We start from the raw sequence: 72,089 nt of genomic DNA, 5'->3' as shown, positions 1-72,089 counted from the left end.
GATGGAATTATCATAGCATTGAGTGATTCCACTAAAAGTGGTGATAAATCTCACGTGTCAAAGTTGTTCTGGACAGCTTGGAGTGACACATGGGTGCACATTGTAGACATATTCATTAGATTGACCCAACCAAAGGATATCCATATAGATAGTTGCTCTAGTGTCTATGGAATAAATCCTCTAAGCACCACGAGTATATGTGATCCTTTGACTTGAGGTTGTCATACCGTCCCATGTAAAGATCGGTATAGTTTGACACTATCTAACATGCCACCATAATTGGGATAACTAAAATATAGTAATTGGTCATATCGTGAGATATATAGAAGTTATAGTAGATTGATAAAAGATTTATCTTTCTTGAGCATAAGAGAAGATATCTTACATGAAAATACTAAATGACATATATGATTATTTGAATCTATGGCCACATTAAGATGAGGTTATAGCCTAATCTGAGTTAGATATTGATGTCTATCAATTCATGCCAAGGAACCATTAAGATAGACACTTTTCTATGTCTCAAACTTGAGAGATATTGGTTAACAAAAAGATTTAATTACACGTAAATATGATGTTGTAAAATCTTAAAAAATGTCCATTGACACTTTGTCTTTGAGTGGTATGATGCTTTGCTAAAGGCCAATCTTGGTTTGTTTCTAGATTCACCTCGAATTCAAATAATACCAGCTTGATAGAAAGCTTATGAATCATACGCATAAACGAGTTGAATCAAACTCAGAATAGTGAATTGTTTATTGACAATTCTAGTGTTTAGAGCCAAGAGCAAGACTATGAATGAATTGAGTTTACCCAATAGGTTGAGAAGACTCAGTTAGACCATACTTTAACCAGGTGCCAGCCAAGCATTTGGTGGTAATAATGCCGACCGTGCAAGTGCATCATTTTGGTTGACACTATGAAGAGTAAAGGAATTTCATAGTTGACACTCATTTGGGTGCCAGTCATGCCACCATACGGCCATATCGGTCAACACACACTTATGTGCTAGTTGTGCAAGGCATAGCTTTATCAGTTAACACACATATATATGTGAGCTACGCAAATAGCCTTAGGACATGTTGATTGGGCATTTTATATGCCAGTCGTACATGTGTATTATGAGTGTCGTGCATGCTTGGAATTCTAGTCGTGCTTGGACACCTACATATATAAATAAGGCATAAACATTTCGTGTAAGATATAAATAAGAAATAAAGTGAAACTTAGCCATCATTCCCTATGTTTCTTTCTTTCTTATGAACACTTGAGTTTAGTAAGGAGCCTTAGAAGCCTCTTCACTTAGATTTCCTTTATCTGTGTTTGTGTTTCATATGAATACCAAGACGCCACCTTGTGAGGGTTAGATAGCATACTTTCTCAAGGCATATGAAGTTTTGAAGGAGCCATCAACACAAATATAAACCTAAAACACCTTATGAGTGTTTTTGCATGTTCATAAACATATGTTTAAAACAAGTATCCTATCAGGATTGTTTGATTTTAAATTTTAAATTTTGTTGTGTTGTAAGTTATCAACACCCTGAAAACCCTACAGTGGTATTAGAGCCATCATTTAACATATTTTCATAAAAAATTATACATGTTAGTTTTAGTTAATTTTGTATGTTTATTGTATATAATTGGATTAATCAAGATTAATTAAAATTGGTAAAGATGATTTGCAACAAAATCTGCCACATCCCATTTCATGTCAGTACACCAAAATAATTTCCTTAAATCTTAATACATCTTTACACTTCTAGGGTAGCCAACGTAAAGGAAACTATAAGCCTCAACAAGAATCTTACCTGTTAATCCAACTACACTAGGGACACATACCTTGGCTCTAAATCTTAACACATCTTCATTAACACTAAAATTTGACTCAATACCCTCGACAGCTATCTGTTTCATTTGAATGCACTAATCATCTGATAGCAAAGCCTCATGATTTCGTCCAACAAGATCAATTGAATCCTTAATCTAGCTAATAACCCAAAAATCACCTCTATCTGATCTCTCTCTATCTTTATTGCAGCTTTTGACAAGTTGTGATCTGAGACAACATTATCTTTCTATTTAAGGTATTGACTACTTCATTATCCTTTCTCGAGTAAAATCTGATGTCACAATCGTAGTCTTTTACCAATTTTAACCACCTCGTATGTCTCATATTTAATTCTTTTTTAGTGAAAAAATACTTGAAACTCTTGTGATCCATATAAATATCACACTTAATTGCAAATAAATAGTGTCGCTAGATTTTCAATCCAAAAAAAAAAATCACAGTTAACTCTATATTATAGGTAGGATATCGAATTTCATAATCCTTAAGTTGTTGAGAAGCATATGCAATCACCTTCTTTTTCTACCTCAGCATAACTCCTAAGCCTTGGTGAGAGGCATTCATATACAAATCATACTCCTACCCCTCAACTGACAATATTAAAACCACTATTGAAGTCGACCTTTCTTTTAATTCTTATAAACTCCCTTTATACACATTAGACCATTTGCAAGTGCAGTAGCCAACCCAAAGGGCGTCACCACTAACTTATAATGCCCATACCTCATCTTGAAATGAGTTTTCAGCATTTCTCTCTCAACCACTCTAACTTGAAGATACCTAGATCTCAAATTGATCATTGAAAACACAGAAACACCCTTCAATTGATCAGACAAGTCATCATTTCATGGTAATAGGTACTTATTCTTGATAAGCCCTTTATTTAGTTCTCTATAGTCAATGCACACACATATCAATCTATCATTCTTCTTCACAAAAAGAATCAATGTGCCCCAAGGTGAATGACTAGGTATAATGAAACACTGTCTAAAAGCTCTTACAAGTGCTCTTCAATTCATGGTATTCTGTTAGGGCCATATAGTACTAGGTTTTAGAAATAGATGTTGTCTAAAGAGCTAACTTAATGCTAAACTTGACCTTCCTCTTTAGTGCCAACCTTAACAGATTATCTACGAACAAATCTTGAAACTCATATACAATAGGAGTATTTTGCAAGCTTGGGATTGATTCATTAACTTTGTTTACCATATGCACCAGATATCCTATACAACCCTGACTCAACATCTTTCTTGTTTTCATACTATTATTTATCATACTCAACACATAACCCTCTCTAAAAATGAACTCTTTATCATCATCTAATTGAAACCAAACTTTCTTTTTCCTCTAGTTAATCTCAGCTCCAAAACAACTCAAGAAATCCATACCCATGATAATGTCAAAGTTTGGCATGTTAAACATGATCAAGTTTATGACAATCTTGTGGCCTATCAAAAACATTGACTCACCAACTATCATTTGATTACTCAATATCGTATCCTTATCAGACATCTCAATACTAATGTTAGTCACTAAAGTAGGCTCTAATCTAAGCTTTTCAATAATCCCTCGAGTAATGAAACTATGAGTAAAACCATAATCAATTAATACATATAATAGACAAGAATAAAAAGTTAATTGACCTGTAATAACTAATGGGCTGGCCTCAGCCTGAATCTAGGTCACTACAAAAACTTTATTTATCTTTCTTTTACAATTTGCTTAACGGGGGCTAGTGTGGCTACTATGCTCTCACAGGCAAAATGACCTAATTGTTTACATAAAAAACAGACCCTCTAAATTGCTACATACTCACCAAAATGCCAACGACTATATTTGAGGTAGGTAAAGATCTTTTTTTACCTTTGTTGCTCATGCCTTATAGGTCGTTCATCACATCTAAACCTTTTTCCTTTCTAGTCTTTTTTGGAATCTTAGGATTTGAGGCTCTTCTTGCCTCTACTACCTCTTAAAGTAAACTAGTCATGTCTCAAAGTTGGTGTAGCAAATTTGTACCACTCTCTCTTCTCTTATGCCATCCTCAATCTCATGCCTTCAAACCTCTAAGCTCTACTGACTATTTTAATATAGGATCTAAGAGGATTATCTCTAGTCAATACAATTTTTGGCAATGTCCACATAAGGTCTATTGATGAAGATCTTTGTTTTCCCTTTATCAGTACTAGCCATACTTGAGGTGTATCAGGCTAGTGCATTGAGCTTAGTAGAATACTCTTTAACTATCATGTGTTTCTTTCTTAGGTTATGGTACTCTTGTGCCTTGACATATAGTACATCTACCCTAAAAAACTCTCTCTCGAATACCTCTCGAAACTTAACCCATGTCATAGTATCGTTTTTGCAAGCATTACAAAAAAACTTTCATACCATATATTTTCATGATTTATCATCTCAAATAGCTTTATGGCTCCAATACCTCAAGCTAATCCTCAATCGGTACTAAATCTATCCTTGTACTAAGAAACTCTGGGGGCTGATGTCTACTTATTGGCCTTTATATAGTCTCACCAACTCTTTCATGCTAAGATGATAAGTCAGCAATTGGTGGCTACTACTTAATAATAGGTGGAACTTGAATAAGGTGGCCCACATGCTCAAAGGACCTCTTACATAATCTTTCTCATGGTGGCATCATCAACTTCAAGTGTTGCAGTTATGCTCGAAGTTTATCCCTAAGCTATTCCTTGGCTACCCATCTAGGTCAAGACCTCTTTCTCAACATCCTTATGGACAATACCCAATAATCTTCTAGATCTCCTTACCTTAAAACCAAGCACAAAATCTCAAATGGATATATCATAACTTAAATGTAGGTTAAAACAATACTGATAATGATCAGTGTGCGAGAGAGGTCAATAATGCATGAGGGGTTATTAAAACAATTTTGCATGTTTAAACACTTTTGAGTTCCCAAAACCATGTTTTGATATAAAAAAAGTAACACATCTCTCCATACACATGCCTCTACAAGGAATACACATACGAAGAGATGTGTCTAAATAAAATTTCAATGCAAGGAATCTAAATCAAATATACCTCATCAAATAAAACTTTATAATCCCAAAAGTGCATTTATTATTTAACCAATCAAAATAACAAAGTTTGAATAACAATTATAAAATCCATGTGCATGGCAAATTAATACTGAGAAGTCTAATCTTAAAAACGTGCAGAAACAAAGGTAGTTAACTCAAAATACATAAATTATCAATATTATGGTAAAATGACAAAATCATCATTGCTCTCATGCACCACAATGAGTGACCCACTAGCTCCCTCGTAGTTGCCCTACTACTTCATAACTTTACATGCAAAATGACATAAATAGAATGTGTGAGTGATACACATTTAGTAAATAGGTAATCTATATAATTCAATTATATAAACGATAATATTTACGTGTCCTTGAATTCTCAATTTGTAATCTTACAAATGTTTTCCCAACGTCCTAAATGCCTATTTGAATTATCTTAGTGCCTAATGTCTATTACACAATGGTAGTGTCATCCCAGATGACTAGTCCCAAATGATGTATGTTGACATCCTCGACATCTAGTAAAAGTAGGTGACATCCTGAATGTCATCCATAAGGTGTACGTTGTACATGTGTTAACCAGGCTTGGGCTAAGGATACCATGACAAAGAGTAATAAGACCCTGAGTCTCTCTTACCTTCGCACATGCATCCCAGAAGCTACAATGCCTATATATATATATATATATATATATATATATATATATATTTCAATTGGGGTACGTGTCATCGTTCACACAGTCAAGTATACCCATAATGATTTCCAACGTCAACAATTTTTATTATGGTTTTTTCATTGGTTTTCATAATCATCCCTTTCTATGGGTAAAGTAGTCATTGTTATACTCTCATACTTATATCCTTACTCATTACTTTCCCCGTTAACCTCTCATATATTTATTCTAAAATTTTCCAAAATCACATAGGTGTATATTCCTTACACGTAAGGGTGTGTTATCTAATCTACACGACAAACCCTAGGCACACGAGTATGCATCATTGGGGCAGGACACATAACCTTGTATCTAATACCACATAGGCATGTGTTTGTTCCTAAATACACACTCTTGTGGCATTGTTCTATTCGGGGAATTTCTCCTAGATATACATGACCGTGTGTGTGACGTCTTTTTTTCCAGAATTTGGCAGCTACACTTCTACTTTTTCCAACTTCCTTCTCTTATGCCAATATTTCCAAGAACATACCAAAAGCACTTCAAAACAAAGTCACTACACTCCAAAATCATTACCAAACACAAAATCATGCATTATGGTATTATTTCATAGCCAATATTCAAACTCAACACCTAATCCTATAGATTTGGTTCCCAACCCTTTCTTTATCATACTAAGTAGACAACAACACTCCCTTAACAAAGGAACCAAACTAGGCTACATACAGTAAAATTTATCACGCCAAAAGTAAATTCAAGACTCTCAAATCATACAAACACAATTAAAATCCTCAATTAATTCGCGATAGCAGTCCACATAACATCCTCACCTTTATTCCTATGATCTCTTTATCATTATTTACAACAAGAAATATATATATATATATATATATATCATTATAATCAACATGTCTCATGCCACAAGGTTAATCTTAACAACAAAATCCTTCCCACACATCATCAACACATAGTAAATTCAAGAATCGAACATATATTACATATTTTACAATGACTAACCTCAATCATTCATCAAAGACATACATCTATTATGAGTATATAGCATAAATTTCATCATCACAAAATCAATCAATCATTCATCTTCTAAAATATATAAAGCTTAGGATAGAGTTGCTTATTTACCTTCTTTGCTGATGCATTCTAATCTTAATGCAACCTTGATTAATTCTTTGCAACCTTCCCTTGTGTCCTCTACCTTCCAAGCACCCAAAGTCCTTTCACACGCTCTAATTTTTTCAAAAAAATTAGGGTGAAAGTTCAACCAAATGTGTTTGCGACCTTTTTTATTTTCTCTATAAGCAGTAGTACACAAGGATGCACTTAAGACACAAGGCGTGCATGTCAATGCACTATTAAAGCCACATTTCGAAATCCTTGTGAAATGCATCTTTATCTCAATTTCAAATATGCTAACAATGCACAGGTGTGCATATCTCTTAAACTTAGCCAAAGATAAAATAACAAATAGGAAAATATAATTTTGCCCTTTTATCACCATTTTCATGGGTGTATGGCGTCCTCACATGGTTATGTGTCATGAATTTCATCCATATGCAATTATTTAAGAAAAATAATACACATATAGCCAAAAGATAAAAAATCCTCAGGCATACCTATGGGTGTTATAGAACTGTGTCCTATTTGATCATTAAGAAATCACTTTCCAAATTCCTATCTGACGTGACCATACTTAACTTGGTAAAAGCATCTGTATCTAAAAAAGTGTAACTAAAACTATATACTAGGTTGATTGAATTAGATCGAATATAAGGATTTGGCACCTTGGTTATGTGAGTTGTCTTTTTGTCCTACTACACTAAACTATATCTCAACTGGGCTCTGCTGCAAGCAAGTATCCTATTGCATGTCTCATATTCTACAATAAAAGTGCCCTACTATGAGTGGTGTAGGAAATGTGTACTCACGATGCCCCTTCATAATGATCTTATAATGTCTAGCATGCATGCATCTCAAGTCTTAACTAAACATGGGCTTATCTTAGCTTTCACCTAATTATATATCTCATACCCTACTAAACTTATTTCTTTGGCATATAGAGTATTATTGTGCACTCGAGATCTTTGTACTATCACTTAAGATGACCTATAAGTTCTCAGTCTAATTTCCTTGCTCTTTTTTTCATTCTATTCTACATAGATGAGTGTGTGTTTATAGACACACATGGGTGTCTCCTTTTACTCTTCGCATATAGCCTCTTCCTCTTGGCCTTTCCCTATGCAGTAATTTTTCTATACACATAAGGGTGTATCCTTTTAGATATTTATTTCACTTTCCTTTCTAAAACTTATCTCAATTGTGCTATTTTTCGATCATTTCACCCTCACACATGATTTACACACGGGAAGTCCAAGTGTCCTAGTTGACTGTTTACTAGTCAACGACATCCAACAATCATCAAATTACTAAAAAACTCAACCCAAATTTTGGAGATCGTGTACATAGATGTGTGTCCTATATCATATAGTCCTGTATTGATTCTAGAATTTGGAAGAGTAGTCTTAAATACGCACCCTAATGTAGTCTTTACATATTCTTTTCATTTCCAGGCATACCAAATATATCTATAATCCATTCATAATGTGTTCCAACATTTTTATCAACACCAAAACATAGATTGTCTCAATATAGGCCAAAGAATACAATTAATATGAACTTTGCCATTATAGAGGAAAGAGGCATACATGGCAACCCTAAAATCATAACACTATCAAGATCTATCATCACTAACAATGACCATTAAAATCAACATGATACCTAAGCATATATTATACCATGGTAGAACATCAATCATCTAATATTAATATTTGATTTTTCACTATTCATCATAAAATCTTTCGGATGCCAAACTGTCATGGTAAAAATCGATTTCATACATCCATCATGCTTTAATCTCAATATTAAATGCTCTCATATACTCATACAATCCTCAAAATCAAGCACACGAGCAAGCCCTTTTCTCTCTATCTTTCTTTTCTCCGTGTCACTGAAAAACAACCACTGGAACTGTTACATGGATGCCAATTGGTCAAACTCTTTACCTCTCTCTTCTTTTGAAAGTTTTGTGCATTTAGGGATTATGAATAATAATCTCTAATACACAACGATATGCCTTTTATAAACTAGAAATACGTAATGCCATACACTAGTGTCTACCACCTAAACACAGCCATGTGTTGTGTAATTTAAATTTTACATAGAATCCATCTTATCTAGCTGACGTGGCATCGACACACGAACATGACCTCTCCATACACAACTGTATGTTACTAAAAACTCACACTAACTCATGCATACATTAGATAGACTCAAGAATAAAACCTATTTTGTCTTTGAGACATACCTATGGGCATTACAGTCATGTCGACCCGTTTATTTATTAATTAAAATTTTTTTAAAAATAATTATTTAAATTTCTTTCCAAATTAGTACAACCTAGAATCGGAAATTGTATGTTGATTTGCCAAATCACATTTTGTTTATATTTTCAAATTATGTAAAATTATTTTCTATTACTAATTATCCTATCTAATTGAAGAAAATTTTTTATTTTTTCAGTGGCACCACAATAGACTTGTTTTCTCTAACTATGTTTTTTTTAACTTACCCAACACTTGATCAGGATAACTATTTTTCATATGCTCAACTAGCAAAAAGAACTGAATAACTAATGTGAGTGGTTGTCTAACAATGTCTCTCAGATTTTCTCTATACCTGCCACTATCATTAATTCGTTAATGTCTATTAACAACTTAGTTTCTATTTTGCTTTTACAATTTTGTTAATTATTAATTTTCTTTAAAATATTTTGATAATGAAAATACTTAATATATTCTAAATAAAAAAGTTGTTCAAACAATTGGAACGACTTCACTTTTGTAAAATCAGTTAATCAAGAATAGGTGCAATATAAACACTGTAATAGAGATCGTGTATAGTCTATGTTATAATGTTTATATTATCAATTCCTGATCAATTGAGTTTACAAAAGTTAAGTCGCTCCAATTGCTTGCACACCTTTTCTGTTTAGAGCAAATTAAGTTTTTTCACAATGAAAATATTTAAAAAAATAATAATAATTAACAAAATTGTTAAAAAAGAATTATATTGTTAATAGATATTAAGGGAATAGTGACAGTAAAGGTATAGCAAAAATTATAAGTGACCCTATTTGAAGGTCAAACGCACGAGTAATCAATTTTTCTTGTTAGGAGAGCATATGAAATATATTTGTTTTGGTTTAAGTATAGGGTAAGCCACAAAGACATAATTATAGAAAACAAGTCCATTACAGCGACAATGATAAATTAAAAAGTTTCTTTAATTAGATATGATAATTAATAATATAAAATGATTTGATATCACCTAAAAATATAAACAAAATGTAATTTAGATGATGGACTTACAATTTTTGATCCTTGATTTTATTAATTTGGAAGAAATTTTATATTAATAAATTTAAATAATTATTTAAAAATTTTAAACCAAAGACAAAAAAATTAATACAAAAAATTGAAGGAACAGAATGTAGAAAGAAATTGAGATTGAAATTTAAATATTAAAATTGAATAAAGAAAATGTTGAATGTGAATGGGATAGAAAGAAGAGAATGTAGAAAAAGAATGAGAGATTGAGATATTAGGTTGAATGTGTGTGGTTTAGAGAATGGGGGTAGGTGAGTTTATATAAGAAAAAATCAAACCCCAATGGCTACTGGCTAGACCAATAGCCATTGAGGCTTGCCCTTAAGATTGTTGGTGCAGCCTTAAAAACAAAGGAAAAAAATTGTTTTTATTTAATTTGTGAACAATGCACCATTTTTTCGTGCTTTAGGCCTTTAGGCTTGATGGTTGGACATATATATATATAGTGTCCAAAATTGTATTACTTTGCACAACAAGACTTATAGAACACCAGATTATGCATTATGCTCTTTTCTCCTCCCAAGAACACTAAATACAAAACCTGTTAGAGTTGCAGAATCCACAAATACAAAGTATATGAAAGCAAAATGTGTTGTGGAAATTAATGATTAATGATTAATTATCAAACCTCGGAACACATTTGGATTACATTCATCTCAAATACAACACAAATTCCGGGTACATGATTTACAAAATTGGCATGTTTTTTCCTACAATACTATATAAATTCTAAATCAAACATACCCTAAGGAATATAAGATAAGTTAAATCTCGAAAACAATAAAGAAGAACTATGTATATGAGAATAATTGAATGAATATTAATGAAAAATGTAATATAATTTCTTGGTTGAGTTATTTTATAATCATATAATTTAGTTATAATATAAATTTATAACCCAAAGAATGAAATACAAATCTACATTAATATAATAAATATAACACACTCTGCCCCAAGAAGAAGCCACCATAATTATTGAGACTTTAATAGCACAACCTAATTAGTATTTTTAATAATTTATTAGAAAGATATAAAACTCCTAATTAATAGACCCTTTAATTTTTCAATACATACACAACATTTTTTATTATTATAAATAGGACAAAGGACTATTTTCCACCCAATTTTTAGTCTAATCTCAAAAATATAGTCAAATATCAACCCATAGACTAATTTTTGTTAAAATTTTCTATTAGAAGGAAGGGTAAAATTGTTATTTTCTCCTAAACCCTAAAAATTTATAACATTTTCCTCTCTCGGTTTGGAAAACTAACATTTCCACCCCTAGAATTAAATTTCAAAAGTAACATTTCAAGACAATGGCTCTCCCTTCAATGCCTTTTCTTTGTCCAATGTCCTCTCCTTCTGATTGGATTTCGTCTTGATTCGAATTCAAGTGAAACCTTTCATCTGAACAACGAAGGCACTGTCTAGATGAATTATCGTCGTCTAGATGATGACGATACATCTAGACCAAGGGTTCATCATCTCCAATGTTTGCCCTTGGTCTGGACGCGATGTCATTGTCCAAATGACAATGATTCATTTGGACAATGCCTTCGTCATCTAGACAAAGGGTTTCATCTGAATTCTTTGAATCCAGATAAAATCCAATTGGAAAGAGAGCGATTCGAACAGAGAGAAGGTGTCAGAGGGAGAGCCATTATAAGAAGGGAGAGAGTGGTTGTCGTTCACCCAGAAATTTGAAAAGGGGCAACATGTTACCTTTCAAAATATAATCATAGAGGAAAAATGTTAGTTTTCCAAACTAAGGGGGGAAATGTTATAAATTTTTAAGTTTTAGGAGGAAAATGACAATTTTATGTTTCCCTCTAACATAAAATCTTAATAGAAGTTAGCCTATGAGTGGGTATTTAGGTTTTTCAACTACTGTAAGTGTGTTTTTAAGATTAAGCTAAAACTTAAGTAGGAAATAGTCTTTTGCCCTTATAAATATGAAAATGTTAAAGCATGACATCGTATATTATACTTGAAAAAAAATATGGTTGAACAATAATATTATTAGTAAAATTATTATGTACACTAATAATAAGTATTAATTTATGTACTTATAATAAGTATTACTATGTAATTAGATATTTTTTTAATATTGATTTAAATAAAAAGTCATACCTAAAATTGACAAATTGAAACTCAAACTCAGTTAAAAATAATTTAATTTTTCATTTGATTTGACTCAATTTGAAGTTATATATTTGAATAAACTTAAACCTAATTTGTTTATAAAAGGAACTCAATGAACTATAATTTGAACTTAACAATTTCAATCAAACCAAACCCTAGATTCTACAATTATCATTAACCTGCAATATTACAGGATCAATATCCAAATGTCAAAGTAATATATTGAATAGGCCAAAGGACTTATTCCCACCCAAAGTATGTTGTTTTTTCAAGTTTTCACCCTTTAATTTTGAAAATTTTAAACACATACCCATAAACGGTTAAAGTTAACGAAACTTTAACACCTTAAAATTTTATCTCTTTTCCCCCCAAATACTAAAAACTAAAAGTTTTCTTTATAGGTCAAGTTTTGAAAAATGACATTTCTCTTCATAAGGTTTAGTTTTCAAGCTTCGATGTCAAATCTTGTGTCATTGTCAGCGATGAAAAGTCCCCGACACATCACCATAATCCGACGATCTCTCTTCTCTCCTTTAAAACTTTGGTCGACCAAGATCTCATTTGGGAAGACGAGACTTTTGTCTTCCCATACGAAGATGAGATCTTTGTCTTCATCTTTTCAGACAAGATTCATCGGTGGAAGATGTAAAGGAGGGGAGAGAGACCGTCAGAGTATGATGATTTGTTAAGGACTTTTCACCACTGATGATGGTGTTGGAAATTGAAAACTAAACTCTAAGGGGGAAATGTCATTTTTTGAAAATTAGCTTAAAAGAAAACCTTCAGTTTTTAGGGTTTAGAGGAGAAAAGAAGATTAAATATTAGTTTATTTTTAATATTATAGATGAAATTATGATTTTACTATTAAAACTAACAAACTTAACCTTTCATAAAAAAGTATTTGAGATTTTCATAATTAAGAGATGAAAATTTGAAAAACAATATACTTTGGGTGGGAGTAAGTCCTTTGGCTTATTGAATATTTAACATGACATTGGACATCACAACCAAAAATAAATAAATAAAAAAAAATTTTTCTTTAATAATTAAAGAAAAACAAATAAAATAAAAAAGAGAGAGAAAGAGATGCGCAGAATCACCTTTGCATATAAGCAAAATTTATATCGTTGACCGTTGACCTCCCGCCTGATTTCATTTCCCCCCGATTCCCTCCGTTCCAGTAACTTTTCCCGTTCCGTTTCTACCACTACTGGCCTAATCATTAATAATCTAATATTATAAGGTCATGTCGTAGTTATAGTGAAAATTTAAGGGCTAATCTGTCATTTCATTCTGCCCTTAAAATCATACAAAATACAGCGACGACAAACATCATAATATGTCAGAAATACTTCCCACGCGCAGTAAGCAACGTGGTGGTCAGTGGATATCTCAAATTTGAAGAATTTTGAGATTTATAAAATTAATTTTAAACGTGTGATAATTTTTTAAGACAACCTAGTTTTTATAAATTATCTAAATTTTAAAATTTCATTAAAATATATATCAAACAACCCTTTATATTTACTTTAATTATATATACAATTTACCTATGAATATATGTTAAATTATATATTAATATATATAAATTATATGATTGGTTAATTATTAATAAAAAAACTCGATTATAAAATATAAATCTTCAACGATTCATTCCTAATAACTAGTAGTAAGAATCTAAGTTTCATAATTTTTAATACAAAATAATATTTTCTTATCAATTAATATATCTATAATTTAAAAAACAAGTAATATTATTATAATAGAAACTTTTTATACTCTAACTAACGTAGGTATTAATTTGTTAGTACCTCATTAATTAGAGGATAAATTTATAAAATCTGGTAAATAATAAAGAAATGAAACATTAGTAGTTACATAAGTTGAAAATTGTAATCTTAACTTTATTTATAATATTAATGTTAAAATTGAGAAATCACAAACATCCCATTAGAAATAATGAATTACAAAAAGTTAAGCAAGAAAAGTCATTGTAATGTAATATATACATAAGTTTTAAATGATCATAAACATCTATATTGGATTAATTTGTAGTGATAGATATTACATCTTTTCTTCCACTTTCAAATAAATTACAACTGAATTTTTTTAATTTTTATTTATAGTTTGTCTAATTCCGATTACTTTGACTATATTATTTGTAAATGATTATTTCAATAATATACATGGTGCTAAATTGAACCTTCGATTAATTAAAAATTTGATTTTTTTAACTTACCATATTTCTTTTATCAGGGTAAGTCAAGGCCAAATTCATATTGATGTTCAAATTATTCAAGTTCATGGTTATTTTTTTAATCTATTTATTTATTAAGAAATGGCCATATTTTAAGGGGCTATAAAAAAATAACTGAAATCATAATGACTAAACCTTATAGTCATACAAATTAATTAAATACAATATTACCATCATCCCTAATATTCCAGCAATCCTCTAAAATTCCTTAACCCTAACTACAACTTTCTTAAACTCACAAGTTGAAATTTTGAAAATGGTAGACATTGATGAAAATTTCAATTAATACATGAAACCATTTTTGTCAGATCTTAAAATGTTGTCTATAATAGTTTAGCCCTTATAATTTTTTTTAAATTTTCGTACACCTTTAACATAAGATTATTTTAATTAACTATACATATATCTACACAAATATTACATATACAAACTAATATTCTTACAAATTTTTTTATAAAATACAATATAATAACTGATTTTGAAATGAGAAAAAAATTAAATGATTACGCTAACCAATTAAAAACATCCACATTAGTTTTATGAATAAATTTAAAAAGAATATAATATATATATATATATATATAGAGAGAGAGAGAGAGAGAGAGAGAGAGAGAGAGAGAGATAAATGAAAAGTAACCGGAAGCGAAGAAGAGGGCGCGTGAAGAGGTGGGGTCAAAGTTATGTTTATAATTCATGTTTGTATTATGAGAGTGTCTTCCATTTCCCTGCCTTTCCTTTTACAACTTTTACTTTCTCTTCCCTCCCAATTCTCTCTTTTTTATCATAATCTTCTTCTTCCATCTCTCTTACCCTAATCACCTCTCTCTCTCTCTCTCTTTCCTTCTTCAAAACCACCTCTATTCTCCTCTCAAATCCCTCTTCCCTCAACCTCATATCAAATCTCAAACTCCTCCCACAACCCACCTAAAAATAATAATAAAAAAATAAAATAAAACCATAATCATAATCAAAATCTCTCCTTTCTATGTGGGTCATTTTCATCTTGTACAATCTAGATCTCTATTGATCGCTCACAATTCTCCTCTCTTGTTCTTCTTCTTCTCCTATATTGACCTACCCCATTAACTCAAACATATTTCCATACTTGGAGAGAAGCTACGATTTGATTTAATCAAGAGTAAGAGAAGAGAAAGATGACTCCAGCAAACTTGGCAGGTCAGTTTGGTGACACAACTTATACTAAAGTATTTGTTGGAGGGTTGGCTTGGGAAACTCAGAAGGAGACTATGGAGAAGTACTTTGAACAGTTTGGTGAGATCTTGGAAGCTGTTGTTATCACTGATAAGGCTACCGGCAGATCCAAAGGCTATGGATTTGTATGTTCATTCCTTTTTGTTACTTTATTGCATGTGATCTTGATATTGTGATTAGATCTTAAACAAAACATAACGAAATTCAACTTTTTCATTTCCGTTTTAATTAGGTTACTTTTCGCGAGCCAGAAGCCGCCATGAAAGCTTGTGTTGATGCAGCTCCAGTGATTGATGGAAGAAGAGCCAATTGTAATCTTGCTTGTTTGGGAGTTCAAAGATCCAAACCCTCAACTCCAAAGCATGGTATATGAATACTCTATTTTTTTCAATTTATTTAATGATATTGTATCAGATCCATAAAAAGTTGGATGAAATCTTTCACTGTTTTTGAAGCTACCCACTGTATCAAGATGCTTTGACACCATAGATAGATAAGCTTTGTTATTTTGTATATTCCTCAATTATTTCCTGTTGAGTCCCTCTTTTTCTTTTTTATTTAAAAATAATTTATTATTTCCAGCAGATAAAAACTGTAAGCACAGTCACATTCAGCTTGAATATTCCTCCAAGCTTGGAAAGTTCTATTCCGGCTGCTTTGTTTTTGTTGAATGCTTGTGTACTCCACCATACATTAACTGTATATAGTTATCAGTTGGAACGACTCCTTCTGCTCTTTTTAGATGCATGAAGACAACGATGAACTCACATTCACTCACTCTTCAAAACACAACACAACAACTGCAAGCTATTGTGTACTAACTGCTACATACATAAAATATGAAGACATTTTTGTATTGTTTTTAATTTTCTTGTGTGTAAATAAAAGTAAACCCCCGGTACTTTCTTCAATGTGAAGTGGCTTTTTTGTGGTTTTGCAGGAGGGAGGAATTTTAGGGTTATGAGCTCTTTTCAAACAGGATTTGGAGGCCTGGGAACAACTTTTCCTTCATCTGCAACCTTCCCTCATTATGCTATCCAACAAGGGATTCCATATAATCTTTATGGGTATTATGCTTTATTTTATCAAAAATTTTTAATTTCTTTTTCTCTCTCTCTCTGTTTCTCTTTGTGGCATGTGTGTGGATGAAGCTACATGCACTGCACGTGCACTGCCAACTCACGCACATTCTTTCATTATCCCTTTAATAATCTATCTAGGGTTGTCTAGCACGCTAGATGATGGTCATGATAATCATCATCATCATGATGTTGGTGATCCATCCATCACTCTATAATATCTATCATCTTCATCATGCATGTGTCTCACTATCCATACGTTATCATCAACCTTGATCCCCTCTCTTTCGACTCAGGGTTTCTCTACTGTACATTGGTAACATTACCTTCACCTGTTTTAAATCTCTTTCTCTCTTTTGAGTTAGGATTATTGCATGCGTGTACGTACATTGTTTTGTATGTGCATACATCACATACATGCATACATGAGTACAAGTGGGAACTCCTGCATGTGCTTTTAGTCCATTATTGTCATGCATGTACAATAACAAACATGTACACATGGATTTTGCCTTTTGCATTATTTTGTTACATTAAATTTCACATAAATTTCATCTCACAGAAACCCTAACCTTTTTCTTCTGGCTATTCTTGTAAACTCTATTTCAGGTACTCTCCATACTCGCCGGATTACACTTATCCTACGGTTTGTACCACATTCTCCTTGTCTTTTTTTTCTTTTCTCTTCATATATATATCAAGATGATTTCCCAACTAGACAGTCACATTTTATCCTCTTACCATTTTCAGTTTGTCGCATTACAAAAAATAATTATCTTAACCAAAGTTTTGGCAGTTAACATATAAGAGCTTAATTATTTCATGAAAATGCGATCCATTATCTTAATTATATTTTGAGATATAATTAACATCACCACAGTTTTATAAGTATAAGATGCCAAAACTCGTATGGGAATCTTAAAGTAAACGAATTCTCTGTGGTGGGTGCAAGATCTTTTCCTTCAAAATCAAACCAGAGGGATATGATATCTCTCTCTTTTCTCTCTTACCAATAATTTAACATGAAGATATATATATATATATATATATATATTCTGGTAGAATAAAGTTTTATATGTAAAAATTAATGGGTGACCACTCACCAGCAATTGTTGACATTCAAAGCTGGCAATGAAATGGACTTGTTACCAGGTGGGCTCATTCTCTATTTGTGGAGAAGGACACTAAAGTTTTCAGTACTAAAATGGCGGGGATAATATTATATTTTTCACTAATATTTCTTATTTTAGTATATGTATATTAATAAAAATGATCAGATATGGATGTTATTATTATTATTTTTTTAAATGAACCAAATTTCTCGATCTAAGAAATCTACTAAAAAGATATAATCGTAATCAAATACCTTTTTTTATGGAATTTACAAAAATAAAAAGTTTATCTTTCAATTAATTTTTTATACGATTTCAAGAATTCTGGTTCATTTTTTTTTTAAAAATAATTAACGTTGATCATCCACATAAAAGAATAACTATACGAATATATATAAACCTGTTATCCCCATATAATAGTGAAAATAATGTTCAGTAATATTAAGTTAATTCAATTGTCAATGAAAAGCAGACATGCATGAACGAGGATTCAGACTTTCAGAGAATGCGAACTGAATTATTTTGTTCTTTGTGGTCCATTCTCTCTGTCACACCTTCACAGTCTTCCATAATTTCATGCAAGTTTAAAAGCATTTTTATTATTAAACTTAGTATAAAGTTTTGGTTCAGAGCTACTACAACATTTATGGAGGAGCAACTGCTCAATATCCCGTGTATGGCAATGGACCAGCTGGTGGCATGATGAGCGGTGCCACCACAGCAGCCTTCTATCCCTACCTCCAGTTGGGTGAGGGCAGCGGTGGAGCCACTGCGGCCGGCTATACTTCCGGTCAGGGCTACGGTGTTCAGTATCCTCACCACCTATTTCACTACTCAGCCATCAATGCCACTGGTGGTTACCCACAGGCCCAGCACTATGGTACACCCATGTCTCTTGCCCCCACACCACCCTTGCAATCAGGTTTGTAAACTATAAACATCCACTGCACTTTTGTTTATTTATTTTTGTTGTTTTATGCTTACAAATTTAAATCAAACCTCTCGTAATCTTAGTTAGCATTAGAACCGGTGAAATTAACTGATAAATTATATATACAAAAGGATAATTCAAACTACTGAAATAGATCATACTTAAACATCTAAAATTATTTTGAGCTTTTTAATTCAAACCGAACTGCAAATGAACCAATTGGTATCCTCTACAACTAGGAATGGATCTGATCTGTGCTAGCTTGGATCGAATTCATAGCTCAACATGAATAAGTTGATTTCGAATTGAAACTTTAGTTTAACTCAAAATGGATTAGTTTGCTCATACGATTATATTATTTATTTCGTTGAAGATATTGTTCATCACTTTAATGACCCTTTAGCAATATTGTACACTTATAGTTTGAATGAACTCAAACTTGAGTTGAGCATTCGATCTAAGCTCAAGCCAACCATCAAAACTATTGAGCTCAGATCAAATTCAATGCTATCTCCAACCACTGGTTATTAGAAAATGAGTAATTGAGCTAGTTTAATCATTAAAGAGTTAATTTTGTTTTTGAAATTAGCAATGCATAGATTAGGGTGTTGTTATGGAACTAAGTGTTACTAACATGTTTGACAGTGTGCTTTGCTGTGCCACAGGCGTGAACATGGCTCTCCATGCTCCACCAATTCCCCATCGCTAGAGTGATCCATCATCTCTTTGGCAAATCATTTCAGATGCAATACCTCTTCATCTTCATCATCAGCTGCATGCTTCTCTGTTGAAGTCTCAAAACCTTTGGCCTAACCATGGTTCTCTTTCTCCCTCTCCTTCTCTCAAATCTAACTCACAATGCTCAACAGAATGGCAAATTGGGCATTTTTGCACACACACAAAAGCCCTCCATAGGGGCTCAGTCTTATCATCACCTCCAAAATTGGAATGGTGATGATCTTCATGCATATTTTTTTTGTGCATCTTTCTCAAAGAAAGGTTCCTTGGAAGAGAACCAAAGCCTCTTTTGTATCAAATACCAATTGAAGCTGTTGAATCAGCTAAATTGGGAACCTCTTTTTTCTTTTTTTTAATATGTTGATTCTTGGCCTTGGAAAGGCAAAGGAAAACAACCATTTTGTTTTGTTTTGTTTTTTTTTTTTTTCTGTAACATGTTTTAGCCTTGGAAAAGGCTAATAAGTTAGAAGATGATGAGAAAAGTAAAAATGGTTTGCGAAAATTGTAAATTCAGCAACAAAATAGCAAACCTTTTTGATTTTAAAGTCTCATAACTAGTTTTGAAATGGCTAATCCCTCCAACTTAATTTGGCTAATCAACCCCTCTAGATGAAGAGGCAGTTTTATTAGCAAAATTAAAAAACAGGGCACATGGGATGCCCATAAAAAGTCTTCTTTTTTGCATTAACATGTAGTCTTAGGGTTTTAGATATCTAGGGCCATGTAGCTATAAGCTAGGAAAGAAAATGTTTTCACCAACTTCAATTTTAAAAACTCTCACATAATGTTTTTGTTTTTAACAAAAATCACTCATCTCCCCTTAGGGTAAGGGGAGAACTTGTAAAATAAATTAGTGAAAATTGTGGCTAAACTTTTGGAGTATTAGCAACAACACCCTAATCTTAGGAGGGATAATGTTTTTTTTTTTCTTTCTTTTTTTTAAGTTTTTGCATCTAGGGTTTAGAATGTCTCAAGAACTCCATTATTGGATATGGAGATCAATGCATTTGCATGTAATCCTTGGAATATATTTTGGTTTCCTTGGATTCTTCTTTACTAACCCAATCACCAACCATGGTTAGGACTTAGGTCAAAATTTCATCATCACTCTCTCTTTCTCCTCTTTCACTCTGCTCAATGATTCTCTTTCTCCTTCTCTTGCTCTTAAATTTCTCATGAAGAACTCTTTTAATTACTTGGAGATGAACTTTGATGATACTCTTTTTTATTATTATGTATAATTAAGCCTATTATGGTTTGGATTGTAATTAGGGATTATGCTACTTAATTAGGACAAAATTAAGATTCTAATTTTTCCATCCATATGCTGGCTGGGAAAATTATGAATATGCTACTTACTAGCTACTTCTTTAATGCTCTATTTTAATTTTGAGACTCGTGTTTATTTTATTTATGCTTACTTATAATTAATTTTCTGCCTTGTCCATCATCTCATGAACACCACCTATTTTTCAATATTTGGCCAAGAAAAAAAAAAGGTACATCTCTCATCAATTATATATTTTTCGGTCAAGATGAGTTGCATGTGTTTTGCTTTATGGAAGCTTTTTGTAAGAGTTTTGTTTTTGACCAAACTGATATGAAATGTTTTTCACACCAATTCACTGCCTAGTTGCTTATTTATTTTTTTGAGTTAAAATCTAATTTGCCCACTTGACTGAAATCAAATAACAATTCCCCTCTCAAATATTTCAAACAATAACATTATCTCTTTGACATGAGTAAAATTATGTAAATTAATAATGAGTAATGATGATATGTTATTATATGATTAAACGTTATTTTATCTCTAATTTAAAATTACTCAATTATATATATGGTGACACATTATTGTTAATACACACATTAACACTTATTAATAATGCACATAATTTTATTGATTTGACATTTGTATTAGGGTTTCAATGCCTATACTAAAGCATAAAATTATAATGACAGTATGAGATAAATTATTATTTCAAGTACAAGATGGAGTGTATTTTTGTTCTTGATTGTTGATACTAATCGGGGAAAATGTATTTCCTTTTTCTGTTTTCTCTTCTAGTCTTTATAGGCTAAATTAAGGCCAAGCAATTCATCCAAAATTTTGAGCCTAAAGCAAAAGAGAAATGCTATATATTCAAACAATAATCACAAACTTATATATAAATAATAACATATTATAATGTAATTGAGTATTGTTTTATATCTATTTTAAATTTATTCAATAATATGATGATATGTGATTGTTTATATACAAGTTTATGTTTCTTATTTATGTAAATAATTTTATCAAAAAGAATATTTTCATTAAATGGAGACTAATCACTAAAGTTGAAATTTGTAATTCTCAATTAATTTTAATCATAAATGATAATATATTGTATAATAGTTTATTTTAATAATCCCAACTTATATATTTAATTATAAGAATTATTGTTTTTTAACCAACGTAAAAAAAAAAAAAAAACAATGTTGTGATTAGAAGCAATATCTTTTAATAATATATGACAATGTTTTGATAAAAAAATTTTTTATTAATGTAATTCTTTAAAAGCATTTTCAGTTGAAATATTTGCAAAAGACAAAATTACTATCGATCTATTATACCATAATTAAATAATTGAGGTTAATTTGATAATGTTATTGAATTATGAAATATTTGCAAAAAGAAAATTATTATGATTAATCTTTAATCAGATATTACTAATTCAATAATATTATTGAATTGTATAATAATTAATTTATTTACTACAAAAGTAAATAAACGTTGGACCATACGGGCACCAAGTATCCTTGTTTAGGGTTTGAAATTGGAAACAATTTTCAGCCTCAAATTTCAGAAATAATGCACCATATTGAACCACCAAGGAGATTAATGGTGAACCATGACAAAATGGTGGTAGGGTGAAAAACATAAAAAACATTGAAGAAGCAAGCCAAATGTAAGATAATGATATGGCACATGACGTAATAGTCATGGATGACATGGCACATGTCATGGAAACTTACATGGTAATGTGGCATGGTGATATAGGTGTGCATAATGATATGGAACCATGTAGGTAGCCAATGACATATGAGATAAGAATTCATAATTGAGTGGAGTTTAGTTTAAATCAAGTGGTTTAAGTCAAATGCCCTTGTGGAGTTTGGTTTAAAACAAATTTCCTATTTTAATTTAGTTAATGGAGTCTTCTATTAATATTAGTTTTTCTAATAAGTGTTTTTTTTCTTAATAAGTTTAAGAGCTCAATTTTATTTTTGGTAAGTGTCCTATTTTAATTTAAGAAATAAAGAGTTTTATGAAGTTATTATTTAGAAAAGTTCAGTAAAACTAGTTTTCCTTATGTGTTTAAGTATTTCTAGTCTAGTTATGAAAAATAAGCCTATATAAAGGTATGAATCTTTTCATTCAAAACAATTTAATAAATCAGTTTAAGTTATCAATAAAATTTAGGTTTGAGTTTTAATAATTGTTTTGCAAATTGTATTGAATTTTTGTTATCATTTTTTGTATATTAAATGATACTAACTCTATGCATCTTTGTGAATAATATCACAAACCCATCAGTGTTTGTCTTGTATCACGTGGTATCAAAGTTTTGTTTTGAGATGGTTTGGCACATAGAAGATATGGAGAGGAGTTTTTTATACACATCTATACAATCCGATGACTCACAAAGCAAAATATCCTTTTAAAATGAGTGCACGATTAATGGTAAGGTGTGCGAACTTGTTATTGATAATTATAGTTGTGATAACTTTGCATCTAACCGATTGGTGGAGTTCTTCAAGTAGAAACAGAGTCTTATCTTGTTTCATATAGTATTGGTTGGATTAAGAATAGTCCGAGTATAAGAATAACTAAACAATATAGGCTACCTTTATTTTTAGGGAAAAATTACAAATTTGTAGTCCTTTGTGATATAGTAGAGATGGATGCATGTCATGTTCTTCTTGGATGTTAATGGCAATTTGATTTGGATGCTACACATAGGGATTAAGACAATACTAATTCTTTCATGTTGAAGAAAAATCAAATCATTGTGTGTTGGGTTTTCGAGATGCTGGTAACTTATAAAGTTGTGGACTTAAAAAATCAAAAACCTGAAAATCATCTAGGATACTCATTTGTGCAATAAAATTCATAAACATGCAAATTAACAACCATATAGTGTTAATAAAATTGATACCTGCGTTGGGCAACTCCTTTATTCTTTACGTGGTAATAGAAGACACTATCCGACCTTGTGGAAGTGGCACTTTGGTATCCATGCAAAGCACAAACTAATTTAAAAGTTTATTTAATCACAAAAGGCTATTAAGGCTCTATTATTAAATGATGATGCATTTGGGAGAGAGAGATCAGTATTTAAGCTAGGAATGGTTGTTTCTTTCTTTATGGTGATAAAAAGGTGTCACCCACCATGAACGATCATTCTTGATCAAGGAAAAAGTCAAACTAGGTTACTATATCTTATTGGACAAGTTCAATCCATTTGTGGTCTCACCCTCATTCTCTTACACCAAGGTTATCATCAAATAACCTTTGCCTCTAAGTTCAGATTAACTTTTATATGCGTGTGCCCCATTAGCTATATATTGAATTAGTAATGTTTGGATTTGGGATGAATCTGAGCATAGACCAAGATTGACCTTAAGCACAACATCATTGCCACCTAACCAACAAAGTGTAAGTAAACATTTTTTAAGCCTTTACAACATCATGGTTACGCATAATTCAATCTTTTTATCAACCAACATTTTTCAAGGTTAAGACATAAAAAAGTGTCTATCTTAATAGTCCCTTGATATGAACTGATGTATATCAATGACCAATATGGATTAGACTACGATCTAATCCCACTGTGGTCATAGATTCAAGTGGTCATGGATGTCTTTCAATAATCTTATATGAGATATCTTTTTTCATGCTTGGGAGTAACGAATCCTTTATTGATCGATATAGTCAGCATGGTTGATGAAATGATCGATATCTTTTTCAAAGCCTCAAGTTCTAAAAAATCTAGAAGCATGCACGATATATCAACTGGGATATTGCACAACTTCTTTCACGCTTAATTTTTGCATTATGCACAGTCGACTGGCCCTAAACCATGATTAGTATGCTTTTGTTAACTCTTAGTTACTTTGACTTTTTACTTTACCAAGAACGCCATGCCTAGTCGCGCATCAACCTCAGTACACTTCATAAGATTAGAAGCACAGGCAAAACAAGTCTTGTAGAACGATCAACATGATATGGTTGACTCTTTCATACATTGACCAAACTTGAACCCTTTTGACACTTAGTCGTTACTGAGATGCTCTATTCATGCTTGACTTGGAAATGGTCAGTGTAACACCCCACATCGAAGGTCATGCCCTTCGATGGAAATATTACCTATAATAAAAAGAAAAAAACAACATACTTTAAAAAAAAAAACATAAAAATCAACTCCATAAATGAAACTAAGTATCATACATAACTCAGTATTTAAACCACATATATATCAATGCATAATCATAGAACATAATATTAAAAATATGTACTCAAATAACATGAATCTAATGTCATATCACAAAACGAAATCCCATCTTATAGTGCCTTCTCCCACAGACTCATTCTAGACCTATAAAATCAGAAATAAAAGAAATGAGTAACAAATCATTAAGTAAGTAAAAATTATTGTCTCATTCAAAGATTCTCTTATTCAAGTTTCGTATTATTCAAAGAAGCTTTATTTATTACAATTATCTATTTCATCTATATCGATCAGTATAGATTGAATCAGAGATTCGATACCCTGATCATGTGACTAATCTCTTAGCTATCACGATCCAAAGCATATATGATTTTATCTCCTCATAACACCTTTCTATGGATGCCCCATCTTAATTGGTGCATACTATGTGTCCTCTTTATGGGTCAACACCTCTTTATGGGCGCATAGACTATGTCACGAGTATCCCTTCGATACAACCCTCAATCTAGAATAATCATGTGGCATGAGTGATTAGTGTTTATCTTATTCTCGGGATTTTTACGTCTCTTTACCCCATCCGATGTCATACAATTGCTCTATCTCATTTATTGAATTTAATTCAAATCATAAGAAGAATTTATTTGTTAAATCACCAAATTCTAAGTATCTAGAAAAGCATGGTCATAACTCGATAATTCAAAAAGTGCAGACACACAGGCGTGTGCATTCATATGCACAATTATGCATTGCACAAACATTAAAATAAAATAAATAAAATAAAGTAAATGCTTGACCATATAAAAGGATTTGATATTCTTTTTTTTTTTTAAAGATATTCACATATATAAAATTTTTCGTATTTATTATTAAATCCTTTCCAAATAAAAATCTTGTCACCGCTAAATTATGAATTACGCAGATTGTCAATCATGGCAAATGCAGTAGGCTAGTTCCTCATAAGAAATCACAAAACCAATAAAAATAACAGTCAAATTTGCCACTTTAATGAGCTGAAATTAACAACGCATAATATACAAATTTTCTCCAGCAAACACCACAAAATTAGCTCGTCTCAATACCAAACGCCAGAAAATTTTCTCTAGCAACTTTATATTCAGTACTCTCTCTCCATTTGTCTTTTCATTCATTAAATTCCATTTTCTCACAATTACATACGACAACACTATGTAACTTTTTCATTCTTTATATTCCAGTTTCCCGTAATTAAAGACATCTAAATATTATCTCTTGTACTCATCAAAGCTTCATCACCTTAATTAAGTCAAAAATGTTATTTAATAATGATGATCATCCCCATTTCATATTTCTAGACTACCATTATACTGTCCAACATCCAAATTTCAAAAATGCGAAAATCAATTTATAGCCATCCTTATTGTGCATTTTCATCGCATTCACAGGTTCAAGGATGTCCATACAAATACAACACAGGCCAAAAGACTTATCCCCACCTAAAGTACAGCGAAATCTCAAACTCTCATTAACTAATTTTAAAAAACTTAAATATTTACCCATAATCAATTTTTTGTTAAAAATTTCAATTAACGTTAAGGGTAAAATTATCATTTAGCAAAAAAATTAAAATTGTATCACAATTTTCTCCCCTATATTTAAAAACTTACATTTTACCCCCAACCCAAGGTTTGAAAAGTGGCAAAAACCCCCCTACAGTTTGTTCCTTTTCCTCTGACGCCGATTTTTCTTTCCCCGATCGTCGGTCGTCCTCCCTTCCCCTCTTATCTCTCCTCCAGTCTCTCTCCCTAGCCTCTTTGGATTTCATCTTCATCTCAGACGAAGACGAGTGGTCTTCATCTGGACGAAGATGCGTCGTCTTAGTAGACGAAGATGATCGATCTTCGTTTGAAAGGAAGACACATCGGATGAAGAGGATCGATCTTCATCAGAGCGTCTTCATCTCAAACGAAGACTGCTCGTCTTCGTTTGAGTCATCTTCGATCGAAGACGGTCGGAGAGGCTAGGGAGAGAGACCAGAGGAGATATAAGGGGGGAAGAGAGGACGATCGACAACCAAGGAAGAGAAACAAACCCTAGGGGGGGTTTTTGCCACTTTTCAAACCTTGGGTTGGGGCTAAAATGTAAGTTTTTAAATATAGGGGAGGAAATTATGATAAAACTTTCATTTTTTTTGCTAAATGATGATTTTACCCTTAATGTTAATTAAAATTTTTAACGAAAGTTAATGGGTGTTTGGGTTTTTGAAAGTTAATGGGTGAGAGTTTGAGGTTTCATTGTACCTTGGGTAGGAATAAGTCTTTTCGCCTACAACACATATAATCACCTAGCCTCGTTTCATCCATCATCATACTCTTATAAAATTAAAAACATAAAACACCCATCCAATACCATATAGAAACTCTACTTTTACAATACCATATACCTAGAGTTGGAACAGAGAAAGCTAGTATTCTATTTACCTACCTTCCTTCCTAGCTTGAAGTTTTGTTGCTAAGTTGATAATCAGCCACCAAACTCACATTGAAATCACCAAGATCTTCTCTAGCTTGAAGTTTCATTGCTTAGTTAATAATCAACAACCAAAATCACATTGGAATCACAACGATCATCTCCAAAAAGGCACTAAGAGTCTCACAACTTGGTTGTATTTTTATTTTTTATTTTTTATTTTTTATTTTTTTTCTTTCTCTCAAATGCTTTGTGTTCAAATAAAAATAAGTACCATAATGGAAATTATGTCCTCAAAGTCTGTGCTTACATTTAATTAAAAAAACCGGTTCATTATTCATGCCAAATATGGTTTTCCAGATTGGTATTAATACTTATCTTAAATATTAAAACTAAATATAAACATATTGAAAGTACCAAAATGTCCCTTGGACGTATCTAAGGTGTTACATGTTGCCAATGGATCGCAAGTATACGAGTCAATCAAGTCATATAGAAAGATGTCGGTCTCATAAGGATTAGTTGTTAAATACTAGTTCATTTTGTAATTTAAATTAACCAGAAAAATAAAATGTTATGGATGAAAATTAAATTAAAATGTAAACTAAGTCGAAATTAGTAAAGGGAAATAAATCCCTAATAAATTAAAAGTGAAATACCAATATAAAGAAGTCTAGAGTTTGTGATTTCACTATCAATTACTTAAAAATCAATAACAAATTTAATTAAAATCAATGATAAGATGAGTTGTTGATGTTTGATTATCCTATTTTACACAATTTCTCTCTCAAGATTAATTAGGCATGTTAAGATTAAAATGTTACCTATTTTCGTGGTATGATGTTAATCAAAACTCATTAATTTCTATGACAATCAATTTATCCACAAAGTATTTATATTTATCTCTAAATAAAACTCTAGGTTTAGCAAAGACATGAACTAATTGGGTATGTATTTCTCAATATTACACTTCAATCTACAAACAAGCATGGTACTAGGCCCTAACACCAAGCAAGAAGTTAAAATCATAATTACTAAATCAAACATTCATAATCATTAATTAAAAATCAAAACCCATTACATAATCTTTGAGAATTTATAGATTCATTATAAACTCTAACAAAGGAAATTAGCCATTCATGGCTATAAAGTTCAAACTACAATAATAAGTTGAAGAGAGAGATATTTTGAATCAGTAAAAGAAGATAATAAGAGAGATAAGAAAAACTCTAATGTCTTCAAATTTTAATTTTCTTGGGTCTTCTATCTGAAATCTTGAATCTTCACTCTTCTACTTGTATCTTAGAGCTTTCTCTCTCTAAAAATATTTTGAACTGTTATATTTTGGTAATAAGAAAGTGGAGAAGACACACATTTCTTTTTATATGTTGCAACTTAACCCTATTTTTTGTTTTTTTTAAACATTATTTCTGCCCAATAATTATGGGCACCAATTATGACCATAAAACTGCCCATAATTGACCTCTGTCTCTTGATATAAAGTCTTCTTATTTGCTTCTTTAAACTCTTATTTTCATTCTAAAAGGGCTTGAATGTCTTTAAAACATCTAAAAATATAATTCAAAGTGCAAAATAAGATTAAACTATCAAAATTAAATAAAACTCAAAGAATTTAACAAAATGGGCCAAAATTCACTTTGAAAATATACTATTATAGCCCTAGTTATGTGTATTTCATACACATCAAACTCCTCCAAACTTAAGAATTTGCTTGTCCCCAAGCAAAAAGAAACATAAGTGAAATTGAAGGGAAAAATAGAAGAACCCATAGGGTATAGGTAATTAAATTCTCAAAATGATCTTATGCAATTGAAAACCAAAACTATTGTACTTTAGATAGGCATATACGTACTTAGTTAACCTTCATTGTCTCTAAATGAAATCAACCAAGCCCCATAGACAAAATCAAACAACCTATCTTCACTAATGAAGATGCAATGCATTTCAAAAAAATTAATAGGTCTTTATTTAGGTTGTAACGTGACTAGAAGTATGGGTGAAAGAATAAAAAGATAAATAAATTAACAAATAAATATGAGTATACTATTAATGTGGGAAGTAGAGATCAACATGATCAAAAAATAGAAATTAAAGAAGAAAAATGAATATAAATTGCACTAAAAATATGTGAAGAGATTTTTTTTCTCTCTTTTTTTTCTTCTTTTCTTTTCATATTTTTTTCTTTTTCATTTTTTTCATTTTTTTTTCTTTTTCAGATTTCTCTCCTTTTTTTTTCATTTTTCATTTTTTATATATACATGTGTAAATATATATATTTCTTTCAAAAATTTCCCAAATTTATTTTTTTATACATGGAGCATATAGAGTGATAATACTATGATTTTCTCATTTTTCTTCATTCTCCTTTTTCGATTGATCCAAGAATCTCATGCAAATCCACTCATTTCATCAATAATATAACTCATGTAAAAGGTGTGTTTAATATATTTATTAGCTAGGTGTAGGGCTGGATTCGAGCCGAGTCGAGCTCAGCTCGGTTCATATATGGGCGGCTCGAGTTTGGCTCGAGCTCGGCTAAGGCCGGCTCATTTCGGGCTCGAGTTCGGCTCGACTCGGCTCGATTCATTTTTCGTTATAAAAATGACATCGTTTTTAATATATATTGGTCAAAACGACATCGTTTTGTATAAAAAAATTTTAAAAAAAATCTACCAAACCGAGCTCGAGCTGGCTCGGCTCGGCTTGAGTCCAACCCTAGCTAGGTGGGTGATTAAGGGTTAAAATAAAGAAAATGCAAAGGTTCTAAATAAAACACAAAAGAAATGGCTCAAAGGGCTAAACAAAAAATTAAACATTTATAAAGGTTAACTAAAAGAATACGATATTTTTTGATATACAAACAATCAAACAAATGCCTATATCATATCCCTTATCAATGCATGCAACTTTTTATTTCACCTTGAAAGATTGAGTGACAAGTTCTAGGACTTATGAGACACTAGAAAATATATCTAAGCACGGATAAGCCCTCTTTAAGTAAGCATACACAATTTCAAAATAACAACCACATGCACAACAAACTCTAAGCGATAAATGCAACAATCGTAACTCTAGCACCAATTATGAATGTATCAACACTCTTTGCCTTTTACGAACAAAAAATGGGTTTGATTGCTAAAGGTTCTCTAATCATTCAAATCACTTGAAAATATTTTCACAATTGTTCTTTTGAGATATTAAAAAGTGAATTTACAAAATTTAGTCCAAAGTTAAAGGAGGCATAAACAAATGTGGGCTTAATTAAAACTAATATGTGCATAATTGCAACATAGATCCAAATAACAAGAAATTGGAAATAAAATTGAATGAAAATTTAAATGAAATGTCAACAAAGCTTTAATGAAATGAAATTTGAAATCTAAAAGCAAAACTGAAGATCTAAAACAAAATAATCGAAACTAAATGTTTACCCCACACTTAAGACAAACATTGTCCTCAATATTTATTCAGAAGATAATAAAGAAAATATAACCAAGTATGGCAAAAAGAAGCAGAAAAAGAGGAAAAACTCCTTGGCTCAATATAAGCTCATGCGATGAAATTAGATGAAGATGCAAACATTGTCCCTGAAATTAGAATGAGTAAATATGAACAAAATTGCACCATCTAGCAAAAGAGGTCCAAAAGAAGCATATCTAACTAATAGAAAAGGAAAGATAACAACATTATCTACAATTATGAATCCACAGAATTAATAATCTCTATCATCAAAATATCAAATAATGAGCAAATTCCAATAAGCTTAACATTTTAATTATAACAACCTATACATCAAAATTTTCACCAAATCTCCACATTAATAAACTACATGTAAACCTACAAGTTAAGCACATAATCATCATTAAACCAAGAAAACATCACATTCAATTAACATAAATTGCTCACATGCATCCAACCATATATTAAATCAATTGTGACAAAAATCATATGGTCAAAATGTCCATTTTGTCAGCATCAATATAGTCATCAAAATACTACCTAATCAAATGAATCAGTTCATCAAAATATGACTACATATATCAAAACATAATGAAAGTCAGTTCAAAATAGTAATTAAACATTAGAAGAAGTGAGATAATCGTCAAGTCTAGTGGTCGAATTTTAAATTGGATGTGGAAGAGCTCTGCTCAAGTGAAGAAGGAGAGGGAGTGAACCCTTGGTGCTAAAAATAGACTTTCAACATGCTATTGGTTTATTTTATTTTCTTTTGAAGCTTGAGCTATCATGCTTCTATGTTTTGCAATCTTACCCATAAGTTGTTGCTTTCGGGAGCTACCTCTATGATTGGAACCTCTGCCTCTTCCCCCAATTGGTCTTGAGTTAGGTTTTTGCCTGATAAAACATAAGAACCATTTGCAATTTTTTGACAAATACCTATTTTTCTAAACATTTTAAGGCTGATAAGTTTTTCACCTACTATTGGTTCATACTCGTGTTGTGACACACTAAAGGCCCCGACGACAATAGTTATTGTTGTTATAAAACCCCCACAAGCGATGTTTCCCTTTCTATTTTTTTTCATCCAAGGCTGTATATTTGAATTTTTGTCCTAAAAAGGCTCTCCATTAAGCTTTGTGCCATTAATTAAACAAAGAAGCAAGAACAAATCAATTTTAGTAACAATGCCATCATTGTTCCCTTTTGCATAAATGTTTTTCACAATAAATCTATGTAGAGTCCTATGAAGGGGATTGCTCAATTTGGATGTTTTATCCAAATGTGATTTGTGAAAGGTATAGTTTGTCAAATTGTGTCACACGTATTCATAATTAAAATTGCCCATGTGGGGGGTGTTACCCCATCATTTAGGAAACCAAAAATTGCATTTATATCGCTAAGGGCTAAACCGTAATATTTATTATTAAACATGAAACTCATTAAGCCATAGACTACACTAGTAGGATCATCAACAAAATGGTAAGAACTTAGAAGTTCTAGGGTAAGCTCGTTATGGGTATGGTCATAAAGTTGAAAAAATTTATACCATCCTACCTTAAGCATAATTTCATGAATGTCATCATATAAATTCAAAGTTTCTAGGGTATGATGATCTAAATACATTGTCGGGATAATTTGTCTAGGTAAAAGTTTTTCATTCCTACCCATTTGATTAGTGTCAGAAAATTGCAAAGTTCAGGGGAAGAGTAGCAAAGGTTCAGAGCTTGCTCAAGATGCCCATGGAGTACACTTCACTGTTGTGGGGTGCTACTTACTTTCCTGTTGTTTTTTTTTTATTTTGATGAGTTGTTAGGTATCTTTGAAGCTGGACGAGGAGGCGATGGTGTCACTGTGTCACTAGCATCAAAGAGGAGAGTGGTGGTGCCACGAAAGAAGACTTGGTTGGATGTTCATATGGTCTCTTCTTATTGGGAATGCATTTAATTTATCCCATTTTGGAATAGAAAATTTATTCCATATTAGCTGAAGAAATTTAGGAAGAAAGCTGCTTTTGGTTTGGAAAGAAAGCTGTTGGCCGATGCGTGCTTTTGTGTGGAAAAGAGAAAAATAATAATAATAAAATAAAAATAAAAATAATGAAACAAAATAAATAAAAATAAAAAAATATATAAGGTATTTTCTACTTGAAGAAGAGAACGAAGCGAGGTGGTGTTGTATTGGAGGCTTGGAGAATCAGGGGGACACAAGGGTGCTTGGGAGAAACGTGAGAAAAGAAACTTGTCCCACTGAGGGTTAATGCGTCTTTTAATTTTGTGAGTAGAGAAGTTGTGTTGTTTGCTCCTAAAGGTTGGAGAAGCTGGTGCGTCACATGGCTAGAGCTGGGATGACGTGGCAGCTTGTGTCTTTGTGGTGATGGATTGGGGGCTGCTACTGTTGAGAAGAAGAGGAAGGCTGACACGTCCTCTTTTTGTGAGTGGAGAAGTGGGGCTGTAGTGTAAGAGGTAAAGCTGACGCGTGCTGTTATTTTGCTGTGGAGGGAGCAGTACATTGAAGAAATGAAAAATGAAGGTGAGACCCGCATTTCGGTAGAAATAGGGTGACTGCTCTGCGTGTCTGGTGGAAAGAAATAATGCGCCAGTGCTGGGAAGGACAGGGGAGGCAACGGTTCGAGCTGAAATGAGGGGTTAGGATTTACAAAAATATATATAAATAAAATAAGAAAGAGTGAAAATAAAATAGCCTAACTCATTTCATTGGAGAACCTAAATATATGCATTCCTATAGTCATATTCAGTACTCTCAAACTCGAATAAACCTAAAATGAGCCAATCCTATATAAACTAGGTCGAGCTCGAATTCAAACTTGAGCTATTCATCAAAATTTTTAATTAAAAATTTTGATATAAAACGATGTTGTTCTGATCAATATGTATTAAAACGACATCATTTTAATAACAAAATAGTTAAAAACTCGAGCTCAAAATGAGTCAAGCAGAATTCTAATCGAGTTCAAATTTGGCTTCCACGAGCTCGATTTCGAGCCAACCCTATATGAGTTGGGTCGAGCTCGAGCTCAAACTCAAGCTACTCGTCAAAATTTTCAATTAAAAATTTTGATACAAAATGACGTTGTTTTGACCAATATATATTAAAATAACATCGTTTTAATAACAAAATAGTTAAAAATTCGAGCTCAAAATGAGCCAAGCAGAATTCGAGCTCGGCTTCTACAAGCTCGACAAACTCGAACTTGAACTCGAGCTCTACTGTATATAAACCGAGCTAAACTCGAGCTTGAGTTCAAGTTCGAGCTTGTAATGCACCAGTGCTAGGAAGGACAAGGGAGGCAACGGTTCAAGCTAAAATGAGGGGTTAGGATTTACAAAAATATATATATAAATAAAATAAGAAAAAGTGAAAATAAAATAGCCCAACTCATTTCATTCCAAAACCTAAATATAGGCATTCTTATAGTCATATTCAACACTCTCGGCTCGAACAAGCCTGAAATGAGCCAGCCCTGTATGAGCTAGGTCAAGCTCGAGCTCGAACTCGAACTACTCATCAAATTTTTCAATTAAAAATTTTGATACAAAACGACATTGTTTTGACCAATATGTATTAAAACGACGTCATTTTAATAACAAAATAGTTAAAAACTCGAGCTCAAAATAAGCTGAGCAGAATTCTAGCCAAGTTCGAGTTTGGCTTCCATGAGCTTGATTTCGAGCCAGCCCTATATGAGCTAGGTCGAGCTCGAGCTCGAACTTGAACTACTCGCCAAATTTTTCAATTAAAAATTTTGATAAAACGATGTTGTTTTGACCAATATGTATTAAAATGACATCTTTTTAATAACAAAATAGTTAAAAACTCGAGCTTAAAATGAGTTGAGTAGAATTCGAGTTTGGCTTCCACGAGCTCGACAAACTCGAACTTGAACTCGAGCTCTATTATATATAAACAGAACAGAGCTCGAGCTCGAGTTCGAGGTTGGCTCAGCTTGAATCCAATCCTGCCTATAAACGTTGCTCAACAACTTGAAAATGCAAGCTTCCCAAATTCCACTCTCCATTCACAAATTTAACATTACAAAGAAATCAATCAACCCAATTGCAATTAATGCAACAATCAATGGTAAAAAAACATAATCAATCAAATAAATCACAACCAATAAAAACATTAATTTGAACAAAATTTAATTGTACCCCCTTTGTAACTTGGAAACACTCATCATGTCCAAATTCAACTTGAAATAAACAAAAAGAATAATTTTAAACTAAATGTGGGAAAAATTATTCTTAATAAACTAAAAAAAAATACTTTAAGAAAAGAAAAACTTGGGTTGCCTCCCAAGAGTGCTAATTTATGGTCCTCAGCTTGACTAATGGTTGGGCTAATGTCGAGGGATTAGAAAATAGTCGAGATACCTCTACTTCCACTTGGTCACCAACAAAATATGGCTTCAACCTCTGCCCATTGACCTTAAATGCTCCAAAAGTTTCACTCCACATCTCAACGGCTCCTCGGGGAAATACCTTTAAGATCTTAAAAAGTCTGGACCACCTTGACTTATGTTTTCTTGGAAAAAGCTTTAATCTTGAGTTGAAGAGCAACATTTGATCACCTCTTTTTAAGTCTTTCTTTCGAATATGCTCATTATGCCACCTTTTGGTCCTCTCCTTATATTTTTTAACATTCTCATAGGCATCCAATCTAAACTCTTCCAACTTATCTAGTTGGAAGAGATGTTTTTCACCTGTTTTCTTCAAACCAAAGTTCAAGAACCTAATAGCCTAATAAGCTCGATGCTTTAACTCCATTGGAAGATGACAAGACTTACCATAAACGAGGTAGAAGGGAGATGTACCAATAAGAGTTTTAAAGGCTGTTCAATATGCCCAAAGTGCATTGCCCAATCTCAAAGTCCAATCTTTCCCTGAAGAACTTACAATTTTCTCAAGTATGTTCTTCATCTCCCTATTAGAAATCTTAACTTGCCAACTCGTTTAAGGGTGGTATGGGGGTTGCGACCTTAAGGGTAACTTCATATTTTTTCAACAATTTCTCAAATAGGTGATTACAATAATGAGAACCACTATCACTAATAATAGCTCTTAGAATCCTAAATCTTGTGAAAATATATTTCTTTAAGAATTTTACCATAACCCTAGCATCATTGAATGGACTTGCTACCACCTCAACCCATTTAGAAACATAGTCTACAACAACTAAGATATATTTATTCTCATAAGACAGAGGAAATGGCCCCATGAAGTCAACACCTTACGCATAAAAAATTTCAATCTCAAGTATACCATTTAAAGGCATTTCATTCCTTTTTAAAATATTTCCAGTTCTTTGGCACCTATCACATGTTAGAACAAACTTCCTTGCATCTTAAAACCTATTTTGGAACACCTTAGTTGTTGTCTTGGTGGCAGTAAAATGACCTCTATATTCAAGAGAATGATAATGGGTTAGAACACTTTCCATTTCATCTTGCGGTAAACATTGTTGCATAATCCTATCAAAATATCTTTCGAAAGTAATGACATTTCCCAGTAATAGTTCTTCAGCTTCCATAAGAACTTTTTCTTTTGCTGGTGATTCATCTCTTAAGGTAGTACAACACACACAAGATAATTCACATAATTTGTATAACAAGGTACTACCCAAAGAGATATTTCTAAAAGTTGCTCATTTCGAAAAGAGTCATTAATAGGTAGACTTCTGTCAACACCTCCACACTCAGCTTGCTTTAAATGGGACAAATGATCAGCAACAACATTTTATGTCCTTTTTTTATCCCTTATTTCCAAGTCAAACTCTTAAAGAAGTAATATCCATCTGATCAGCCTTGGTTTTTCATCCTTCTTATTTAGAAAATATTTAATGGCTAAATGATCCATGTAGACTATAACCTTGGACCCCATTAAATAAGACCTAAACTTATCAAAATCGAACACAACTATAAGAAGTTCGTTCTTAGTGAAAGCATAGTTGACTTGTGTTTCATCCAAAGTGTGACTAGCATAGTAAATTGCATAAACCTTTTTATCTTTCCTTTGCCTCAAACCGCCCCTACAACAAAGTCACTAGCATCACACCACTTCAAAAGGTAGACTCCAATTTGTTGGTTGCATAATAAGAGTTGAAATCAATGTTTCCTTTAATCTGCAAAAAGAATCAAGACAATGTTGGTCAAAATTTTAAAGAACATCTTTAGCAAGTAAATTAGACAAAGGTTTAGCAATTTTTGAAAAGTCCTTAATGAAACACTTATAGAATCCAACATGGCCAAGGAAACTCTAGACTCCCTTTATGGATATCGATAGGGGCATTTTCTCAATTGCTTCTACTTTTACTCTATCTACCTCAATCCCTTTTTGTGAGACTTTATGCCTAAGAACTATCTCTTCTTTCACCATAAAATGGCACTTTTCTTAGTTAAACACCAAATTGACCTCTTTGTACCTCTGTAAAACCTTAGAAAAGTTAAACAAACAATCATCAAAAGATGTTCCATATATAGAAAAATCATATATAAACACTTCCATAATTCGCCCAACAAAATAAGAAAATATGGACATCATGCATCTTTGAAAAGTAGCAGGTGCATCACAAAGGCCAAAAGGTAGCAGGTGTATTACAAAGGTCGAAAGGCATACATCTATAGGCAAATATGCCATAAAGGCATGTGAAGGTGGTTTTTTCCTAGTCTTCTAAGTGAATAGGGATTTGAAAGAATCCTGAATACCAATCTAAATAGCAAATATAAAAATAGTTTGCTAGTCTCTCTAAAATGTGATCAATGAAAGGAAGGGAAAGTGATCCCTACGAGTAGCATTATTAAGTTTTCTATAATCAATACACATTCTCCACCCTATGACTATCCTAAGGGGTATTAAATCATTATTCTCATTCTTAACAACAATCATACCCCTTTCCTCGGTACCATTTGTACTAGACTTACCCACAAACTATCAAAAATAGGATAGATAATCCTTACATCCAACAATTTGATGACTTCATTTCTTACTACCTCTTTCATGATGGGATTCAATTTTCTTTGATGTTCAATGGTAGGTTTGAAATCATCAAGCATATGGATGTAATGCATGCAAATGGTAGGGTTTATTCCCTTGATATCATGAATGTTACATCCAATGATTTTCTTATATGCTCTAAGTTCCCTAAGCAACTTATCTTCTTGTTCATCATTCAATTTAGCATTTATAACATAGGATAAGTAGAATTAGGGTCAAGAAAATCATACCTCAAATTAGTAGGAAGTGGTTTAAAATCTACCTTAGCTGTATCTTTCGCTTAAAGAGAAGGAAGAGAATGATTACCTGACTCAAGTTTTTCATACTTGAAATTCAAAATGGGAGCAACCTTAGGACTTGCTTCCATAAACTGAACATAGGCTACAATTTCTATGTTTTCATCTTTGATTAAAGCTCTATGAATAATGCATGACTCAAGTGGATCCTCAGGATATTTCTTGATAAAGACATCTTTCGTGCAATCATTGATAATGTCAACCTTGCAACAAGAATTCACAATGTTAGGTTGCTTTGACATTCAAAAAATATTAAACTTTACTTTTTCATTTCCAATCTCAAAAGTGAGTTTTCCATTTTTAACAATGATGATCGCTCTCATTATGGCTAAGAATAGTCTTCCTAGAACGTAAAGAACTTAAATATCCTCTTCCATTTTTAAAACCACAAAGTCTACAAGGATATAAAATTTTCTAACGTTAATTGGCATGTTTTCCATTATCCCTGTAAGATACTTTATGGATCTATTCGTTAATTATAAGGTCACTATAGTAAGTTTAAATTCTCAGAGCTCTAATCTTCTACAAATAGACAAAGGCACTAGACTTATCCTTGAACCAAGATCACATAAAGCTTTTTCAAAAGATTATTTACCTACTACACAAGGAATAGAAAAACTCCTTGGATCTTTAAGTTTTGGTGGTAACTTATTTTGTAAAATGGCACTACCTTCCTCCAAGAGAGTTACTATTTCAAACTTTTCAAGTTTCCTTTTATTTTAGAGGATATCTTTGAGAAACTTGGCATATATCGGCCTTTGAGTTATAGCCTCCATAAAAGGAACATTGAGATTTATCTACTTGAAGACATCTAAAGCTTTCCAAACTGTTGGTTAAGCTTTGTCTTTTGAAACGTTTGAGGAAAAGGCAAAGGTGTTGTATATGTTTTAGATGACACTTTCTTTTTAGGGGCTTCTTAGACATTTCCTTCAACCTTTTTCTTCAATGCATTTTCTTCACTAGACTTTTTAACTTCCTGTTGCATACCCTCATCATCAACCTCATTTTCAACCTTGCTTAAAGGTTCACCCAATTATTTACCACTCTTGGTGACAATTGCCTTATAATTCTCCTTTGGATTTTGAGGTTGGCTAAGTAGCTTTTCTATTTCCCTATAATTGGAAGTACTTGCTTATTGACCCAATTATACCTCAAGCATCCTATTATGTATGGCTAATTGATCAACCTTGGCAGTGAGTTGTTTAATCGCTTCATCTTGGGCATTGACCTTTTGTTTTTGGGCAATAATAAAATTCTCCATCAACAATTCTAGATCTGATTTTTGCTCTTAAGGAGGTTGAAGGTGATGTAGAGGTTCAAGTTTAGTGTTTCTAGTTTGGAACCCTAGAGATAACTGTTTAAAATTCTAGTTTGGGTTGGAAGTATTGGTTTGGTTTGACCATGTGAAGTTTGGGTAGTTCCTCTAACCTAGGTTAAATGTATTTGAGTAAGCATTACCCTATCCCCTTTGGCTATATTGAGAGAATTCACTTGCTTATTTATTAGCTCATGTGCATAATGGGTACTTAAATGGCATTCGAAACTTGCATAATCTCCTTAACAAATCTCACAACTAGGAGTACTTACAACTTTCATATCTAATCTCTCTAATTTCTTTGTCAATGCATTTGACTTAGCAATTCACCATAGTAATTCCATCCACGTCATGTACTCCCAAATGTCTTCTTCGATTAGCTCTATCATTAGACCATCGACAACTGTTGGAAGCCATTTCTTTAATCAAATGCAAAGTCGCATCAGATGTTTTACCCATTAATGACCCATTAGCAGTTGCATCCAAAATACTTTTCAACAAGTAAGAAAGACCATTATAGAAAGTTTGAACAACTAGCAAATTAGGCAAACCATGATAGGGACATTGTCTTTGTAAACTTTTAAACCTTTCCCAAGCCTCATATAAAGACTCATCATCCCTTTGGTAAAAAGTGGTGATCTCATTTCTCAATTTAACAATTTTACCAAGTGGGAAATATTTTGCAAGAAAAGCCTGAGAAAGTACCTACTAGGTAGTGAATGCACTAGGTGCTTTAGAATCCAACCAAGTAGTCACTCTATCCCTTAATGAAAATGGAAATAGCCTTAATTTAATTACATCTTCAAGAACCTCATTCATCTTGAAGGTGTCACATATCTGAGAGAAACATGACAAGTGGACATGTGGATTATCATTTTCTAATCCGAATTGATCTTGTTGTACCATCTGAACAATGGAAAGTTTGATCTCAAAATTGTTGGTGACCAAAGTAGGCCTCACAACACTAGAATAACTATCATGTGTAATAGGTACAACATAAACATGAAAAGCTCGTTGATTGTTGATTTTATCCTTCATGGCAACTCTTTGTCTTGCTGGTTTTTCTCTTTTATGTCTTTTAAAGGTTCTCTCGATTTCTGGACAAAATCCAATAATTTAGGGGGGGGGGTGGTTTGAGAACTGATCATAAACCAATAGAGTACCTACAAGGAAAGAACAAAGATAACAAGAAATCAAATAAATCAAAAATAAAATGAAATAAAACTCTAGTCTAGCCAACTACAAATTATACTAATATCAACATAGCACTAATCCCCAGCAATCATGCCAAAAACTTATTGCCAATGGCTCGTAAGTATACGAGTCAATCAAGTAATATAGATAGATGTTTGTCCCATAGCGATTGGTTGTCGAGTACAAGTTTGTTTTGTAATTTAAATTAGCTAGAGAAATAAAATGCTTTGGATGAAAATGGAATTAAAATTAATTAAAATGCAAACTAACTAAATCGAATTAATAAAAGAAAATAAACACCTAATAAATTAAAAGTGAAATATCAATATAAGAAACCCATAGTTTATGATTTCACTATCAACTACTCAAAAATTAGTAATGAATCCAATTAAAATCAATGATAAGATGAATTGTTGATGGTTAATTATCCTATTTTACAGAATTCCTCTCTCAAGGTTAATTAGACGTTTTGAGATTAAAAGCTTACCAACTTTTGTGGTATGATGTTAATCGAAACCGATTAATTTCTATGACAATCAATTTACTTACAAGGATTTATATTTATCTCTAAATAAAACCTTAGGTTTAGCAAAGACATGAACTAATTGGGTATGTATTTCTCAACATCGCACTTCAATCTACAAACAAGCATGGTATTGGGTCCTAAAACCAAGCAAGAAGTTAAAATCACAATTACTAAATCAAACATTTATCATCAATAATTAAAAATCAAAACCCATTACATAATCTTTAAGAATTTATAAATTCATCATAAACCCTAGCAAAGGAAATTAGTTATTCATTGTTATATAGTTCAAACTACAAGAATAAGTTGAAGGTAGAGACATTTTGAATCAGTGAAAAAAGATAATAAGAAAGATAGGAAAAACTCTAAGGTATTTAAATCTTAATTCTCTTGGGTCTTTTATCTTAAATCTTGAATCTTCACTTTCTACTTGTTTTTTGAAGCTTTCTCTCTTTAAAAATCCCTTGGGTTGCTGCATTTTGGTGATAGGGAAATGAAGAAGACGCAACTTTCTTTTCATATGCTACCACTTAACCTTATTTTTTGGCTTTATAAATATTATTTCTGCCCCGTAATTATGGGCACCAATTATAGCCATAAGACTGCCCGTAATTAACCTCTGCCTTTTGATATAAAGTCTTCTCATTTGCTTCTTTAAACTTCTATTTTTGTTCTGAAAGGGCTTACATGTCTCCAAAGCATCTAAAAATATAATTCAAAGTACAAAATAAGATCAAGTCATAAAAATTAAATAAAACTCAAAGAATTTGACAAAATAGACCAAAATTCACTTTAAAAACATACTATTATAACCCTATTTGTGTGTATTTCATACATACATCATTACATTTCTCTCCTTCATATTTGGAATTTCGTCCTCAAAATTCACTTGAATAATTCAGGAAACTTTCGTCTTATGTCTAATTCAGTTTCCCACGTGGCTTCTTGAACCCGATGATTCCCCCAAAGAACTTTCACAAACAGGATTTGCTTATTCTAAGTGTCTTCACCTTTCTGTCTAGAATCTAAATTGGTAATTCTTCATAAGATAAATCCTTTAACAAATCAATCTCTTTAATGCTCAGAATGTGACTCGAATCCTTAATGTACTTATAAAGTAACAAGACATGGAACACATTGTGAATGTGATCCATACTCACAGCCAACATAAGACAATAAGCCACCTTATGAATCCTCTCCAATATTTTGAATGGATCAATAAACCTCAGAGCCAACTTTCTTTTTCCCCTGAATCGAACAATATTCTTAAAAGGAACAACCTTTAATAATACCTCTTCACCCATGACAAACTCTAAATCTTTCCTTTTTTAATCTGTAAAGCTTTTCTAATGATCTTAAGCCTCTTTCATTCTCTGCCTTATCAATTGAACAACTTCGATCATCTTTTCTGCCATTTTAAGCCCTAAAGACCACTCTAGTGACTTCTTTTCACCAGATCATCCTAATACAAAAGAGACCAACACTCTCTTCTGTAAAGAGCTTCATAGGGTGTTATCCTTATAGTCAATTGATAGCTGTTGTTATAAGCAAATTCTATCAAAGTGATAATGTCTACCCAATTCACCTTATGATCTAAACAACAAGCTCAAAGCATACCCTCGATAATCTGATTAGTCTACTCTATTTGACTATCTAATTAAGGATAGTATGTTGTATTAAAAGAAAACTTAGTACCCATAGAATTTTGGAGACTCCTCCAAAAAGTCAATACAAATCTGGTATCTTGATCCGACATAATGGTTTTAGGAATTCCATGCAATCTCACTATTTCTTTAACATAAATCACTCCCAATTAATTTGTAGGTGTAGAGTCTTTAATTGGCACAAAGTGTCTTGACTTTGTCAGTTGATTCACAATAACCCATAAAGCATTAAATCCTCACTGTATTCAAGAAAGTCCAACTATAAAGCTTATTAAAATATCCTCTTATTTCTATTCAAGCACACTCAAGGATTGTAGTAATCCAAATGGTTTTTGATGTTTGAACTTGATATGCTGACACTGAGACATCTAGAAATAAATTCCCTTACATCTTTTGTCATGCTAGGCCATAAGAAATTTCCCTTAATTTTAACTTAACACTCTATCTACCAACTAATAGCCATCTTCAAGTCCATCAAACATTTTTTGCTTAATATGTTGGCACCATTCATCCTTTAATTAACCCTTTTGAATTTCACTTAATAGAGTTTATTGAATCTCTAACTTTGCCAAAATACCCGTTATTATCTCAATTTGTATAGAAAAGATCTCCTATTGTAACTTTTTTTGAACCATTATCTGACTTAGGAAGGCTTTTGACTCAAAGAATTTGTGGCTACATTAGCTATTCTTAGGTGCGACTTGATTTCACAATCATAATCTTTTACTAGCTCTAACCATCTTCTTTATCTCATATTGAATTCCCTTTGTGTGGAAAAATATTTAAGACTATTATAATCAATATAAATATTGCATTTCACTTCCTACAAATAATGCCTCCATATCTTCAAAGTGAAGACAATTGCTACCAATTCAGATCATGAGTGGTATATCTGCTTTCAAAATCTTTTGTTGTCTTGATGCATAAGAATTACCCTTCTTTGTTGCATTAGAATTGCTCCTATCACACTTTGAGAGGCATCAACATATATAATAAACTCTACCCCGTCTTTTGGAAATGCCAACACATTAGCGAAAGTTAACCTTTATTTCAATTTTTGAAAACTTCTTTCACACTGATTAGTCTATACAAAAGGGGCTTCTTTCTTTGTAAGAGTTGTAAAGGGTTTAGCCAACCTTGCAAATCCTTCTATGGACCTATTGTAATATCTAACTAAACCTAAAAAGCTTTAAACTTCCTTGATAGTCTTCGGTTTTTGCCAATCTAGGACTGCCTTAATCTTATTAGTATTTATCGTGATACTATCAATTGTTACCATATGCTCTAAATATACCACTCTATCTAGCCTAAACTCGTATTTGTTAAATTTGGCATACAATGCCTCTCTCTTATCCTTTGGAGTAGAAAACTCAGGTGCTCCTTATGTTCCTCTCAACTTTTCGAATGAATGAAAAATCATTAATAAATACTATAATGAATTTATCAAAACAGCCTTGGAACACTTTATTAATCAAATCCATGAAAATGGTTGAAGCATTGGTTAACCCAAAAGGCATCACCACGAATTTATAATAGTCATATCTCATTTTGAAAGTTGTCTTAGGGATATCATTCTTAGAAACTCTTACTTGATGATATCCTGATCTTAAATCAATTTTTGAAAAGATTGAAACTCCCTTTAATTGATCAAACAAATTATCTATTTAAGAAACTGGGTATATATTCTTGATTATGACCTTATTCAACTATCTATAGTTAGTACACATTCTTACTGATTCGTCTTTCTTCTTTACAAACAAAATCAGGGCTTTATAAGATGAATGACTCGACTTGATGAACCTATTATCTAACAACTTTTGAAATTCTTTTTTAAACTCTTGTAACTCAACCGGTGCCATTCGATAAGGGGCTTTGGAGATATGTGTAGTTCATGGTGATAGCTCTATGTTGAACTTTACTTCCCTCTCAAGTGCCAAACACAAACAACCCTCTCATGACATTTCAAATAAGGACATATGATTTTCCACTAATTCCAGCCATTCCTTAACCACTGATGGGTCTTTAGTTCTTAAGAATTTTTGTGGTTGATGTCTAGTTAGTAATGAGTAGATAAGATGCAACTGTGCCTTAAGGGATGTTTGTGTTTCAAAAGAGGTCACATCTATTAATGCATGAGCAGGTAAAGCCTGAACCAACTCGCTGACTTGCACTTGAACATTAGCATATTTTTTTTCTTTAAATGCCTCTTTAATCAAATTCTTAACTTCCATGACATTAAATTCTATCTGAGTAATGTTAGGGTAGATGTCCAAGAGCCAATCGTATTTGATATATGTGGATGTAATTTTATATTAATTTTTAATAAAGGGATTTACTGTTATTCTATTCATACTTTTTAGTTATATAATTGTACGAATAAGATACCCTTAGAATGGTAGAACTATAATGAGGGGGTCAAATAACTGATCGTGGGAATCCTATGTACATATTAAGTGACCATTCTAGAAATGCTCATAATCTTAACATTCAATGAATAAGGGCACATGTAATGATAATGTGATTATCATAGTGTTAAGTGACTCCACTAAAAGTGATGGCAATTTTCATGCGTTGAAGTTGTTGTAAATAGCTTGGCGTAACACGAGTGCACATTGTAGACATGTTCACCAAACCGACCTAACCAGAGGAAATCTATATAGATGGTTACTCTAGTATCTATGGAATAAATCCTCTAAACAACACGAGTATATGTGATCCTTTGACTTGAGGTCACTAGAGCATCTCGTATAAGGATCGGTATGCTTTGACACTACCCAACATGTCGTTGTAATTGGGATAACTATACAGGTAGTAATTGACCATATAGTAAGATACATGGAGACTATGGTTGATCAATAAAAGATTTGTCATTCTTAAGCACATTAAAAGATATCTCAAATGAGAATACTATATAACTTTCATCATTGTTTGAATCTATGGCCATAGTAGGATAAAGTTACAGTCTAATCCGTGTTAGTCATTTATGTGTATTAGTTCATACTAAGAAACTACTGAGATATGCACATTTCTATGTCTCAACTTTGAGAGATATTGGCTGATAAAAGGATAGAATTATATGTAACTATGATATTGTAAATGCTTAAAAGATATCCACTAACACTCAATTGTCCTGGTGGCCCTAATGCCTTGCTAAAGGCCAATCTTAATATGTTTAGATTTGTTTAGAATCTAGACAATACTGATTCAATAGAAAGCTTATAGGTCACATGCATAAAAAAGTTGAATCAAATTCAGAGGTGAAGATTGTTTAATGACAATCCTAGTATTTAGGGTCAAGAAAGAGATTACAAATGACTTGGTTTGCCTATTAGGGTTGAAAGGACCTAATTGACCACACTTTAACCAAGTGCACAACTATACACCTTAATGTGCCAGTCGTAAACTTTGGTAAGGAAAGTGTTAACCATGCATATGCATAATGTTGGCTGACACCATGAACAAAATATATGTTGGTTGACACACACATGTGGTATTGACCATGCAAGCACCAAGGCATGTCGATTATGCATGTATATGCTAATCGTGCATATGTTTGTGTAGATGGGTGTCATGCTTGGTTGAAATTTCATTCGTGCTTGGACACTTGCACATATAAATTAAAAACGTAAGTTAGCAATTAAAAATACACAAAACACTAAGTGAAAACTTAACCACCACTATTTCTATTCTATCTTTCTCATGAACACATCCATCTAGCCAAAGAGCTTTGGCAGCCTCTTTGTATGGATTTCCTCTCTTATATTCGTGCTCCACATAGATACCAAGGTATCACCTCTTGAGGGTTGGATAACATATTATCTCAAGTCACTTGAAGTTCGAAGGAGCCATCAATGCATGTATAAACCTAAAATACATTATGAGTGTTTTTGTATGTTTCATTATTTTTATGATTTAAATGGGTATCCTAGTTGGAGTTTCAAGATTATTTGTTTTAATTTTTTTTTAAATTCCATTGTACTGTTGGTTATGGACACCTTGAAAACCTTACAGTGGTTTTAGAGCTAGAGTTTACATTAATTTTCATAAAAATTATACTTGCAGTTAGTTTAATTAATTTTTATATGTTGATTACATGTAATTAAGATTGATCGAAATTGAATAAAATTGGTAAGATGATTTGCAATCGTGTTGTTGCATAATTTCTTGGGTATCATGTACAACGTAAACTATGTTAAATTACTGAGTGATGATTTCTGAATTTTTATTTGAGTTTTGTTGATATATGCAAGTTTGTTTTGGTTGAATGTCATCAATTTCATGTTGTCGCATGAAATTGCGTTCAAATTGTGTTGATTGCATGATTTGAAGATTGTTTCTAGTGTGAGTACAGTTTATGTGTCATATTCTCTTACCTCGGTGATTGACTTGCAAAAAATTTAGGAATTTTCTTAGTTTCTTCCATTGATGTCTGGAAAAACCACCATGCATGGCCGACACCAAGCAATGCATAGTAGATGCTAGGTTCATATCTTCTTGGCATCATGTCTTGGTGCACAGTTGGATACTTTCTTATCTAGCCCTGCCTTGGTATTGTGCCAATCGTGCACCTTGGTTAGTTTCGAGTCGTGTCGTCTAGCTTTTTGTTATGCTCTTCATTGGTATATGATTCTGGAATTTTGTTGAATTCTAAATGCATGGCTAGACACTTCACTTACATGTCCAACAAGGTTAAAAATATCAATTTAGTCCTATTTTGTTGAATTGGGATTGAATTAAACTTTCTTAAACTTTAAGGTTGAATTACAATTTTATAAAACTTCAAAGACCAAAAACATTTGACAGATAGGATAATAATAATTAAAGTTTAATTTTAATTAATATGTATATGTATGGATGTGTGTGTGGTGCTTAGTACGCAACCAATGAACCTTTGTGAATGTTTTATTTATTCATTTATTTTGGGTTGTAATTCTTAAACAGGGTCTACACACCTTTGTTTTGTCCTATTTCTTCTTTTGGATTAGGTTGTTTTATTTCTTAGAATTACGTAAGTAGGAAACAAAACCATGTAATAATTAAAGACTGGAGATGAAAGGACAAGCGTGAAGACTCGAAGATGAAAATGCACCTAGGTTGACTACTTAAACTCCTCTTAGCTCGAGAGGTTTGACAATAGTTATGGTTGTGTACTGGCATATTTTATTTTTAGGTTGTAGAATGTATGTGTAGGTTTTATTTTGCAAATATCACCTAACATGCAATTTAAAATTTGATAAGACTAAATAATAAAACCCTTCAATTTAAATATTAAGTTTAAGATTTAATTGGTTCCTTCTAATATGATGCCCTAATTAAGCCTATATTTATGGAACCTTATTCACAAAAGTGAAAGGTACATTTCTGCTAGGTGAAAAATTAGGAGTTGATTATATTGAGTCTAACTTAACTAATGTACTTTGCATACTCGCCAAAGCAAAGGTGAAGTATGTTAAAGGCAAGTGCATTGTTTGATTGCAAACTCTCTAAGGGAGGACAAGTTGCTCTCATATGATCAAGATGATTGACAATATTGAACGGTTGGTGAGCTTAGGCTTCATGATGGACAATGAGATTGTCATTAACTTGGTGTTGAAATCTTTCCCTAAATCATGAGATAATTTCATCATGAATTTTAACCTAAACAAAAAGAAGAAAACCCTTGAGAAGTTTCCATATATGCTTATGATTATAGAATAAGAGGTATGAAAGTAGCTTCGACTAATGTGCTTGTGGTTAGAGCCTAAACATCAAAAGTCAAGGCCAAGGCTAAGCCCAAGCCCAAGACCAAGCCCAAGCCTAAGTGTAAAAGCAACCTGATACTACTATTCAACCTATAGGTGGTGTGAAGATGGAAAAAAGTTGTCTACTCCTATTGTGGCAAGGTAGGTCTCTGGAAGAGACATTACAAGCCTTTCTAGAGAACAACAAGAAAAAGATAGTTGAAACCTCTACTTCAGTATGTTTGTCATTGAAATAAATTATTCTCCCTGCTCATCTTGAGTTGCAGACAAAGGATACAGTTCTCATATTTGTTCTAATATGTAGAGACTATAGTAGAGTAGATTACTCGCCAAAAGAGATGTTGACCTACGTGTTAGAAATTGAACATATGTTGATACATTAGCCATAGGGATTTATTATCTTAGGTTGCCAACTAGCTAGTTTTATAACTAAGAAATTGTTATTATGGTCTTTCTATTTTTAGAAATTTAGTTTCTGTGTTTGTTTTAGTTAAACAGGGATATTTGGCTTTTATTGTTGATAATATTATAACCATCAACTTAAATAATATTCCCTATGGAATAGCTAAATTACATAATGGTTTATATATTCTAAAAGTGGATAATAAAGTTCTCAATGTACAAAATTATAAGCGATTAAAATCAAATGATCTAAATACCATATATTTGTGACATTATAGGCTAGGCCACATAGAATTGAAACATATATCAAAACTTCTTGAACAGAGTGTCTTGCAATCATTTGACTTTCAACCATATGATAAATATGAATCATGTCTATTGGATAAGATGACTAAAGCACATTTCACTAGACACAGAGAAAAGACGATTGAATTATTAAGAATTATACAAAATGATGTGTATGGGCCTATGATAGTGTACAACATATATGGGAAAGCCTACTTCGATATATTTACTAATAATTTCAATAGATATTACTATGTTTTTTTGATGAAACACAAGTCTGAATGTTTTGATAAATTCAAAGAATTCAAGAATGAAGTTGAAAAGCAACATGGGAAACACATTAAAGTCCTTCGAAGTGATTAAAGAAGAATACCTCGATGCTAAATTCAAAGAATACCTAAACAAAAAAGGGATTGTATCTCAACTCACCTTTCCTGATATACCGTAACATAATGGTGTATCTGAATAAAGGAATAGGACTTTGATGGAAATGGTTAGGTCTATGATGAGTTTGGCCAATCTACTCATGTCTTTCTGGGGTTATGCCCTAGAAACTACTACCTATATAGTATATCGTGTCCCATCTAAATCTATGGATAAAACTCTATAGTAGTTGTGGATTGGGCGAAAGCCTAATCTAGATTACTTGAGAATTTGGGGTTGTGAAGCTTATATCAAGAAATTGACTTTAAACAAGCTGAGTGCTAATTCTTAAAAATGTATCTTTGTGGTGTACTCAAAGGTTACTATAGGATACTGCTTTTACCATCTAAAGGACCAAAAAGTCTTTGTTACTTGCATTAGTGTGTTCTTCAAGAAAGAATTTATTCTTAAGAGAACTAGTAAGAGAAAGGTGAAACTTAATGAAGTTCCTGAACCATGGGATACCATAGATGTTAGACAAGACGATGTGCCATCACAGATGGTTAACCGTGATAAGAAAGTTCCTTCACCTCAGGTGGAACAACCTTAGCAAACACAAGAACTATATAGGTCTACATAAGTATGCCATGAGCTAGAGAGATTTGGTTCTCTTCTGACTCAATACGATGGTGTACTGGTCATTCATGATGACAAACCTAAGACCTACAATGAAACTATTTTGAGTTCAGATTTTGACAAATGGTTGGATGTCATAAAATTTAAAATTGACTCCATATACCATAACCAAGTATAAACTCTGGTAGATGCACCTGAAAGGGTAAAACCTGTAGGGTGCTAATAGGCTTTCAAAAGAAAAATTAACATGGAAGATAACATGCATACCTATAAAGCACAATTAGTTGCAAAAGGTTTTACTTAGAAGTATGACATCAACTATGATAAAACGTTTTTGCCAGTTATTATGCTTAAGTCTATTATGATTATGCTTGTTATAGCTACGTATTATGACTGTGAAATCTTTCAAATGAATGTCAAGACTACCTTTGTGAATGATAAACTTGTAAAGGATGTCTATATAGTGCAACCTGATGGTATCATTCTCACTGAATAAATAGACAAAGTATGAAAATTGGAAAAATTCATTTATAAAGTTAAGTAAGCTTCTAGAAGCTAGAACATTCATTTTGATGAAGCCATTTGTGAGTTCAAATTCATCAAAAACGTAGATAAACCATGTATGTATAAAATGGTGACTAGAAGCATGATTACATTTCTAGTATTGTATGCCAATGACGTCTTGATTATTACAAATGACATGCCAAACTTGTAATAGGTAAAGACTTGGTTATCCAAGTGTTCTTCCATGAAAGACTTAAGAGAATCAACCTATATTCTTAGGATTAAAATTTACTAAAATAGAGAGCATACATTGTTGGGCCATGGTGTTGACTAGATTTTATACGAAAGAATCTAAGAAAGGATTTCTACCTATGTCCCATGGTGTTTATCTTTTAAAAGATATGTGTCCAAGTACATAATTTGGGAGAGATAAGATGAGTAGGATTTTATATGTCTCAACTATAGAATCAATCATGTACACCATGCTATGTACGAGTATTGATTCTCATATGCCTTGAACGTTTGTAGTAGATATCAATTTGATCGAGGTAAAAAACACTCGATGGTTGTCAAGAACATCCTAAAATACTTAAAAAGGACTAAAGATAAGTTTTTGGTTTATAGAGGGGAATTTGAAATCATTTTTAGAGGCAACAGTGACAATCAGGGTTTGTGTTTTATTTGAAAGATGGTACAGTTAGTTGGAAAAGCTTCAAACAAAGTACAATAGTTGATTCTAAGATAAAGTGTGAGTATATTACCTTTTCAAAAACAGCCAAAGAAGCTATATAGATCAACAAGTTTGTGACTAAACTTGGAGTGGTTTTTAGTATTACTAAGTCGATTGAGCTCTATTGTGACAACAATAGAGCAATTGCTCAAGCAAAGAAGTTGTAGTCTCATCAGAGGTCTAAATATATACTTAGATGATATCACCTGATCTAAGAGATTGTTCAATGAGGTGGCATACAAATAGCAAGGATTGATAAAAATGACAATTTGACTGACTAATTAATAAAGCCTCAATGGCAGCAGAAGCTTGATAGACATGTAGTCAAATTTGGTATTAGATATATGTCTAATTGACTATAGTGTAAGTGAAAGATTGTTAAGATGTCTGCCCTATAGCCAATTGTATTTAACATTGGTGGATATAATTTTATATTAATCATTAATAAAAAGATTTACTAGGTATATCTTGCTCAACTACCTTTACTTGATAATAGCTTAACCACAAATCAACCTTGAAGAACATCATTGATTCTCTTATTTGGTCAAAAAGGTTATCAGTTTTAGGTAAAAGGTATTTATTCTTCATTGTCCCCTTGTTCAAATCTCGGTAGTCTATATACATCCTCATGGACCTATATTTCTTCTTAACAAACAAGATGAGGGCTTCCCAAGGAGAATGACTCAGCCTGATAAAGTCATTCTCTAATAATTCTTAGAGTTACTTCTTTAACTCTTGCAACTCAACTAGGGCTATTTTGTAGGATGTCTTAGATATAGGTGTTGTGCCCAACAATAGTTCTATACTGAACTTAATCTTTCACTTAGGAGCTAATCTTAGTAACTCTTTCAAGAAGACATTGAAAACTTTTGAACCACTAGCATCAATGCTTAGGCCTAACTCTACCTTGCTCACTACATTAGCCAAGAAACCTATACACCTTTTACTTAGCATTTTCTTGCCTCCAAAGTATTGATTATCAAACTCTTGATACGCCCTCCACCGAATTCAAATTGGTCCTTATTTTTAAGGTTGAACAAGACTTTCTTATGCTAGAAGTCAATCTTAACTCCACTCCTCCCGAGGAAATCCATCCCTAAAATCATGTCAAAATTTGGCATCTCGAGCACTATCAAGTCTGCTAGAAGTTGTCTGTCCTATATATCAATAACCTATCCTATTATCATCTTATCACCAATCACTGACCCACCATTTTAGTAGTTATATCTTAACTTTTCAAGCCACTCTGATTGGTTGTACTTCTAATCTTTCTACTAAACTATTGGGTACAAAACAATACGTAACACCATAATCAATCAAAAGTAAATAGGATTGTTAGCGTAGGTGTTCTAGTGCTAATCGAATTTGGCATTTGTTAATGTAATTTTATATTAATAATTAATAAAGTATTTATTGTTATTTAATTCATATGTTGTCTATTTATATGATCATACAAATAACATGCCTTTAGATTAGTAAAACTGTGGCAAGGGGATCAAATGACTAATCGAGGGAACCCTATGTACACTTTTAGTGATTATTCTAGAAACGTATGTAATCCCGATATTATAATGAATTAGGGCATATGTAATGATAATAGAATTATCATAGTGTTCAGTGACCCCACCAAAAGTGGTGAAGTTTTAACATGTCGAAGTTATTGTAAATAGCTTTGTCCAACACATAGGTGCACATTGCAAATATGTTCATCAAATTGATCCGATCAGAGGATATCCATATGGATGGTTGCTCCAATGTCTATAGAATAAATCCTCTGAACACTGTGGGTGCATGTGATCCTTTGACTTGAGATTACTAGATCATCTCGTACAAAGATCAGTATGGTTTGACTCTATCAAACATGTTGTCGTAATTAGGGTAACTATAAAGGTAGTAATCGGTCATATCATGAGATACCAAAAAACTATGGTTGATCAATAGAGGATTCGTCACTTTTGAGCATAGAGGAAAATATCTCATATGAGAATACTGAATGATATCTATGATAGCTTTAATCTATGGTCACAGTGGATAAGGTTGTAGCTAATTCATGTTAGTCACTGATATGTATTGGTTCATACTAAGAATTCACTAAGATAGACAAATTTCTATATCTCAGTCTTGAAAGATATTGGTTGATGAAATGATTGAATTACATGTAACTATGATGTTGTAAAAGCTTAAAAGATGTCTACTAACACTCTATCATCTAGATGGTCATGATGCTTTGCTAGAGGCCAATCTTAGTATATGTTTAGATTCACCTTAAACCCGAACAATATCAATTCGATAGAGAGTTTATGGGTCACACATATATAAGAGTTGAATCAAACTCATAGATAATGAAATTCTCAATGTGCGAAATAATAAATTATTGAAATCGAATTATCTGAATATCCAATATCTGTGGCATTATAGGTTAGGCCATATAGGACTTAAACGTATATCAAGACTTCTTGAACAAAGAGTCTTGCAATCATTTGACTTCCAATCATATGATGAATGTGAATCCTGTCTATGAGGCAAGATGGCCAAAACACCCTTCACTAGACACAGTGAAAGGGTGATTGAACTATTAGGGATCATGCATAATGATGTGTGTGGACCAATGACAATGTACATCAGAGATAGGGAAACTTTCTTTGTCATGTTTAATGATGATTTCAGTAGATATGGCTATGTGTTTTTAATGAAACACAAGTCTAACTGTTTTAATAACTTCAAAGAATTCAAGAACGAAGTATAAAAGCAACTTGAGAAATAAGTTAAAATCCTTCGAAATGACAATACCTAAGTGTTGAATTCAAACAATACTTAGTATCTTAACTTACACCTCCCGGTACTCTATAACATAATGGTGTATCTAAATGGAGGAATATGACCTTAATGGAAATAGTTAGGTCTATGATGAGTTTTACTGATCTACTTATACCTTTCTGATGCAATGCCCTAGAAACTATTACCTTTGCACTAAGTCGTGTCCTATCTAAGTCTGTGGATAAAACTTCATACGAGTTGTGGATTTGGAGAAAGCCCAATTTAGATTACTTTAAGATTTGTGGTTGTAAAACTTATATCAAGAAATTGACTTTAAACAAGCAAATATCATGCCTACCTAGACAATATAGTGTCAATAAACACAAAAATGTGTCAATCTTAGTGATTCCTCGATATAAACTGTGTAACACCCCTCCCTAGAAGTACTACCCACCAAAGGAGAAATGTTACGAATTAATATCCAGATCGTCTTTTTTATTTATTTTAAAAATACTTTAAAATAAACGCATCACTTAAAGTGTTTAAAAAGTATTCCAAGAAAACTGAAAATCTGGAAGCGAACAAAAGATGTATATACTCATATGAAAACTCATCTGAAAGCGTCTGAAAATAGGGAGTAATCATATACAATTGTACAATCATCTCAAAAAGGTCAAAAGTCGACAAGAACATGCCACTGTATGCATGTAACATAAACCAGAGATAACCTGCTCCAACTGGATCTATCTTTACTGACCTAACCCTGCCTCGCAGCTACCTCGATCACCTGTACCTACAATCAGGAAAGAAAAGGAAGTGAGAGAAAAGAACACTCAATAAGAGGAAAGAATTAAGTAAACTATCTTATTTCCTATTCTAACTCACTCTCGGGACTCAACCTCACTCATAACCCCCATAAGAACTCGAGGGAATAATCTAGTTCATGTTTTACCATTTGGGTCATACTTTGTCCCATCTGGTGTCTATTTGATACTTTCTAGAAGCTGACTATAGGGATTTGACACTTTTCTAAGCTTGAGCTCTCTTTTTTTCTCTCACCACACCATTTCTGAATCTGATTTGAACTTTACTACTAGCATGCTCTACTGCGAGCGAACCCTACTGTGGGTCTATGTCCTACTACAGACGTGCCCTACTACGGGTGGTATAGTGTAAAGTGCCCCCTCATAGTTCATAGCATGCATGCGTGTCTTATATCTTACTAATCTTGCTTCCATCTAAATCTATTCATAACTCACCAGACCATACTCTTTGGACGACCTCTGAATCTTGAGCCCCAAATTCCTTTTCTTGCTTTTCTTTCTTTTCTTCTTCTTTTCTTTTTCTCTCCTTTCTTTCCTTTCCTTTCCTTTCTTTTCTTTCTTTCTTCCTTTCCTTTTTCTCCTCCTTTTCTTTCTTTCTTTCTTTCCAAAAACTACGAAATACTGTTCACAGAACAGTCATTTGGCAGGGAAGCCTTTTTTTCATACAATTTAACAGCCCAAACAGTTTCTAATTCATACAAGCTATATATCGTTGAAAGGAGGATTCAAAGATCTTTCCAAAAAGCTCTAATAACACTCATAATTCAATAGATAAGACAGTCAAAACGTGAGATGAAATCAGTGGCAAAAACTGTTTCCTCTGTTTATTTGGTAAAGCAGTCCTTGCGGTTTTTATAATATTTAATAGTCCAAATGATCCCCAATTCATACAAGCTATATATCCCTGAAAAGAGAATTCAAAGAGCTTTCCAACACGATATAATAGCACTCATAACTCATTATATAAGATAGTCAAAACGTGAGAGGAAATCAGTGGCAAAAACTTTCTCCTCTGTTTATTTAGTAAAGCAATCCTTGTGGTTCATACAACATTTAACAGTCCAAATGATCCCCAATTCATGCAAGCTATATATCCATGAAAAGAGTATTCAAAGAGCCTTCCAACAAGATATAATAGCACTCATGATTCATAAGATAAGGTAGCCAAAACATGGGACGAACGCAGTGGCAAAACTATAAATATTGTCCAACTCTCTGCCATCAACAAAATCACACACATAGACACCCCAAATAGCAAAACAACATTTCTCAACTTCAAAATCATCATTTATAACATAGATCCAAGGAACCAAAAGCCTAAAACATGCAACATATCAAGGATGATACCCTTTACCTTATTTCAAGCCAATTTTTTGCAAGTTGGCTTCCTTTTCCTTGTCTTGCTTCCTTTATCACCAAAATCACCTTAAATCAACACCAAAACATACTAACATATTCATATAACATGCTTCCAATACATATGTAAACATAGGTAAAGGGAAAAGGAAGAGATCTTTTGGTTGCCAAGGCTTCCAAAGTGCTTCATTTTATTTTCTTTCCTTACTTGTCTTCTAAAACTCCTTTAAATCCTTTCTTTTTCTTCAAAAAAAACAAAGAAAGGGCATGAAGAAGGCTGGCTGCTGGATGAGGCGGAGAAGATATGGAAAAAAGGTAAAAGTTGCCTTTTTGACTTTTCTCTCTCTTTATATAATCCTTATCTCATTTTCTTTTTCTTTTCTCTTTTCTTTCTTTTTTTTTTAATTTCTTTATGTATATCTATATATTTATATAGATATATATATATATATAAACACACACACACATGCATGTGATTATATATATTTAAAACTGGAAATATCTCAAAATATGGTCAAAAGACATAAATGCCTCTGAAATGCACTTGAGGGTATTACAAACTGATACACATCAATGACTAACATGAATTAGGCTGTAACCTCATCCTACTATGGCCACAGATTCAAGAAGTTATAGATGTCTTTCAGTATTCTTATGCGAGATATCTTCTCTTGTGCTCAGAAGTGACAAATCCTTTATCGATCAAACATAGCTTCTATGTATCTCACGATATGGTTGATTACTATCTTTATAGTTACCCCAATTACAAGGGCATGATACATAATGTCAAACCATACTAATCCTTATATGAGACAATCTAAGAACCTCAAGTCAAAGGATCATATACACCCACGATGTTCAGAGGATTTATTCTATAGAAATTAGAGCAACCATCCATATGGATATTTTCTGATCGGGTCAATCTGATGAACAAGTCTACAATATGTATCCATGTGTTGCAACAAGCTATCTATAATAGCTTGGACATGTGAAAACTATTGCCACTTTTGTGGAGTCACTTAACACTATAATAATCTCATCATCATTGCACATGCCGATATTTATTGCAATGTTAAGATTACAGACATTTTTATAATGGTCATTTAATGCGTATATAAGGTTCTCACGATTAATAATTTATTCCCTTTATCATAGTTATACCATTCTAAGGGTATCTTATTCATACAATTATATAAATAGCCAACATATGAAGCAGAATTCAATCTTTTCTTTAACTCTTGGAAACTCTCTTAACATGCATCTGACTATTAGAACTAGGTTTCCTTCTTTGTGAGAGTTATGATAATTCTCGCTAGCTTAGCAAACCCCTCAACAAACCTTCTTTAGCACCCGCTAATCCCAAAAAACTGCAAACCTCCATGAAAATCATTAGTGTTTACTAGTCTAGCATTACCTCAATCTTGCTTGGGTCAACTGATATACCATCTATTGAGACTACATGCCCTAAGAAACCTATTCTATAAAGCCAAAATTCATACTTTGTGAACTTTGCATACAACTGTTTTCCCTTTAACCTCTATAAGGTAAACTTTAGATATTGCTTATGTTTCTTTTGACTCTTAGAGTACATCAGAATGTCATCAATAAAAACCACAATGAGCTTATCTAAGTAGTTATAAAATACTTGGTTATTCAAGTTCATGAATACTACAGAGGCATTTGTTAATTTGAACTACATCATAACAAACTCAAAATAGCAATATCATGTCTATAAAATTATCTTGGATATATCTTGCTCAACTACCCTCATCTGATGGTAGCTTAACCTTAGGTTTATCTTAGAAAATACCACTGATCCTCTCAACTAATCAAATAAGCCATTTATTCTAGGTAATAAGTACTTATTCTTTATTGTTACTTTGTTCAGCTCTCTATAGTCTATGCGCATTCTTATAGACCTATCCTTTTTTTTCACAAATATAATTGGAGCTTTCTAGGTAGAGTGACTTGGTCTGATTTTACAAGTAATTCCTAGAGCTACTTGTTTAATTCTTATAGCTTGATTAGGGTCATTTAGTATAGTACCTTTAAAATAGGTGTTGTATCTGACATCAGTTTAAAGCTAAACTCTATCTCCTACTCAAAAGCTAATCTTAGTAACTCCTTTAAGAATACATCTAGAAACTCTTGAATGATTGGCATCTTTTTTACACTTAGGCTTGTCTCTACCTTACTCAACACGTGAGTTAAGAAACTTGTGCCTTTTTACTTAATATTTTCCTTACCTTCATGACGCTGATCATCATGCTTCTAATATGCCACTCAGTGAACTTAATTGATCTTTATTCTTAAGGCTGAACTAGACTTTCCTATGTCAGTAGTCAATCTAAGTTTTATTCCTCTCTAAGAAATCCATCCCTACAATCATGTCAAAGTCTAACATCTCAAATACTATTAAGTCTACAAAACGTTATCTATCTTGGATTCCTAATAACATTTCATCATTCACTATTGACCTACTCTTAGGTAACTCTATTTTGACTCTCTAGGCTAACCTTATTGGGTGTACTCCTAATCTCTTAACTAAACTCTTGGCTACAAAACAATGAGTAACACCATAGTCAATCAAAATGCATTAAAAGTACTAAGGTAAGAAATTTAACCAGTAACTACTTATAGGTTAGCCTCGATGGGCCCTTAGGTAATAGTGAAAACTCTAGTAGCAGCTCCTTCTAATAGCTACTCAACTCAAACTAGAGCCCGGGGAGAGGATCTAGCCATATGCCTTAGCTGATGTCACTTATAGCAAAATGTTTGCCTAGTCAGATATTGTACTCTATGATACCTGTCACACATTTTAAAAAGCTAAAACCTCGGGCCTCTTTTATTTTTTACTATTCTTCCAACTCTTCTTATTTCTTTTGGACTAGAAAGTTTTTTTTTCTCAAAGGGAAGACCTCTCTAAATCAAGGCACTATTGCTTCCTAACTGTAGTACTAGTGTTAATGCTGGTACTGGGGTTAACTAAGTCAAAGTTTGGCCATAAATCCTTTTCATAAACACCTCAACTTTGAAGAGTCTACTCAAGGCCTTACTGTAAGTCTAGGGTAGTTGGGTACCTACCATCACATCTCAAGCTATACTTGGGTCGAGTCCATATACAAACTTCTCTATTTGTCCAATCTCGGTGTTAGTTATCTCAAGGGCATACCTTACTAAGTGATTGAATTTGTTGGAGTATTCCTTCACTGAATATGTATATTGTGTAAGAAACACTTGAGCTCGAATGCACGTTACATCTACTCCCCTGTACAAAACTTCTTCCTAAACTCTGACTAGGATATCTCTAAGATCTTTGTAGTTTCTCGGACTAGGTTCCACTATGTCCTAGCACTATACTTAAAGAAGTAAGTGGTATATTTGACTTTCTCTTAATCCTTCATAACAAATAGGGTTATCGCTCTCTTTACTGAATCTAGCCATCCCTTAATTGCAATTGGGTCATTAACACCATCAAATGTTTTAGGCTAGTGTGTGTTGGGTAAGTTAAAGATAAGGTACAGTTGAGTCCTAGTTGGTACTACAATCATTGTTGTTGTTAGTGTGAATGTCACCTCAACTAAGCCTTGAGCTTGTGCCAACGGTGCCTAAGACAACTTGCTAACTTAAACTAAAGCATTTCTCTACTCCTTTAACACCTTTTTGACTATGTTTCTAACATTATTAGCATTTCAACTTGCTTGGAAAACTTGGGATACTATCATTTCACTCTATGTCCCTTGTGGGTTCTCGGTTTGATTGTTTTTGGAGCTAGCTCTAGTTTGCCTTATTTTTCCTAAAAAACCTGTAACTATGAGTCTCTATATAAACTTAGTAAGTATAATCAAATTTTAATTACAATGATTAGCTATGAGTGTGGTTAGCATGGAATGAGGGACTTACATTTCTACTCTGCTTGAATACACATATACTTAAGACATCCTTTGGGTATCAAAATCATGTTTTAATACCAACTTGTAACATCCCCCTCCAAAAGTGCTACCCTCCGAAGGAAGATGTCACTGGATTAATTATTTAAGCATGCATCCATTTTACAACATATAATAAATTGCGTAAAAATCATTAAATAAAACTTCATTTATTTATTTTTAAAAATTATGAAAAAACCCTTATTAAAAACATACATATAAATTGAAACATCATAATATATAGTCTAATACATAAATCAAAAACATGATAAAATGAAAATTGATAAAAGATTAAACGACCAGAATTCCTTCACAACTCTATGTGTGCTGACCACTGCTTGTCTTGCAATCGTCATGATCACCTACACCTACACATATGAAAGTAGAGGAATAAGTGATAAAACACTAAGTAGGAGACTATACTATTACTTTTTACATAATCTCTAAAATGCCCTTGGCTCAACCCATAAATTCTATCATCTTAAGTTAGCATTAAATCCCATAAGGATGATAGTGGGCCTTATCTATCATATTTATACTCATATTGTACAGTAGAGAATGTCTAGGCTACATATTTTTTAGGTCAAACTATATCTTGTTCGGTCATTAAGAAACCACTCCCCAGATTCCTATCTAGTATGAATATAACTTACCCAATGAAAACATCATTATATAAAAGCTTTAACTAAACTGTATACTACACCAATTAGATTGGATCAAATACAAGGATTCAACACTGTGGTTATGTAAGTTTTTTCTGTCTGTTTCACTACACTTAAACTTATTCTCAATTGGCTCTTTTATGAGAGATTACCTTACTATAGGTACAGTGACGCGAACCTTGACAATTTGACGCAAGACCCAACACCCAAGAAGACATTTTTCCTAAGACTGAATCGGTTTCGTCACTGAATGACCTTTGACCCGAATCGATATGGAATCAAAAAACCTTGGAATCGTAATAGTGAACGCCACAAGACCAAAGCTTGATAAGTTCAAAGGTTTGATAGTTCAAGAGTAAGCAAAATTATGCAAGTCGGCCAAAAGATCCATTTGTCATGAAAAAGTGAGTTTATATAGTACAATGCCAACTTAACCCTAAACTACCCATGACCCAATGGACTTCCAAACTTCCCAAGCCCATTACCTAAATAATTACCCAAAACACTAATTAAATTAAAATAAAATATGTCAATTGGACTCAATAAAGTCTAGCCTAGTCACAAACAACATTAAAATCATAAAAACCAAAAACCATAAATTTGGGTAAATTAAAACTTCGTAATACAAACTGAAACAGATTTAATTGGGCTTACTAATTAGATACAACCAATAAAGCTAGTTATTGTTCACTTTGATATATTACATGCCCCGTAACTCTTCCCAGATCAAAAGTTATGGCTATTTAAAGTCTGTTTGTACATAAGCTCGGGCCTGAATCAAGTTGACCTCTCGGTTGGCTCTTTCAAGCATCCAATCGTCCTTGAGTGAGCTGGTTTTAGTCTCTAAGCCCTCTACGAGCCCAACTAAGGCCTATTACATCTTCTTAGCTCTGTTCCTCATAATTATCCTACCGGAATGTGTAACAGATCTCCTTGATGGCTCGCTTCTACGATGCCTCCATTATTCCCTCCCTCTTGAGAAGGATTTGTCCTCAAATCTGTATCATCAAAAGAAGATAGGTTAGAAATATTAAAAGTATCGCTTATATTATACTCACCTGGAAGATCCAATCTATAGGTATTATCGTTTATCCGCTCGAGTACTTGAAACAGACCATTACCCCTCAGATGTAACTTCAATTTGTGTTGGGATGGAAATCTTTCCTTTCGCATGTGCACCCAAACCCAATCACCAGGTTGGAAGACTACTTGTGTCTTCCTTTGTTAGCTTGTTTGGTATATTGATTAGTTCTCCTCTCAATATTTTGTCTAACTTTCTCATGAAGCTGTCGAACTAACTCTACCTTCCTTTTACCGTCTAAATCGATATGCTCCTCAACAGGTAAAGGTAACAAATCCAAAGGTTTGAGTGGATTAAAACCATAAACAACTTCAAAAAGTGAATAACCAGTGGATGTATGAACAACCCTATTATATGCAAATTCTACATGTGGGAAGCTATCCTCCCAAGTTCTCAAGTTCTTTTCTAATACAGCATGTAATAACTGAGATAAAGTTCTGTTGACTACCTCTGTTTATCCATCTATTTGTGGGTGACATATTGTAGAAAATAGTAGTTTCTTACCTAACTGACCCCATAATACCTTCCAGAAGTAACTTAAGAACTTTACATCACAATCAGATACAATACTCCTTGGAACTCCATGCAAATGCATGATCTCCCTAAAAAACAAATCAGCAATATAAGTTGCATCATCAGTTTTACGACATAGAATAAAGTGTGTTATCTTTGAAAACCTATCAACCATGACAAAAACCAAATCACTACCCTCCCTAAACTTAGGTAACCCTAAAACAAAGTCCATAGAGATATCATCCAAAGGTACAATAGGAATAGGCAAACGTGTATATAAACCATAGGGTAAGATTTTAGACTTGGTCTATTTACACTTAATGTAACAAGTACAAATGCGCTCTATATCTCGTTTCATATGTGGCCAAAAGAAATGCTCTTGTAGTACATCTAAAGTCTTAGCTATACCAAAATGACCCATTAATCCACCCTCATAGGTTTCCCTCATAAGCAATTCATGCAAGGAACTCATAGACACACACAATCTATTTTCTCGAAATAAATAACCATCATGCCTGTAAAACTTACCAAATGCAGTTTTCTCATAAGCTTCATAAATATTGGAAAAGTCAGAATCATTCATATAAAAATCCTTTATATACTCAAAACCAAGTAACTTAGTATCTAAAGTTGAGATTAGAGTATACCTGTGAGATAACGCATCTGCCACAACATTTTCCTTACCTTATTTGTAATGAATGACATAAGGAAAAGATTTGATGTATTCGACCCACCTCGCATGTCTCTTGTTTAACTTACCATATCCCTTTAAATGTTTTAGGGACTCATGATTTGTCTTGGTAATGAACTTGCGTGACTAAAGGTAACATTGCTATGTCTCCAACACTCTTACCAAAGCGTACAACTCTTTGTTATAAATAAGGTACTTTAAAGCGGGTCTGTTAAGCTTTTCACTGAAATACGCTATGGGCCTATTTTCCTGCATTAAAACAGCTCCAATACCTATACCTGAAGCATCACACTCAAGCTCAAATGGTTTAGAAAAATCAGGTAAAGCAAGTAAAGGTGCAAAACTTAACTTATCCTTAATTAATGCAAATGCACGCTCTTTTTTCTCCCCCCTTCTAAATCCTACATTCTTTTTAATAACTTCAGTTAGTAGTGCTGCTAGTGTACTAAAGTCTCATACAAATCTCCTATAAAAACTAGCTAAACCATGGAAACTCTTAACCTCGGTCACAGAAGTAGGCATTGGCCAATCTCGGATAGTCTTAACCTTCTCCTCATCTACCTTAATACCCTTAGATGAAACCACAAATCCTAGGAACACAACTTGGTCAGTGCAAAAGGAATATTTCTCAAGATTACCAAATAACCTCTCTTTCTTAAGCACTAGCAAAACATCACGCACGTGTCCTATATGCTCATCTAAACTACGACTATAAATGAGAATATCATCAAAATAGAAGACTACAAACTTGCTTATAAATACATGCAAGACATGGTTCATTAATCTCATAAACGTACTAGACGCGTTAGTAAGCCCAAATGGCATTACCCACCATTCATATAATCCATGCTTGGTTTTAAATATGGTTTTCCATTCATCGCCCTTTTTCATCCTAATCTGATGATACCCACTTTTCAAATCAATTTTCGAAAAGATACATGATCCATGCAACTCATAAAGCATATCATTTAACTTAGGTATAGGATAGCAATACTTTACAGTGATTTTGTAAATGGCTCAATAGTCAATGTATATTTTCCACGTCCCATCCTTCTTAGGCACTAGAATCACTAGTACGACACACAGACTCATGCTCTCTCTCATGTATCCCTTCTTTATCAACTCTTCCACTTACCTTTGAAGCTTCTTTGTCTCATCGGGATTACTTCTATAGGCTGGTTGGTTGGGTATCATCGCTTTAGGTATGAAGTCGATCTAATGCTCGATCCCATGAATTGGAGGGAGTCCATCAGGAATCTCCTCAAGGAATACGTCTTCAAACTTCTGCAAAAGAGAAATAAACACACTAGGAAGAGAATTGTCAGTGTTAGTGAAAGATAAAAAGTTTTCCTTGTAAACTAATAATAATGGATATTGTTTAGTCACAAGGGCAGTCTTCACGTCACTTATCTTCCCATAAAAACTCTCTTTTTTTCGCTCATTATTTTATCTCTTTTTTTTTCTCTCATGGCCGAATTGCTCACCCTCTTTTTCCTCTCCCTGTTTTTCGACCTTACTTTTTCTTCGCTTATCCTCATTCATATTATCTCTTTTTTTGTTTTCACTCTCACTTTCTTTTCTCTCTTCACTCATTTTTCTTCTCCTCACTTGATCCTCATAAACCTGTTTTGGTGACACTGGTACAAGTGTGATGAGTTTGTTGCTCATCATGAAAGAGTACCTATTCTTGAATTCATCGTATGTTACCTTTCTATTATACTATCATGGTCTCCCTAACAAGATGTGTCCAGTATGTATGGGTACTACATCACACAACACCTCATCTTGATATCTACCCATGGACAAGGCCACCACCATTTCTTTATTCACCCTTATTTCTCTACAGTCATTCAACCACTAAAGCTTATAAGGCCTAGGGTGTTTAGTTGTGGGTAAACTAAGTTTTTCTACAAGTTCGGTATTGGTTACATTTGTAGAACTACCCCTATCTATAATTAAAGTACACACTTTACCCTTCACATGACATCCAGTATGGAAAATATTCTCTCTCTGCTCGTTATTTTCTTCCTTATATTGTTAACTCAAAGCTCTCCTAGACGCTAATGTCTTACCCTCTACTGCATACTCCAACTTAACATCACTAGCATCCTCTAATGGTGGCATAGACTCATCATTAGATTCTTCCTCTAGCTCATCTTCACCATCGTCTCTCAACACCATGGTTCATTTGTTGAAACATTGGGAAGCTATGTGACCCCTACCCAAACACTTAAAACATTTTATCTCACTGTTTCTCTTTGATGGCTCGGGTTTGATACTAGGCTTCTCTCGGCTAGACTCCTCTCCCTTAGGTTTAGAGTACTTGGTTTTTTACTTAAAATGTGGCTTATCATCTCTTTTTGACACACTTGGCTTCAAAGAACTAGAATATGAGCCTACATCCCTTTTACCCTTTCATTATAGTTGTCTCTCTACCTTCATTGCCATATGGACCAAATCCTCTAGCTCTACATAGTGTTGGAGCTCTACCACATTTGTTATTTTGCTATTCAACCTATTTAAAAACCTAGCCATAGTGGTTTCCCTATCTTCCTCTACATTAGCCTTAATTATAGCTATCTTTATCTCCTTGTGATAGTCTTCCACACTCTTAGTCCCTTGTCTAAGCTCTTGTAACTTCTGAAGTAAATCCCTATGGTAGTGACTAAGAACAAAACGCTACCTCATTACACTCTTCATATCATCCCAAGTATCTATGGGTCTACCCAAGTTCCTACATCTATTTTTCAACAATTGGTCCCACCAAATACTAGCACAATTAGTGAATTCTACAGTAGCTAACTTCACATTTTTCTCCTCAGAATACCTATGTATGTCAAAAACTTGATCTATCTTTTGCTCTCAATCTAGGTATGCCTTCAGATCGTTTTTACCCTAAAAAGGTGGAATTTTCATCTTAATGCTACTGAGGTTACTATCACTCTACCTACTCTCTCTATACATATTGTTTCTATGACTGTGATGTCCTCCCTTACTTCTTATATTATGCAGCCTATCACTTATTTCATCATCCTCATTGTCGGTAACTATCTTATCCTCATCCCTCACTGCTAGTGCTTTTCTCCTACCCTTAGTTGTACTACTTCCCCCTTTATCACTCTGCTGCTGCTATAATCTGTCCAACCTATCATTAACACTCCCCATTACATTAAAAAGTCGCTCAAACTATTGTTGGATCGCTTGCATTGTAAAAGCCTCGATTTTACCGAATCTTCTACAATACTGGGGGTTTTTTATTCCACTATGTTACAATTTCAGAAAACAAGAGTGTCTATAAACAATAATCCTCACACGCTCCCTCACGTGTTTACACTCGCGCTCGTGTTTGCACTCTAATGTTTTCACACACTCTATAATCTGGAACTTTTTTTTTTATATAAGAACAAATCAAAACTGTACTTGTGACAAACGACCACCAGTCAACCTAGGATATGTTACGATTACCTACTACTAAAAAAAAAAGGCTAAGATTCAAGAGTAAGGAGAATTTTCATAATCGGAAAAAAAAATGAACACAACTACAAGAATGAATAATCAAAGAAAAGGAAATTCCAAAAGAGATAACAAGAATAAAGAAAATCAAATTCAAAGAAGGTAAGTGTACCAACTTTCTCCTTGATCTCTCCCTTTTTTTTTTTACTTTTTTTGTTCATTTTTTTTTTGCTCTTTTTTTTCTCCTTTTTTTTATTGCTTTTTTGTTTTTTTTTTACTTGGCCGAAATAAGAAAAGAAAGAAAAAAAATTACATTCCTTAGATCTCACAAAATTCTTTCTTAAGAAATTCAAAGCATTTAAGGAAATAATCAAGGTCTAATCTCCTAATTCAGGAATACCAAAATTTTCAAGAAAAATCTAAGATTTTAAGGACAATCAAAAACTCAATCTCCCAATTTAGGCAATTAAAAAATTCCTTGGCCAAAATAAGAAAAGAAAGAAAAAAAATTAAATTCCTTAGATCTCACAAAATTCTCTCTTAAGAAATTCAAAACAATTAAGAAAATAATCAAGGTCTAATCTCCCAATTTAAGAGTACCAAAATTTTCAAGGAAAATCTAAGATTTTAAGGACAATCAAGAACTCAGTCTCCCAATTTAGGCAATTATAAGGTTTTTTTTTCCTTAAAGGTTAAAGGAAACAAAGGCAATCTTCATCTAAGATTATTCTCCCCAATTTCAAATTTCCCAAATTCAAAGGGTTTTTTTTTGTTTTTTCTTTTTTTTTTAAACAAGAATCTTTCAAGGGTTGATGAATTCAAGAATAATTTCAATTAAGAACTACCTTTCAATTTTGGCAACAATAAGATGTTCCCCAAGAATTCCACAAAAACCACACAACTAACCAAAATTCACTCCTCAAAAGATCACTCCGCCCCTAACTTAAATTAATTTCAGCCTTAAACAAGTGTTTTTTTTTCATTTTTTTTTAAAGATCAATCAAGAAGACAAATTAGACACTCACACAGCCTAGAATTTGACAACACTAAGGGTTCAACAAGAAATCAAGAATTTCACAAACAGAAAGACACCAAAACGTTAGACCATAAAGCAAGGAAATAAAGAACTAAGACTCACAAAGAAAACAAAATCAAGAACACACTCAAAGATTTTTAAGATGTATGGCTATTCAAGAAAAAAGGAACCCCAAATCACAAACACAAGAAAAGATAGATACGAAACTTGATTCGACTCAGCTCTAATACCAACTGATGCGAACCTTGACGATTTAACGCAAGACCCAATGCCCAAGAAGATATTTTTCCCAAGACTGAATCGGTTTCGTCACTGAATAACCCTTAACCCAAATAGATATGGAATGGAACCAACCTTGGAATCGTAATGACAAACACCACAAGACCAAAGCTTGATAAGTTCAAAGGTTTGATAGTTCAAGAGTAAGCAAAATTATGCAAGTCGGCCAAGAGATCCATTCATCATGAAAATGTGAGTTTATATAGTACAATGCCAACTTAACCCTAAACTACCCATGACCCAATGGACTTCCAAACTTCCCAAGCCTATTACCTAAATAAATACCCAAAACACTAATTAAATTAAAAGAAAATATGTCAATTGGGCTCAATAAAGTCTAGCCCGGTCACAAACAAAATTAAAATCATAAAAACCAAAAACCCTAAATTTGGGTAAACTAAAACTGCGTAACACATACTGAAACAAATTTAATTAGCCATCCAAATTGGGTGCAACCAACAAAGCTAGTGGTTGTTATAAATCTCGAAACCAGCTTCACTTTGATATACTACAAAGTCTGTTTGCGCATAAGCTCGGGCCTAAATCAAGTTGACCTCTCGGTTGGTTCCTTTAAGCATCCAACCATCCTTGCGTGAGCTAGTTTTTGTCTCTAAGCCCTCCACGAGCCCAACTAAGGCCTATTGCATCTTTTTAGCTCTACTTCTCTTAATTGGCCTAACCGAAATGTGTAGCGGATCTCCTTGATGGCTCAATGCTTCTATGATACCTCAATCATATAGTGTCCTATTATGGATGGTGTTAGGAATGTGTACTCATAGTGTCCCTTTGTAACCATCTTATGATGTCTAGCATGCATACATCTAAAGCCTTAACTAAGCTCGGGCTCGTTCTCGTTTTTACCTTAAACATATCTTATGTCTTGCTAAAATCTTATCTCTTAGGCACATCGAGTACTGTTGCATATCAAGATCTCTTTGCTAGCTTTCGAGATGACCCATAAATTTTTAGCCTAATTCCCTTTCTTTTTTCCTTTATTCTGCTCTAAACATATAGGTGTATGTTTTTTGATATAGAAGGGTGTGTCTCTCTATTTACTTACACATGGCCAACCTCCTTGTGGCTTCTCCCCATATGGCATACTTTTTATACACATAGGGATGTGCTTTACTCACATGGACATTTTCCTTTTTAAAAACTCATCTAAACCATGTCATTTCATAGGGCTATTTTGGTCATTTCACCTTCACACATGATCATGCTAAAAGTATATACGAGTGGTCTACATGTCCTAGTTGACTGTTTATCGGTCATCGACATCCAATAATCATCAAAATGCTAGAAAACTCAACCAGAAAACTAGAGCTCACATACACAAGCTTGTGTCCTATACCATAAGATCATGTAACGAGTCTAGAATTCAGAAGAACAGACTTAAATTCATACCCTGGTATAATCTCTACACATCTTTCTTACTTCAAAACATTTCTAAGTGGTTTATAACTCATGCTTAATGCTATTCAAACACGACAACAACATAAGTTCATGAATGATCACAATATAACTCAAAGTTTAGCCATAACACATCCATTATCAAGGAAACCATAACCAATATACTGAAAATCAAATATCATAAATAGAAAGCCCATCTAAACTATGGTTTGCAACTATCAATTTAACTAATATCAACTGAGAACACTACCATCAAGTCAATGGCAACACATACATGGCAACAATGCTCGCATGACAACTCCATTATAATATAATTTATTATCATCATAATTTATAGAGGCCACAACTATGACATCTACGCATCAAATAACATCAACCTTGAGCCATAAATCATGATTATAAAACACAATTACCAAAAACAATCATAGGCATTCATTAAGCATAACAGAAATAAGTGTAGAGAGGCATCCCACTTACCTGGTGGATAGCTTTACTATAAACAGTCATGTGTCACCCAAAATTCATACTTTTACTTTAAAACCTAACTAAATCCTTCACACATCTGTTAAACTCATGCATAAAGACTATTTTACCCTCGAGATGTACTTATGGGTGTTACAAGGTTAGCCTAATCATGACCCTTATTAATGATGTGTTGATGGCTCACACAACATGGTCCTAGCCATTTCTACAAGTTTCCTATTTCTCCTCTTAACAACTTTATTTGGTTAAGGAGTTCTAAGTGCTGAAAAGTTATGCTCAATGTCATGCTTATTACAAAATGATTCAAAATCCAAAATTTTAAATTTTTTGCCATGATCACATCTAATGCTTATAATTGCATAACTCACTTAGTTTTGTGATTTCCTTATACAGGAAACAAAAACATTAAATGCATCACTTTTATAAGCAAGAAGCAAGACCCAAGTAAATCTTGAAAAATCATCAACAATTACAAAACAATAATGCTTTTCACTTAGACTTATAGTTCTAAATGGTCCACACAAATCTATATGCAAAAGTTAAAGGGGTCTTGAAGTTGAAATACAAGTTTTAGGCGTAAAAAAAATTCTTGTTTTGCTTTTCATAAACGTATCACACACATGATCCTTTTTGAAAATTAATTTTGGTAAACCTTTTAATAAATTTCTTCTAAAATGTTTTGCAAAACATCATTGCTTGCATGTCTTAAACTCTTATGTCATAACCACATGTTTTCCTCCTTGGTTGAAATGAGACATAGATCTCGAGATACAATGTCATGCAAATCTATAATGTACACATTAGAATGCCTATGACCAATGAATATAATTGCATTTGTGCTCACATTAACGATCTCATAACAAAGAGAATAAAAACTAATTTTGAAGCCCTTGTCACATAATTAACTTATACTAAGTAAATAATGTTTAAGGCCTTTAACAAACAAAACATCATTAATTGTGAATGAAGAACTACCTATTGTGTTGATGTCAATTACCTTTTGTTTGGAGTTGTCACCAATTTTGGTGTTTCCTCAGTCTTTGGCCTTAAATGAGAAGAAGACTCTTATGCCCTGAACATCCACTATCCAAATACCACTTGTAAGAGGACCTTATTGAAGATTCAAAGCAAACCTATAATACAAGTTAATTCATTTATTTTTTGGTATTGTTAGCTTTTAACATCCCTTTAAGAACCAAGCCTTTTTAATTTTAAAAGGTTTACCATTCTTAATTAGACATTAACTAAACAAATGAACAAAACTTACATTTAACATGTAATGCATGTGGTTTCTTTAGAGGCCTATATGTGTTAATGAAAGGGTTACACCCATTATAACCTAATATTTCTTTATTAAGATCAGTCCTTTAAGATGCAATTATCTCATCTAATCTTTTGGTGTCTATTTTGAATTTCTTAAACAACTCATTTGAACTAGACACCTTCTTTTTCAATTCCTCATGTTCATTTTTAATACATGTCAATTATTTCAAGCATGATTCCTTTTCATTTACCATATTTTCAATTTATCATGCTTATGTGAGAGTGTGTCATGTTTCTTTTTAATGCATATTAATTGTTTCTTTAATGTCTTATATTTAGTTTGCATGCATTCAAATTCTTCCATCAATGAATCAAATGCATCTTATAATTCATTTAAAAAGTATGAGTTGATCATTTACCTTATCTTCCGAGTCACTCTTGGCCATGAAGCATATATTGGTCATTTCCTCCTCCAACTCACTTTCATCACTAGAGTCATTGCTCCTACTCCATATGGCAGCAAGGAATTTCTTTTTGAATCTTTTCTCCTTGTCTTTTTTTTCCTCAATGGACAATTTTCATGAGTATGGCATGATTTCTTGCATTTGTAGCAAATAATTTGCTATTGCCTTTCTCGCTGTCCTCTTTTCCCCCTGCCCTTGAGAAATTTCTTCCCTTATTCCTTTTAGACCTTGAGAGAAATTTACTAAACTTTCTAGCTAGGAGGCTTATGTCGTTCTCATCCATGGAAGAGTTTCCTT

The 72,089-nt window shown here is 32.8% G+C and overlaps 1 protein-coding gene and 1 non-coding gene across 3 annotated transcripts; both read left to right on the top strand.

Moving 5' to 3' along the window:
* The first annotated feature begins 15,163 nt into the window (after positions 1–15,163).
* Positions 15,164–20,921, top strand: LOC123229563 (RNA-binding protein 38). Of its 2 annotated transcripts, none has more exons than XM_044655470.1 (6): positions 15,164–15,776; positions 15,884–16,016; positions 16,592–16,718; positions 17,340–17,376; positions 18,473–18,764; positions 19,439–20,921. In XM_044655470.1, exons 1-6 carry the CDS (start codon positions 15,594–15,596, stop codon positions 19,480–19,482), a joined length of 816 nt encoding a protein of 271 aa, XP_044511405.1. In that variant the 5' UTR covers positions 15,164–15,593; the 3' UTR covers positions 19,483–20,921. The 2 variants fall into 2 exon arrangements, with proteins under 2 accessions (XP_044511405.1, XP_044511406.1); XM_044655471.1 differs by having other exon boundaries at positions 15,166–15,776; positions 19,419–20,921.
* Positions 20,922–40,093: 19,172 nt separating this feature from the next.
* Positions 40,094–40,200, top strand: LOC123230248. Its single transcript, XR_006505059.1, has one exon. It is a non-coding gene; the product is annotated as a small nucleolar RNA R71 (small nucleolar RNA).
* The last annotated feature ends 31,889 nt before the right edge of the window (positions 40,201–72,089 follow it).

Source organism: Mangifera indica, chromosome 11 (assembly GCF_011075055.1).
Source record: "Mangifera indica cultivar Alphonso chromosome 11, CATAS_Mindica_2.1, whole genome shotgun sequence".
In the NCBI taxonomy this organism is placed as follows: domain Eukaryota; kingdom Viridiplantae; phylum Streptophyta; class Magnoliopsida; order Sapindales; family Anacardiaceae; genus Mangifera; species Mangifera indica.
Note: the sequence above shows the minus strand (reverse complement) of the source record. Positions and strands in the feature narration are given on the sequence as shown.

Coding starts and splice junctions, on each gene's coding strand:
- LOC123229563 (XM_044655470.1), top strand. CDS start 15,594: ATGACTCCAGCAAACTTGGCAGGTCAGTTTGGTGACACAACTTATACT. Junction 16,017..16,591: donor ACCCTCAACTCCAAAGCATG/GTATATGAATAC, acceptor GTGGTTTTGCAG/GAGGGAGGAATTTTAGGGTT. Junction 16,719..17,339: donor ATTCCATATAATCTTTATGG/GTATTATGCTTT, acceptor ACTCTATTTCAG/GTACTCTCCATACTCGCCGG.